The following is a 55609-nucleotide window of genomic DNA, read 5'->3' as shown; positions in this document are numbered from 1 at the left end:
GCCGGGGGGACAGGGGACGTATGGCACTCCGATGGCAGCTGCCAGCGGTGGCCACAGCCTCCAGCATGTCCAGGGGGCTTTGGGCACAGCACCTGCAGGAGGAAGGGCCAGCAGCACCTACAGAGAGGGGCAGCGGGGACCTGGGGGGGACCAAGAGCCCCGGGAGCCCCCGGCTCCTGCGCGGTGGCAGGGGGACCCTGGGCACAGTACAGCCCCGGCTCTGCGCCTGCGTCCCAGGGGGGCTGCTCAGCCCCAGGCGGGAGCCCGGGTCCCCGCAGGACCGAGACCCGCCCCGTGTGACCCCCGGTACCTCCCGCAGCCCTGATGCCACCCCCCACGGCCGTGGGGGCAGGGGCTCCCCCCGCGCGGGGTCCCCGAAGGAAGGGGTGGCGAATCACAGAAAAACTTTATTGGTGTAACGATACATTGCTATGCCGTGAAGTCCAAGTTCCCTGACAGGGGTCAAACGGGGCAGGCAGCCACAGCAGGGCGCTAGTAGAGGGGCGAACGATGGCAGAGACGGGACTGGGCCAAATCCTGCTCCATCCCACGCAGCGGGGCGCGTGGGGAGCCCACGCGGGTGCAGAGGGAGGTGCGAGGGTCCCGTGAGCTCTGGTGAGAAAAGGGGGCAGCGCGACGGGAGTTGAAGGCAAACCCCTCCCTGGGTGGCGGCAGGGGCCGGGGCTCAGGTCCGTCCTGAAGAGCGATGAGGAAACAAACGCCAACTTAAAAACAAGTTTCTGAGGAGTTATGGCGAGGGAGAGGAGCCGGGGGGAGCCACCGTCGGTAACACCACGCTGCTGCCGGCGCCCACCCCGGGCGCTCAGCACCGGGGGAAGGAGTGGGGGTACCTGCCTGTCTGTCTGCCTTCCCTCTGCACCCCAAGGCCTGAGGCTGGGGGTCTGCAACATCACCTGGAGCCTCCCACCTCCCGCCAAGCCCAGGACAGGCCTGGGACGGGGGCAAGCCCCTCGGGGAAGCCCTCCGGTGATGGGAGCCTCCAGCCTTGGGATATCCACTCCACCTCCCCAGCCCACCCCCAGACGGAGGGGCAGGGGCTGCGCAGGCAGCCCCGGGTGGGGCGAGGACCTGCGGCAACGGCGCTGCCCCAGGCGGGCTCCTCTCAGGGGGCGGGAGGCATTTTGAGGCAGCTCAGATGCTGCGGCAGCTGCCGCCCCTCGTTTGTGCGTGCTCAGCTGAGCCCATCCTGCCCTGACCCGGCACCTGCCGAAACATGGAGGGGGGGAACTTGGCGCCCGAAACTCTGGGCGCCAGGGCAGAGAGGGGGGCTCGGCCCCGCAGCGGCTGGGGAGGGGGACAGAGGGAACGGGGGAGATGCGGTTGAACCAAAGCTCGGGTGCGAGTGGCAGCACCCGCTTCTGCCGCAGGCCGAGCTCATCCCAAACACAAAAACAAATGCTGCAGCCCCCCGGCGAGGGCTGAGCCGGGCCCCGGCACCGCGGCCGCTGCCCCGCCATGCTATGGCCCTGCTCTGGCCTCCAAACTGCCAAAAGTCAGCTGTGGTTTAAAAAAAAACCCAAAGAAAACCATGGGAGGTGCGGGCTGATGGTCCAGCGTTCACCCGCAGGGCTGCTCGGCGGGACCCCTCCGCACAGAACCAGTGCAGGACGCCGGTACTGCCCAGCAAAGATAAAAAAAACCAACCAACAAAACCAAAACACCAGAGAAAAAACACTGTGGGAGGGCAAAAGCAAAGCAAACCTATTTGAAACAAACGGACTCTTCTCCGGGGAAGGAGCTGAGGACAGTTCGTGGGGAGTTCAACGACGCTGCTTGCGGAGGAGGGCGGGCAGAGGCGTCCCTCCGCTGCTGCTGGTGCTGTGGACGGACGGCGTTCGCTGGGTCACAGCCAGTACAGAAAAGTGCTCGAGGGAAATCCAGCCCGGCTTCAGCGCCATGAGGAGCTTGCAGGTCAGTGCAGCCAACGAGATCAGCGATAAAGTGCAGCAAAGCTTCTCGGAGCTCCCACACAGCTGTCCGGCGAGCCCCGGCCCGCGCCGCAGCAGCCACGGGTGGGGGGAAAGGGGAGGTTGGCCGGCAGCACCGGAGCGGGGGGATGCGTCTTCGGCCAGGAGGCCGCAGCTGCTTTCAGTCCGTCGCGCTCCAAGATGCCTGGGGTACTCCAGTGTATGTGTCGGGCAGAGCGACGCCGCAGCTGCTGGGCAGGGGCAGTTCGGGAGCTCGGGGCTGCCTCGGCCGCGGGACGCAGGCAGAAGGGAGGTTCGGCAGGGCTGCCAGGCACCTCGGGGCGGTTCCGGAAACTCACATACAAATGACTTGCAACCTGTAAGCAAGCACACGGGCGTTACCGTTCTGTGGCCGTGCCGAGGCAGGGCAGGGGCGGGGGGCACAGCGGCAGCAGCATCGCTGCTCCATGCGAGAGCAGCCCGGCCCCGCCGAGCTCTGAGCCACGCTCCCGAGGCAGCCGAGCAGAAACTTCAGGCCCAGCAGCCTCCGCCCCCCATACCCACGGGCCCCGGAGCCCCTCTCCCCTCGGAGCGGGAGCCTGCGGCCGGCATGCTGGGCCAAGCCGGAGCGCCGAGCTCACACACCTGTCCTCCTCGATGCTGCCGCTTTCGGTGTCGCCGGCATCCCTGTTCTCCACGTCCTCTTCACCAAGATCCATGTCCAGCTCATTGCCAGCTTCCGAGCGCGTGTATGCGTACCCACTGGAGGAAAAAGGGCAGCGCAACGTCAGCGCCCAGCCGGCGCCCCTCCGCGACGGTGTGACCGCAGGGGAGATCCCGCTCCTCTCTCCAGTGGGCTTAGGTCCCTGCCGAGAGTCTCCTCTGCATCCAAACCGAGCCCAGGGGAAGGAAGGGCTGGCCGCGGGCAGTGCCCCCCAAGGGGGTGCTGCCCCCCGTACATGCCCCTCCATGCCCGCGAGCAGCAGCCTGCGGCCAGGCGAAGGGCCTCCCCTTCCCCGGGGACCACGGCTCCCTTCGGCTTGTCCTTTGGTGACGTGTGGCTTGGGAAGACGGAGGGAACCAGGCTCTGGTTGAGCTCCACTCTCCCCGGCGTGCAGGCAACGGTGCCGGGCAGCGCCGGGAGGGCAGTTCCCCAGCGCTTATCTACCGCGCTCAGCTGCGGGGCCAGCGGGGGCCAAACGTTTCTCCCCTGCAGGGACGCGGCTTGCGAACAGGCAAGGCAATTCTTTTTTAGGGTGACTTCAGAGGTGTCACGTGGCCTGACCTGATGGAACGACAGGTAAAAAAGACAATCCTCTTCAGCCTCTTGTTGTAAAAGAAGTAGTTGAAGGACCAGAGGCTGCCGTCCTCTCCAAAGGGGTCCGAATCCAGGTCAGGGTTGTAGCTGCAACAGCAAGCGGAGGCATGAGGAACACCGGGCCGGTCTCTGCTCCCGGTGCCAGCCCCGTTCCCGCCCCAGCTGGGAAGGAAAGGGGGAGACTGGGTGAGCTCGGAGCCACCCCGGCAGGCCGAGAGCAGGCAGCAGCGAGCCAGGCAGCACAGGGCTAGTCAGACTAGTCAGCCAGCCTGCGTGGGCCGCAGGAACCAGCTCGTGGCCCCGGGCTGGCTGCGCAAGGAGGGCGAGAGCCAGCCGGCGCAGCTGCTGCCTGGGGCGCAGATTTCCAGGGCGTGGAAGTTCTGCGTGGGAGGGGACGGCAGCAGCGGGTCCCCCTCCACGGGAAGGGAGCCGGGAGCCAGAGAACTCCAGTGAGGAGATGCCCTGCCCCGCTCCAGCGGGAAGTCCTCACACACACACAGGCAGGCACGCCAAAACGTAATCGTTTATTGAAAAATAACTCCGTTTCTCCACAGGCCATAGCATGCAGGAAAGAGGCCAGGATTCAGGCCCAGGGGTGAGTGCTTGCCCCATTACCTGTAGATGTCACACTCCGAAAGACAGATCTCCTCGTCGACAGCATCCCACAGGTGTGGCTTCAGGGCGTTGAAATCTTCCCGAACGGCAGAGAAGAGGCTGCAGTTGACAGCGTTCACCACCTAGGGAGACCGAGCAGGGCCCGTGAGAGGAGCAGAGGAGCCGCTGCCTGCCCTCCTGCCCGCCACCTCCCTCCCACGCTCCACGCGGCTCATCCTCCCCGTCCCTCCTCCGTCGAGAGGAGACACCGGAGCCTGACAATGAATGTGGAGGGGGAGAAGCAAGATGGCCAGGCACTGCTGTGCTAGCTCAGCGCGCTGAGGTGGAAGCAAGGAGATGGGCGGCAGGGAAGCAACACGGCTGCAGAGGGGAAACCCACCAGAGGACAAACAAACCCACGAAACACATAAATTCTGCAGACTCCGTGCGTATCAAAAGTCCTTGCATTTGACAGCTACTCAACCTATTCCTCTTTGTACAGACCTCCAGACCCACCAATCTCCATTTCCTTCTGAGCATCATGGAAAACAAAACAAACAAAAACCCCCACCAAGACATAGCAGGGCAGATAACCCACGGCATGGGTTACTCTGGGAACAAACACTTCGTGTTTACAACAGCGACGAAGTCAAATCTGCTGAGCTCAGTATAACTTGCTGCACGACCTACAGTCTCCATCCTACCTCTGCCTTTTCTATAAAATGGGGATGGGTTCTTCCCCCTATAGTGTTGAAATATCTTAATTTCCAAAGTGTTTCAGAGGATCTCTGGGGCAAGTCTCTCCCAGCAAAGAATGTGGTGGCTTCTCTGCAAAGAGGGCAAACCACCCCGGTCAGGGAGGACGCTCCCTGCTCCATCTGCCTCCTTGGCAAGGGCAGCCTTGCTGGGCCCCGACAGCCAGCCAGCGGCCCTGGCACCTGCTGGGAGGGACCGTGTGCTCGGAGCAGACCTGGCAGGCCGTGCAGAGCCACCCCTGGCCGGTGCGAAGTAAAGCAGTGTCCGGTCACCAGCGCTACGGGCACAGGGATGAAAGCACCGGGCAGCAGACTGGGAAGTCCTCAAGCCACCAACGCTTCCCTCACCCTTCCTTCCTCCAAATACCTGCCCCGGGAAACAGTGGCCTAACCAAGGCTGCCATGGAAAACCCGGCTCACGAGAGGCTGTTCCCAAAGAAGAGTGAAAAGCGAGGCTGCTTCTGAAGGAAAACACCCTAGGACGGCTGTTGGAAAAGACACCCCACAAACCTCTTCCTGGGAAGGATGAGGACTGCCTCATCCTCAGGCTGACACTGCCAGGGGAGGGAGCAAGGCATGCCCTGGGAACCGTTACCCGGGATCACAGCAGCGCTGTGGGGCTCCCCGGAGAACTGGACACTCCCCCCCCAGATCCGCACTGCCTTCTCTTCCAGGACAGACGCAGGCAGCACAGCAGGCCTCCCGAGCAGGGGTGCAGGACCTGCCCTGCCTCAGGGCGCTCTGCTCACATACCCAGTTGAGGCTCGGCTCCCGGCTGAACTCGTGGCTCTTGGCAGCGCTGAAGTCGTAGTCTGGGCGGAAGGACTCGTTGAGCGTGGCTATCAGGTAGAAGAGGGTCTTGCGGCTGCACTTGTCGCTCAGGGGTCCCTCCTCATCGCCGCTCTGACTTTTACTGAGCCTGAGAGGCAGAACAGCAGGGTTAGCAGTGCCACTGGCACGGCCTGGGCCAGCACTGAACATGAGCCAGCAGTGTGCCCAGGTGGCCAAGAAGGCCAACGGCATCCTGGCCTGTATCAGAACTGGTGTGGCCAGCAGGAGCAGGGAGGTGATCGTGCCCCTGCACTGGGCACTGGTGAGGCCGCACCTCGAATCCTGTGTTCAGTTTTGGGCCCCTCACTACAAGAAGGACATGGAGGTGCTGGAGCGTGTCCAGAGGAGGGCAACGAAGCTGGTGAAGGGCCTGGAGCACAAGTCTGATGGGGAGCGGCTGAGGGAACTGGGGGTGTTCAGCCTGGAGAAGAGGAGGCTGAGGGGAGACCTCATCGCTCTACAACTGCCTGAAAGGAGGTTGTAGCCAGGTGGGTGTTGGTCTCTTCTCCCAAGTAACAGCAATAGGACGAGAGGAAACGGCCTCAAGTTGCACCAGGGGAGGTTTAGATTGGAGATTAGGAACAATTTGTTCACCGAAAGTGTTGTCAAGCACTGAACAGGCTGCCCAGGGAAGTGGTGGAGTCACCATCCCTGGAGGTATTTAAAAGGCGTGTAGACGTGGTGCTTAGGGACGTGGTGTAGTGGTGGGCTTGGCAGTGTTAGGTTATCGGTTGGACTCGATGACCTTAAGGGTCTTTTCCAACCTCAATCATTTGATCGTTCTATGAACAAGCAGAGCAGCCAGCCCAGGGCCACAGACATGAGGCCAGCCACCGACGAAGGGTCATTCCCTCCACGAATCCCAACCCCCCACCCGCAGACATGCCGCTGCCTGTGGTGCGGAGCACGGCAGACAAATACCCCCAGCCTGTGGTACCTGCTGGGGCTGATCCCCGTGGTCTGAGGAGGCGACAGGGCCTCCAGGACGTGCGGCTGGCCCTCCTGGCAGAACTGCTTGAACATGTGCTTGTCATCGCCTGCCATCTTGCACGAGTAGCTCTCGATCCTGGGGAGACACGCAGCACCAGGCGTGAGGCCGGCCCAGCCACCGGCACTGCGAAAGTACCGGCCCAGCGCGGCGGGCACTCGGACGAGGCAGTGGCACGGCCAAAGATCTCCAGTCCCCAGGAGCGACCTTCCCCGCGCCGTCTGGTCTTAGCTCTGCGCAAGGCAACAGGGCTGCCACAAACCCATTTGCTCACATGTATGTATGCGTGTATGCGTGCATGGATATATAGATGTTTACCCCAAGGAGGCACAGAAGAGGCTGGCTGAGCTGAGCTGCTCCTCCAGGGACATCAGAGCCATCCCAAGAAGCTCCCCCCGTGCAGCCTCGCTCGCTGCTAGCATGGGAAGCTCAAGAGAGAGGCAGAAAGCACGCCTCACCGCTGTGGTGTCCTGTCCGCAGCACAGCAGCCAGCCAAACCGATGCCAGCAGTAAACCCGAAAAGGATCCCTTTAGCCAGGACCAAAAATAGGTCCAGAGCTGGCAAAGGACCAACTCCCTCGCAGCCAGCCCAGCAGAAGGAGCTCTCGCTGCCGCCCTGAGCTGAGATGGCCGCCAGCTCCTGAGCATCGACGCAGCGTGGCCAGAAGGACCCTGTCAGAGGTATCAGAAAAGCTTTTCCGCGTGACTGGTAGGTGCCATTGCCCAGCTCCAACAGAAGAACAATTGTGGGTGACAAACGGGACGTGAGCCGGCAACGTGCGCTGGCAGCCCAGAAAGCCACCCGTCTCCTGGGCTGCGTCCAGAGCAGCGTGGCCAGCAGGGCGAGGGAGGGGATGCTCCCCCTCTGCTCCGCTCTGGTGAGACCCCCCTGGAGCACTGCGGCCAGCTCGGGGGGCCCCAGCACCAGGCAGACGTGGACCTGCTGGAGCGGGGCCAGAGGAGGCCACCGAAATGGTCCGAGGGCTGGAACAGCTCTGCTGTGGAGAGAGGCTGAGAGAGCTGGGGGTGTTCAGCCTGGGGAAGAGAAGGCTCCGGGGAGACCTGATTGCGGCCTTTCAGTGCTTAGAGGGGGCTTGTAAGAAAGGTGGGGACAGGCTTTTTAGCAGGGCCTGTTGCGACAGGACAAGGGGGAATGGTTTTAAACGGAAAGAGGGGAGATTCAGACTGGACACAAGGAAGACGTTTGTTACGCTGAGGGCGGTGAAGCACTGGCACAGGTTGCCCAGAGAGGTGGTGGATGCCCCATCCCTGGGAACATTCAAGGTCAGGTTGGAGGGGGCTCTGGGCACCCTGATCTGGTTGGAGATGTCCCTGCCCACGCCGGGGGTTGGGCTGGATGAGCTTTGGAGGTCCCTTCCCACCCAAACCCTCCTGTGATTCTATGAGTCAGCAGCGATCTCCCCTCTGCTCCAGCAGGATTCGGGGACGGACTGCTGACGCTGCCGGACTGCAACACCTTCTGACGCTGTTCTCGGGAAAAGAAAAAGCAAGCAGCCCTGCTTCCCTGGCAGAGAGCAGGCAGCTGCCAGCACTCACCTGCCGATGATGTGAGCATCTCCCGTCTCCACTGTCAGCTGCGAGTTTATTGCTTCAAAACTTGAGTTCTCCAACAGCTTCATTGTCTCGGCTTCTGGAGCGATTCCCTGTGCAACAGTTGCTGCAAAGCGCGCGTATCCTGCAAAGAAAGAGATCCTCACAGCCGGGGAAGGAGAAGCCCGAGGTCGCACAGCAGGGTTGCAGCTTGGCCAGCCCTGTCAGGACCCTGGACTCCATGATCCTGACGGTCTTTTCCAACCTAAATGATTCTATGCCCAGAAGGCAGCGCAGAGGCAGGGCAGGGGGAAAGTCAGGAAGCCAAGACCTCTTCTGGGCAGGGGGAAAAAGAGGCCCCAGATCGGCACCCGCGCCTCCCAGCTGGCCCCGTTCTACGTGCCGCTGCGTCACTTTGGCTACGCGAGCAAGAGCGAGCTCACCCGCAGCACTCGCGGCACCCAGCGTGTGCCAGGGGTCGTGCCCGCATCACCTCCACCGGCTTTGCCAACGCTTCGGCAGTGCGCTGCGCCCAGGAGTTCCCAAGCTCCCCTCCTCACTTTTGAAGGTCACCGGCCTTTTTTGGCCGGACTGTTCTCCCTCAAAGCTGGGGAAAAGCGTGCGGCACCCGCTCTGCCGTGGGCTGGGGGCGACACGGATGCCCCAGGCAAGCCCCAGGGTGGTCTCCGGCAGCAGGACTGGGGCGGCCGCAGCAGCCCCTCGGGGAGCTGCTCCGCCGTGGTCTGTCAGGGCCCTCGGCCAAGAGCAGGACCGATGCCGGGACTGGTTAACTGGTTGCTGAATAACGTTCCTCCCAGCCGCGGGGAGGACAGCAGCCTTCAGCTACTATTTCCACGCAGGGCAGCGTCGCCCCAGAGGGACGGGCAGATTGCTGGATGCGAAGGGGGAAGGCAGCCTCCCTGCAGCCCACGCTCCCTCCCCAGCTCGGGGCCTCTCCGGGACTGTAACAGGAGAAGCTGTAAACAGGCAGGGAAGCAGTGCCAGGGCTCTTGGGAAGCGGTGCCAGGGCTCTTGGGAAGCAGCGGCCCCTTCCAGGCCTCCCGGGGAAGATCCGTCCCCACCCCTGTCCTGTGGGCACCACGACGGGGTCGCAGAAGGAACGACTCCCGGTCCTTCGGTTTCAGGACTGCAGGCGTGACCGCGACAGGCTGCGCGACCGCGACAGGCTGCGCTGTGGCAGGGCCAGGGATACTCTTACCGTGACATTAGCCAACGTGACCAAACCAGATCATGTGCAAGTCAAAGCGACACTAAAGCAAACGCTGTCTCTACAAGGCAGCTTCAGCATTTACCACAATCCCCAGCCGCTGAACAGAGCGGCCTGAGCTAAACAGTGCTGGCAAACCCCCTGCTCCGTCCTGTGACGGGGAAAGCAGCAAGCAGCTCTTCCAACACCCCAGAGAGCAGAAAATGGCTCCACAACCCCCCTCCGGCATGAAATATTGGCTGTCATTGCGATCAATAGCCCTGCAAGCGGGAAAGAAATTGCCCAGGCGCAGATGAACAGCAAGTTCCCATCACCCTGACACGCTTTCCTGCAGGGCTCTGGTTTCTTTCAGCTTGTTAAAGCACCGGTATTTGCCCTGACAGCCCCTGGTCTCGGTCAGTCTTCCACATCGGGGAAAACCAGGTCTTTCTGCAGCCATCCCTGCACTGGCCCGAACTTTTCTCTCTGCTGCGGGTGAGAGGAGACAGAAGCGAGCTCAGGAACAGTCTTGGGAAGATGGAGAAGGGAAAATTGAGGAATCAAATGCCAACCCGCAAGGTACCAGGGCAGAAAGCAGAACATTTGCCAGAGCATCCTCATGCCACAAGCACATCTCCCTCCCCCGGGCACAGAGACCGGCCGGCAGCGCTGCCCAACACCTCTTTAGTGATGCGAAAGGCACCGGGGAACTTGAGCGTTCGCAATAAAACAGCAACCTGGAGCAGTCGCACTGCTCGAGCTCTGAAACCATGAACCGACAGGTCCCTTGGATGCCAAAACCCGCCCCGGCGCCCAACCCCTTGTTCTGCAGGGAGAGCTCCCGGCTCCTTGTGCTCCCTAAAGCTGCTGTCGCCAGAGAAAGGATGCAGACGCTGCGAAATCCAGAGCTGGTGGCGGTTTTTCCCACCGAAGAATCGCTCTGGGGAAGAAGCTGGGACGATGTGCCAGCCCGTTTCGGACCGGAGCAGAAGATCTGGCAATGATGAGATGGGAAGGACTAACACGAGCCCTCGGCGAGCAGAAGCTCCGCCTGCTTCCAAGGATTGCTTCACCCACAGCGGGAATTTTACAGGATATGGATTTTCTCACCCCAGCGCAGGCGGAGCCGCTACCTTGGGCGGCGGAATAAAAGCGCCGTTAACCCAAGCTGCGGTCAAAAGGGGCGTTCAACCACACTTTGGCACGGCAACACCCACCGGCACCGAGAGACGGCTCCTTCCTGCTGCCGGTGCTGCGTGGAGCAGGAAGGAGCCATCTCTCGGCGCCCGTGGGGGCAAGGGCAGAGACACCGGGCTGAGAGGTTTGCCGGTTACGGTGCCTACGCCGTTCCACACCAGCCTGGTCCCGAAACCACGGCTCAGTCTCCTTCCTTGCCCCGGCTGATTTAGCACACAGCAAACATGGTTGAGGACATCCCAAAAGTGACAGAGTGCTACTTTTAAATTTAAACCAGCTTAATGTAAAGGGGTTTGGGTATCGCGGCGTGTCTGGGTGCCAGCGGGGACCGCAGCAAGCCACCCCATGTAAAAGCCGGCAGAAGCAGAGCCTAGGTGAGGTGACAGGTGACCTGAAGTGCTAAATTTTGGAAAAGGAAAAAGCAAAATGAATAATTTGGGGTAAGCCAAGTCAGCCTGCGAACATTGGCTACGTCCTCTTCGGGACGAAGGCGACCACCCCCTTCCACTACTGGTGGGGTCCAGCCCAGGGCTCTCCCCGGGGAGGGATGGGCCCGACACCCCTGCGTTACCTGACAGGGAGGCGGGTGCGGTGGCGCAAAGGGGACCCTGGAGATGGGGGGCGATGGAGGAGGAGGAGAGCGGGATTCGAGGGGAGCTGCCACAAACGGGAAAATGGAGACGGGCCCAGCCGCTGCCCGGCTGCTCCGGAAGGCGGCCCCGAGGCGCCGGAGCGCTCGCAGCCAGCACAGCCACTTCCCGGGGACCGGAGGCCGGGCAGGAGGCGGCTCCCCCGGGCGGGCCCGGCCCGCGGCCCTGAAGGTGACAGGCCCCGGCGGGCGGGGAACGGCGGCGCCGTCCCGGCGTGCCCCGCGCGGCGGGCTGAGAGCCGCCTCTTGCGGACTACAGCTCCCAGCGTGCCCCGCGCGGCCGAGGTGCGCCGGGCCGCTGCGCGCCAACCGCGGTGCACGCTGGGAGCTGTAGTCCGCGGGTGTTCTCCGTGGAACCGGGCTTACCGGCGTTTCCTGCTCTCGGTCCCGGCGGGGCCTCCTCGCTGTGACAGCTCCTTCAAGCTCGGGGCGTTTGTAAAGGGAGGCGTCTCCGGGGAAAGCTCGAGGAGGACGCGTGTGCCTCGGCCGCCGTCCGCCGTCTGGCGCCGGCCCACCGGGCCTCCGCCCACCTCGACATGTCCCCGACTGCTCGGGACGGAGCGAGCGGCTGAGCGAGACCTGGGCGTCCCCCGGGGCGGGCGGGCGAGGGAGCGAGCGGCCGACCCTCTCCTCAGGCACCGGACGACAACAAGCGGTGAGGCCCCACCCGCGGCCCCTCCGTCCCGAGCGGCGGCTGACAGCCCGCTGCACCCCATTGGAGGGCGGCCCTGGCAATCGCCGCAGACCTCCCCTTCTGTTGGCTGAGAGGGACGTCAATCAAGAGAGCACGCCTGCCCTCCGCTGGGACAGATCCGAGGCCCCTCCCACAGGCTGGAGCGCTCGGGGTTCTGATTGGCTGCCGGGGACAAAGACGGGGGGAGCGGTTGTCAATCACAGCAGGGGTGCGCGCGGCGCCCCCACCCGGCTCGGCGGGGCGCTGCGCCCGCGGGGGCGGGGCGAGGGGGAGGACCGTCCGGTACCGGAACGCTCGGACGCGGGGGCGCGTTTCCCGCCGGACCGGAACGCTCGGATGCGGGGGCGCGTTTCCCGCCGGACCGCGCGGCGGGCGGAAGTGCCGGCGGAGGCGGAGGGAGGCGGCGGCGGCGGCGATGGCTCTGCCCGGTGCCCCCGCCCCGGCCCCGGCCGCGGCCCCGGCGCCGCCGCCGCCCACCGTGCTGATGGCGGTGCGGGCGGGGCTGGCGCGGCCCTCCCGCCTCCCGCCGCTGCCCGCCGCCGCCGCGCTCCGCCTGCAGCTCAGCGTCGAACCGGCGGCCGGCGGGCAGCGCCGCTTCCGCCTCGGCCTGCGGCACCCGGAGGCGGCCGGCGGCGCGGTGAGAGCGGGGGGGCCCGGGGATGGATGGGGCGGGGGGTCGGGGGCAGCGCGGTGCCGCGGCGGGCAGTGGCCGGGGGGGGTCGGGCCCCCCCATCCCGTCCCCGGTGCCGAAGAGCCCGCGCTGGGCTCTGCCCGGCTCCTGTCGCGGGGCGGGGGCAGCCCTCCGGGGCGGGGACATCCGGGTCCCCCCTCCCCGGGCAGCGCTGCCGGGCGGGGGCCTCGGTCCCGCGGGGGGAGGAGGGCTCCGTAGGTCCCTGCCCGGGGGTCCCTGCGCCCCCCCGCCACCACAAGCCCACCCGAACCCCCTCGGGCAGCGCCGAGGAGCTCAAGGTTTCCAACGTGGATCTCCTGCGCCAGCGCGGGGGGTCCCGGCAGCCCCCGGCCGGGGGTGCAGCGCCGGGCGCGGCTGTGCTGCCCGCTTTCCCCGCACAGCTGCCGGCCTTTGCACCGGTCTGGTTTTCCCCGTCCTCCCTCTCTTCGGTGGAGTGGCCACCCATTTCGCTGGGTGCTTAAGCTCAGGAGGGAAAACGCAGGAGCTCCTCGCCAGGGGTGTTCGCTCTGTGCCCCCCCGCCCTCCCCTCAGACATGGCCCTGCTCGGGTCCCCGCTCGCTTCAGCTGCGGCACCAGTTCAGTGTCATCGAACCACGGGGTGGTTTGGGTGGGAAGGGACCTCCAAAGCTCATCCAGCCCAACCCCCAGCGTGGGCAGGGACATCTCCAACCAGATCAGGGTGCTCAGAGCCCCCTCCAACCTGGCCTTGAATGTTCCCAGGGATGGGGCATCCACCACCTCTCTGGGCAACCTGTGCCAGGGTTTCACTGCCCTCAGCGTAACAAACGTCTTCCTTGTGTCCAGTCTAAATCTCCCCTCTTTCCGTTTAAAACCATTCCCCCTTGTCCTGTCGCAACAGGCCCTGCTAAAAAGCCTGTCCCCACCTTTCTTACAAGCCCCCTCTAAGCACTGAAAGGCCGCAATCAGGTCTCCCCGGAGCCTTCTCTTGCCCAGGCTGAACACCCCCAGCTCTCTCAGCCTCTCTCCACAGCAGAGCTGTTCCAGCCCTCGGACCATTTCGGTGGCCTCCTCTGGCCCCGCTCCAGCAGGTCCACGTCTGCCTGGTGCTGGGGCCCCCCGAGCTGGCCGCAGTGCTCCAGGGGGGTCTCACCAGAGCGGAGCAGAGGGGGAGCATCCCCTCCCTCGCCCTGCTGGCCACGCTGCTCTGGACGCAGCCCAGGAGACGGGTGGCTTTCTGGGCTGCCAGCGCACGTTGCCGGCTCACGTCCCGTTTGTCACCCACCGGAGTCCCCCAGTCCTTCCCGGCAGGGCTGCTCTCCATCCCCCCCTCCATCCCCCAGCCTGTGTTGATAGCGGGGGTTGCCCCGACCCAGGTGCAGGACCTTGCACTTGGCCCTGTTGAACTCTACGAGGTTCACACAGACCCACTCCTCCAGCCTGCCCTGGTCCCCGTTTCAGGAGCAGACCTGCTCCTGGCTGATTTTCCCCCGATTTGCTCAGCCCCGGGGGCAGCTGCACATGGGCCAAGACCTTTCCTCCCGCCTGACGTGCCGAGGCTGGGCTGCACCACTGAGCCCCCGGTGCCCGCTGCCCTGCTCTCGGGGTGCCTTTCCTCTCCGTCCCCGCTCTGGTTTCTGGTTTGTGCCGTGCTGGAAATCTTCCCCCTCCGAGTCTCTGCTCCCAGCGCCAGGAAGGTGCCTGGGAAGGGGCCGTGGAAGCGATGCAACTGCCTTTCCCCTGTGCTGCCCTCGGGCCAGGGCTCAGCTCCCCCTCCAGCCCCGCTGGTTGGAGGACGGCCACCGGCGCTCTTCCTTGCGAGCTCCAGGGTTTCTTGGCTTCGCGCAGGGCAAGCCAGGCCGGGGCTGCTCCTGCCGGCTCTGCAGGAGCTCGAGTCCTGTAAGTGCTGTGTAAAACCCGAGCGGGGAGGCTGATGGTGCTGCCGGGGAGGCGGAGGCGGCGGCGGTGCTGCCGGGGAGGCAGGATGGGCCCCAGCTCACGCTCCCCGTCCAGTTACGGTTCCTGCCACCTTAAAGCGCACTGGCTGCTCAGCCGTCACTGCGGGCACTCCTGTGGTTAGCTCGAACCTGGGTTTTGGTTTCTACCGGAGCGCGGCGGGGCTGCAGCACGTGCCTGCCGGAGCGGCGTGAGGTTGTGCGCGAGGCCGTGGCTCAGTCTGGGGGGTGAGCGGTGGGATGAGCAATGGGATGAGCCGGGAGGCAGCATGAAAGGGAAACGCAGTCACTGGCGAGACTCCCCGGAGCCTGGCCCTGATCCCCCCTCTCCTTCTCCCCTCTCAAGGTCAAAGCGCTGCAGGGAGCAGTAACGCACGGCAGCCGGGCCGGCCTCCCGGCCAGAGCGCGGCATTGAGCCCGTCTGCCCTTGGGAGACGCGTGCCGTCCGCCCCGGCCTCGCCTGGGCTGGACTCCCGTCCTGGCTCGGGCACGGAAGGCAGCGCCGGGCTGGCCCCGGGTGGCAAATGGTGTCGGACCAGCTGCGCTCTCTGGCAGCTGACCTCTCGGCCTCTGCTTGCCGCGGCAGCGTTAATCCTGCGGTGCACTGCTGTCCGCCCGCCCTGGCCCGGTGCAACGGGAGGGCTCTGGCGCGGGATCCGTGCCCGGGATCTGGCTGGCAGGCAGCTCCTGCCGGGAAGGAGCCCGGGACGTGCCCGCGGGAAGGGGATTGGCTCTTGGGACGTCCAGAGGAGCCTCCACCGGCTCCGGGGAGCTGCTCAGCCCTCAAAGGCTGTGAGCTGGGAGGGCGAAGGAGGGGGATGAAGCTGTGGATCCGGTGTCCTCTCCTCTGCTGCAGCTACAGAGGCTGGGGGCAAGAGGTTCCTCGTCTTCAGGAGCAGATACACAGCCAAAACCTCCCGTCTGAGCCCCGGGCTGGTCGCTCAGCGGCTCCCAGACCCGCTGAAGGTGGAGGATGAGCTGGAGGTGTCTGTTTGGCTGCAGGTACCTGTCACCAGCGGCTCTGCAGCTGGTGCAGCCCACCTGCCTGCTCCCACCACCTCCCTTGCCTTCCCTGGGGTCCCCCAGGGGCAGGGGCTGTTCCCCTGGGTGCCCCTTGGCACAACGGCGGGAGCTGGCTGCTCTGAGCACCCGGCAAATTGAAACCCTGTTTTCCTGGGCATTGTCCTAACGGATTGGAGCCGGAGGCAGTGGGCAGGAGTGCGAAGCCACGGCTGACGTGGCCGTGTGTCAGGGCCAGCGTTTCTGACTCGGAAGGTGGCCCTGGCAAAGGTGCATCCCTGGGCTCTGCTCTGCGGCCGAAAGCGCTCGGTTCCTCCCTCGCTTTGATTCCTTCCCCTGGGACCATCCTCCCCCCGGGACGTGGGTGCGGAGGACCCCCAGGAGCTGCTCCGGGGTCAGTTTTACCCTCCGGGCTGACAAGTCAAAGGGAGAGCTGCCGGCGGCAGGGTGCTTGTCATCAGCTTCTCTCTTTTCCCCCCATTCCTGTAATCCTGGTGTTGGGGTAGGGGACAGCGGGCTGGGAGGGCTTGGCAGGACATAAAACTCAGACGAAGGGCAAGGAAACCAGCGGTTTCTCTCAAACTTCCTTCCAGCCCCCCGTCCCCGTCCTGCGCAGGCAGCGCTTGCCTGCTTCCTGCTCGCTGCCCGCTGGGCGCGGTGGCAGGTGACTGCGCAGAGCCCTTCCCTGCGCCCCGGCTCCTCCCTTTTACCAGAAGCGGAATTGAAAGCTCTGGCGTAAATTCGAGACTGGAAGGAGGAAGCAGGGTCAGGGCACCCCGAGGACGGCTGGGGCTTTCCTGCGGAGGCTCGTCCTGCGCCCCGTGGCTGGCTGGGAGCTGGCAGAGCCTGTCTGCTGGGGGACGGGGGAAGCTGAGCCCCGAGGTGCCTGTGTGTGGGGAAGGGTTTTCCCGAGGCTTGCAAAAGGGGGAAGGAACTGGCTTCCCCCAAGCACTGGTGTCATGGCAGCCTGACGCATCTTAGACGTCTCCTGCGCTTTGGTTTTGAGAGAGGGGACGAGGCAAACGTGGGAGAAGTGCTGCGTTTAGTTGTGTGTGCACCCGGTGGAGACAGCCGCGTCAGCGCAGGGTGGCTGGGGATCACCCGGCAGGCGCCAGGTCGGTGGCTGTGAGCAGGTCACAGCCCTCGGTGTTCTGCGGTGGCCTCTGGCCGGGGTGGAGGACGCGAGACTGCAGACAGCGGGGCGGCTGCCGAGCCGTGGCGGGGCTTGGAGGCAGCCCTCGGCACGGAGGGTCGGCATTTCAGGCTGGGTTTGTGGTTCGGTGCCTGGGGATGGAGGTTGCACTTGGCTTGGTACGTGTTTCTGTCCACGCTTTATCTCGTGAGAGACCGTGGTGGAAGCAAGGAGAGGGACAGCCCGTGTCCCCAGGACCTGGCTTGGACGCCGTGCCGGGGGGTTGCCCCCTGCACCGTCTGCGTGCGGCGCGTCTTCGTCCTGGCTCTGTCGTGGCGTGACCCTCTTGTCCTTCTGCTTCCCCCAGAACGTCGCCGAGTACGACCTCAAGGACATCTCGTACAAGGTGAGGAGCCCCACGTGCCATGAGCTGATGGTCCTCGGCTCCTCGGACGAGCCCATGGTGTTCAACTTCGAGGAGGAGCGGGAGGCGCAGAAGTGGTGGACGATCGTGAGCAGCTCCCTGCGGGAGGTGCAGAAAGGTCAGTGCTGGCAGGGACCTGGGGCATCTGCCTGCCGCCCAGAGGGGCTGCCGGGCTTTCCCGGCCCTGGCAGCTGACGTACCCAGCTGGGAGACAAGGCTGGGACTGGTCCTGCCACAAAATAATTCGGGCGTGCGATACCAGCTGCTTCTGGCTCCCCGAGTGCTGGGGCCGCATCTCAGCCCATTCCTTCTGCGGGGCGTTAACTCCTGCACACCCGGAGAGGGACATTCGGGGGGTTCCTGCGTACGTTGGAGCATCCGAGGGGGTGGAGGAGACCCCAGGAGACGGGAGGTGGTGTGGGCAGTGCCGTGGAAACAGGATGGCTGTCCCAGCCCCGCTTGCGGCGGGGGAGATGCTCGCCTGAAGAGAGAAAAGCGGCACCAGGAGGGTCTGAGGAGCTGGAGGCAGGTGCTGCATCTCTGCTGCCTTCACCCCAGCAGTCCTGGGAGTTTGGGGGAGCAGCGGCCAGAGGGTTTGCAGAGATGGTGGGCTGTCGCTGATGCTGCTCTCTGAGCTCTGTCAGCCCCTGGGACGTGGATTAGGGTCGCTGTTTCCTTCGCCTCAAGCGACCTTGAGTAGCTCAGGGCTTCCCAATGCATCTTCTCCCTGTGGTGTGAGTGTGGAGCTCCTTGGGGAGGACAGTCGGTGACCGTCACTGCTCGGAGGGGTGGCCCTGCCCTGCCCTGATGTATTCCTGCTTTCCCTCAGCCTCGGACAGCACGCTGGCGTCCCAGGCCTCATCCCTGCCCGCGGCTGCCGGGGGCGTCTCTGCAGATCAGGATCCAGAGGCAGCTCTGTCCTTGGAGCTTTCCGAGAAAGGTATTTGAGGGGGAAGGTTTCTTGGCTCTTTTCCATACATCAGGAGTTACCAACCCTCCACGGGAGACACGCTCAGACCCGGGTCCAACTGCTCCCCAGCCTGTGGCTGACAACAAGTTCTTTTATCATAGAATGATCGAATCATTGAGGTTGGAAAAGACCCTTAAGATCATCAAGTCCAACTGTTAACCCACCACTGCCAAGCCCACCACCAAACCATGTCCTAAGCACCACATCTACACATTTTTCAAACACCTCCAGGGATGGGGACTCCACCACTTCCCTGGGCAGCCTGTTCCAAGGCTTGACAACCCTTTTGGTGAACAAATTGTTCCTAATGTCCAATCTAAACCTCCCCTGGTGCAACTTGAGGCCGTTTCCTCTCGTCCTATCGCTGTTACTTGGCAGAAGAGACCAACCCCCACCTCGCTACAACCTCCTTTCAGGGAGTTGTAGAGCGCGATGAGGTCTCCCCTCAGCCTCCTCTTCTCCAGGCTGAACACCCCCAGTTCCCTCAGCCGCTCCCCATCAGACTTGTGCTCCAGGCCCTTCACCAGCTTCGTTGCCCTCCTCTGGACACGCTCCAGCACCTCCATGTCCTTCTTGTGGTGAGGGGCCCAGAACTGAACACAGGATTCGAGGTGCGGCCTCACCAGTGCCCAGTACAGGGGCACGATCACCTCCCTACTCCTGCTGGCCACACTAGTTCTGATACAGGCCAGGATGCCATTGGCCTTCTTGGCCACCTGTGAAACCCTGGTCCTGTGGGACGGAGGCTGGGCTGGGGGCTGCGTGTTCCAGGAGGTCGCTGCGGGCGGTCAGGTCAGCTGAGCTATGCAGGGAGGGACAGAACTAAGCTCCTGGTGGCCCCAAAAATTTCTCTTGGTGCTCTCAGCTGCACTTCTCGAGCAGCGTGGCTGCTCCTCCTGCCTCAGGAGGCTGTTCAGCAAGTGTGCTTCCGAGGAGCCTTTTCAGAGCTCCTGCTGCCCTTCAGCACCGTTTCCACGCTGATCTAAACCAGAATTGCTGTTTCTAGACGTGAGGCTGTGGCACACGCAGAGTCAGGCCCCTCTGGGTGCTGGCTTTGCCAGCGCCGCGGGTGGCGGTGGTTGTCCTGCGCCCCGGGGAGGGTGTTTACAGACCGGCTGCCGCTTTACCGTTCTCCCTCTCTGCCCCGCCGCAGAGGACCTGGCGCTCCACCTCGCCCAGGCGATCGAGTACGGAGACGAGGAGGTGGCCTCGCAGTGTGCCGTGGCCCTGGCTCGCCAGCAAGCCACGCTCAGTATCCTCTTGAAGGAGTCCAACTATCCCACGGACGATATCAGGTGAGAACCTCTGACTGTTGCATTCCTGGAGCCAACACGAGCACATCTCCTGTTCCTCTGCATCCCTGCCCGGGCCCGCGGGAGCCGTGGGTCCCATGCCAGGGCTCTGCGTTCCTCTGCAGGCAGCTGCCTGCTGTGCGTGAGCCTGGGGACGTCCTGCTTGCCCAGCCCTGCCTGCTGTGCGTGAGCCTGGGGACGTCCTGCTTGCCCAGCCAGCGCCTCCTCCCCTGCGGCTCTGCCCTTCTGCTGGGCGTTTGGGTCGCTTGCCCTCTGTCCCTGGGCTGTGTTGCCCTCGGGTCTGTCTTTTTTATGTGGTTTTGCCTGTAGCGGTGACAGTCCAGGACGCTTGCACATCTGTCAGGGGCCGGCAGAGCCGGAACAGCCTCCTGCAGCCCCTGGAGCAGAGTGGCTCCGTGAATTCCTCTGCGTCGGTTGGGATCAGTCCTGGCAGGAGAGGGAAACGGCCAGCTGGCGCTGGGGAAGCCACAGCTTTCCTGGAGCAGTGTGGTATCCTGGGATTTGTACTTCTTCCCTAGCTCCTAGAAGGAAGGAGAGGGGGGATGCAGGGGCAGGATATTGGATGCTACCAGAGAAGCCAGGAATCCAGAGGGTGAGCCCATCTGGGCAGCAGCTGGCACAGCAGGGACCTGATCCTGTGGGGTCTTCAGGCTCTGCTCGAACACAGCCGTGCCCCTCTGCGGTGTGAGGGACTGTCACCGGTGCTGGGACAGCTTTGCCCCTGTCTGGGGGCCTGGGGACATCCCTCTGGCAGCCACCCTCGGTCCCTGCCGCTCTGCCCGGGGACCCGCTCCAAAGAGCACTGCTACCTGCGGCGCAGGTTTGTGAAAGGCCTTCGGGAAGATTCAAACGCCAATTCCGTGTCAAGACGGCAGCAGCCAGGACTAGTCTGCGGAGATCTGTGGGTAGGCAGTGATCGGGAAGGGTTGTGTCTCTCGGCTCCGAGTGCCCTGGAGGAGGTCGGTGAGCCGAAGGGCAGGGCAGCCTGGCCGGCGTGCTGTGCCGGGAACACCAAAACGCTTCTGAGAAGCTTCCTTAAAAGCCTTCAAGAAGGAAAGCGGTGTGCTGCGGAGCAGGAGGGAGCGTCCTCCTTTGGATTGATCCCCAAAGGTGGGAGACATGGGGTAGGAACAGAGCGCTGCGTATCACAGCGGAGAGCGGAGGCATCTGCGGAGACGGGGATGTTCCAGGGACGCGCAAATGACCTGGAAATGGTGACGAGCCACGAGGTCTGGACTTACAGACGGGTCTTGTGGCTCCGAGCACTTGAACTCAACGCTGATAAACGCCAAGGGGGGCAAACGGGGAAGACGCTGATGGGCACACAACAGCAGGCTGCGATGCAGCAGGCCTGGAAAGACCACGGGTGGTTCAGGCAGGGCCGGCAGCGTTGTTCAATGAGACCTGCAGCGTTCGGAGTTGTGGTGGGTTGACTCTGGCTGGGCGCTGGCGCCCACCAAAGCTGCTCTGTCGCTCCCCTCCTCAGCTGGACAGGGGAGAGAAAATACAACGAAGGGCTCCTGGGTCGAGATAAGGGCAGGGAGATCACTCAGCAATTACCATCACGGGCAAAACAGACTTGACTTGGGGAAATTAAATCAAATCAGAGTAGGATAATGAGAAATAAAACCAAATCTTAAAAACACCTTCCCCCCACCCCTCCCTTCTTCCCGGGCTCAACTTTACTCCCGATTTTCGCTACCTCCTCCCATCAGCAGCGCAGGTGGACAGGGAATGGGGGTTGTGGTCAGTTCATCACACGTTGTCTCTGCCGCTCCTTCCTCCTCACACTCTTCCCCTGCTCCAGCGTGGGGTCCCTCCCACGGGAGACAGTCCTCCACGAACTTCTCCAATGCGAGTCCTTCCCACGGGCTGCAGTTCTTCACGAACTGCTCCAGCGTGGATCCCTTCCGCGGGGTGCAGTCCTTCACGAACTGCTCCAGCGTGGGTCCCTTCCACGGGGTGCAGTTCTTCACGAACTGCTCCAGCGTGGATCCCTTCCACGGGGTGCAGTCCTTCACGAACTGCTCCAGCGTGGGTCCCTTCCACGGGGTGCAGTTCTTCACGAACTGCTCCAGCGTGGGTCCCTTCCACGGGGTGCAGTTCTTCACGAACTGCTCCAGCGTGGGTCCCTTCCACGGGGTGCAGTCCTTCACGAACTGCTCCAGCGTGGGTCCCTTCCACGGGGTGCAGTTCTTCACGAACTGCTCCAGCGTGGGTCCCTTCCACGGGGTGCAGTCCTTCACGAACAGACTGCTCCAGCGTGGGTCCCTTCCACGGGGTGCAGTCCTTCACGAACAGACTGCTCCAGCGTGGGTCCCCCGCGGCGTCACACGTCCTGCCAGCAAGCCTGCTCCAGTGCGGGCTCCTCTCCGTGGGTCCACAGGTCCTGCCAGGAGCCTGCTCCAGCACGGGCTTCCCGTGGGGTCACGGTCTCCTTCAGGCATCCACCTGCTCCAGCGTGGGGTCCTCCACGGGCTGCAGGTGGATATCTGCTCCACTGTGGACCTCCATGGGCTGCAGGGGACAGCCTGCCTCCCCATGGTCTTCCCCACGGAGTGCAGAGGAATCTCTGCTCCGGCGCCTGGAGCACCTCCTCCCCTCCTTCACTGACCCTGGTGTCCGCAGGGCTGTTTCTCTCGCGTATTCTCCCAGCTGCTGTTCCGCAGGCTTTTTTTCCTCCCTTTTAAAATACGTTATCCCAGAGGCGCGACCACTGTCGCTGATGGGCTCGGCCTTGGGTCCGTCTTGGAGCTGGTGGCATTGGCTCTGTTGGACATGGGGGAAGCTTCTAGCAGCTTCTCACAGAAGCCACCTCTGTAGCCCCCGCGCTACCAGAAGCTTGCCACGCAAACCCGATACAGGAGTCGTTAGGAAAAGGCGAGGGAACACCTGGGAGATTCCAGCCCTACCTGCTGCTTTCTGACTTAATAATTGGGAAATCCAGCTTAGATTTCGTGCTTAGAGGCACAAAACACCTTTTGCAAGAGGAGAGCGTAAAAGGTTCGGACTCTGGTCTGAAGGAGAGGCAGCCGGGGGGTGCAGGGGGTCTGTGAGGGACCAGGGTGGAGAAAGATGGGCTAAGAGGGTCAGGACATGAGGAAGCACCAGATTTAAAGCAAGTGAAGGGAAATATTTTTTCTCACTGTATCTAAGTATACGGTGGAGATCATTGCCAAGGCTGTGTGGGGGCTGCAAGGATAAATAGGCTGGAATAGAGGAGAAACAAAACGGGGGGAAAACAAGTTCCCTGTGAGTGTTAAACGTGAGGTTTGGGATGCAGCCCGCGGTGGGCCCGGGCCGGGAGCTGCTGGCGGAGGTGAAGGTGAAGTTTCCTGGGATGTGATGTACGGATCGCGGTTGGAAACCCGGTGTTAGACCTTGCGGGACTCCCCCGTGGGGCACTGCCTGCGGCGTTGGCTCCGTGGCTTAGAGCAGCAGGCTGAGAGCATCGTACCTGGCGAGCGGCTGGTGCCGAGCGCGGTGCCGGGACCCCCCTGCCCCGGTGGCGGCACCACCATACCCCCGATCCCTGCAGCCCTGCTCTAACGGCATCCATCTCTCTTCTCCAGCATGAAGGTCGGCGTAGAGGATGCGACGTCTTCTGCAAGCATCACTATCAGGGTCCGCGCTCACACTACAATAGCAACGCTCAAGCAGCAGGTACGGGGCGGTGCGAGCCTGGCGCCGGGGCCGTGCAGTGTGAGAACCCCAGCCCGGCCAGGAGACGGGAGCCCCTGGGGTCCCCACAGCTCCCTTTTTAAATGCTTGTACCTGCGGAATGGGAGATGGGCTTTCCCACCCACTCCTCTCCCTTTGTGAAGCTGGCTCTTCACCGGTTCTCCTGGCCCGCCGACGCATGCCAGCGTGGCATCGCCCCTGCCGAGCTGCGAGGCAGGGTGAGAAGCTGCGGGGAAGCCATGGCTGCAGGCTCACCTCTGAGCTTCTCCTGCTGCCCAGATCTTCCAGGATTACGGGTTCCACCCCTTGGTTCAGCGCTGGATCATCGGGCAGTGCCTGTGCGTGGACGAACGGACCGTTTCCTCCTACGGCATCCGCAGGGATGGCGACATGGCGTTCCTCTACCTGCTCTCTGCGAAGATGGCCGAGCTCACCGAGCAGCGCTACGAGGAGGACCAGGCGCGTGTCATGCTCAGCTCCACCTCCATGCCGACCGACACCGCCGGGGAAAGGCGCAAATACAACACCCTGCCCAACATGTCTCCCAAGAAAGGTCTGGCTCGCCTCCGCCCTCCCTGCGGCCGCCGGTCGGGAGGGCAGCCCGGGTCCCGCCTGGCTCCAGCGCAGGGTGCCAGACCGGGTGCGGTAGCGGGGATGGGGACCCTGGCATCGGGGCACTGCTGTGCCAGGGTGGGTGAGGATGTGTGGGGTGCTGGGCTCTCGGGGCGGTACCCCCCTGGGCCAGAGGGCAAGGCGATCGCTCAGGCTCTGCTGCGCTGGTAGAAAAGGCTGAGCGGCTTCTCCAGGATGGAGCGGAGCGGGGCTGGGGGAGCCGACACCCTCCATCTTGGGAAGCCGCCGCTTGCCTGCACCCTCTGTGCTGCCGAGCGTGCTCGGGAAGAGCCCTCGTGGCCTTCCTGTTGTTTTTCCTTTTTTCGAAAGCGGGGTGGTGAGGAGAGGTCCAGCGTCCGCCCTGGGCACTCCTTTTGTCACTGCACTGCCGTTGGGCTCCGTGGGACCGGGAGTGGGCTCAGCGCCGTGGGCCGACCCCGCTTGTGCCCATGGGCTGGGGCAGGGCTGGTCCCCGGGACCCTGCTCCCTGCCTGCGGGACGGCCTGGGACGGGTGGCCTCTCCCCTGGAGAGAAGAGGGCTGCCCCGGCACAGCGTGGCACGCTCTTGTCCAGGCCTGGCTGCCCGGTCCTGTGCCAGTCCCTGGGCTGGTCGTAACATCCCTCTTCCCTGGCGTCACTCTCCAGGCTGGGGGAATGAGGCCGGCAGGAAGATGGACATCGGCGAGATCAGCCAGCACTTGGACACGCTGCAGATCGGCGACCTTTTCAGTGCCCAGCCACAGCCTGCTGCCACGAGTCTGCCCTCGCCAGTGCAGGTACCCACGGTGTCCCCCCCATCGCCACCCTGCTCTGCCCCACCAGGGTCCTCCCTTTCTCCCAGGCTGGGGGGTGCTGGGGAAGGGTGGGTGCTCCCTCTGTGTCCTGTCCCCCGCTTCCCTCTCTCCAAAGCATTTTCCCGGCTTCTGCATCTCTCGCGTGTCCCTGCAGGCGGGCTGGTCGTGTCCAAAATGCACCTTCATCAACAAGCCCACGCGGCCGGGCTGCGAGATGTGCAGCACGGACCGTCCCGACGACTATGTGGTCCCTGGCAGCTACAAGCCGGACGAGTCGGAGCTGTGGAGGATGCAGCAGGAGCAGGAGGGGATCCTGCAGTACCAGCAGGTAAGGGGGCTCGCTGTCTGCCTCGGGGAGCCGCTCTTCTCCCCGCATCCCATGCTCGAGGAGAGACCCGGGGAGGGTCGGGCATCGGCAGGGTTCGGCGGTGTTGCGGGCACACGGATCCCGCACTGCTCTGGGAAACGGGCTGGGAAGGAGAGGCAGACACCCCGAGGGGCAGCACAGGGGGCTGTTGCAGCCCCCTTCCTCCCCCCGCCGAGGGGCAGCTGCTGCCTGCCCGTGTGCCCCGGGGATGGGCAGAGGTGCTGCATCGTGAGCATGGTGTCTTCTGGCTGTTAGAGGAGATGGCCGCTGCCGTGGCAGGGATCTGACCGCGCTCGTTGGCCTGTGGCCGTGCAAAGGGCCAGCAGCGATCCGTGGCAGGGCAGGATCTGTGCCCCGGCGGGCAGAGCTTGGTAGGACGCGGCACCCCGGTCCGGCAGGTCCTTCTTCTCTCGCCTAACTGCGTAGTGCGTCGTGTCGGCAGCCCCGTGCCGAGGAGCTGACGTGCTGCGCTTCCTCCTGTGCGCCAGAAGCCGTTTCCCATTCCATGGAAACGGGGTGGGGGGGGCTCTGATGGGACCTCCCGCCCCCAGGGCTACGGCTGCGGGGGGAGCCCCGGCCCTGAGGTCAGGGTGCGCTGCGGGACTCGGGGGGCCTCCGGCTCAGCCACTGACCAAACCTTCTCTTCTTTCTTTTTTTTCTTGTGCCGGGATCCCGCTAGGAAAAGGGAAGGAGAGAGGATGGCTCAGCTGCGCACTGCGTCCTGGGCTCGGGTTCCTTGGATGACTTCATCCACCTGTCCTCCGAATTCTGCTAGCCGCCCTGTGCCTGGCCCGCCCGGACGCCCTGTCCTGCCCCGCTGGCCAGGACCTGGTGCCTGCCAGGCCCCCCGGTGCCCACCAGGACCCGGTGCCCGCCAGGCCAGCCCCCGCGTGCGCCCAGCGGCTGCCGCCGGGCCACCCCCTTGCTCAGACCCTAGAGTTGATGCGGGAACTTTCTGCAGGAGCAGAGCCGGCGGGGCCCGGGCTCAGCCCCGAGCTGCCGGGGGGACGTGCCTCTGGCTCTGGGGTCCCCGGGAGCCGGGGGCTGGCGGGGGAGCGTGAGGGTCTGGGCCCCTCGGGATCGCAGGACCAGCCCTGCGAGCGCAGCAGCTGCCAGGTTAATGGCGTCCGGCGCACTGCTCCTCCTGCCCGGGGTGCCAGTGGGGAGGGGGCCGCATCCCGGCCCCCCCGGGCACCTGGGGGGCTCCTCCCTGAGAGGAGCTGTCGCTCGCTGTCCCAGCCCTGGGAGTTTTCCCTTCGCCTCCCCGTGCCGGCAGCCTGGCCCGGCCAGAGCCCCCGCTGCCAGCCGGCCCTCGGCCTTGCTGCCGCTCTGCCCTGTGCCCGCGGGGCCCCTCGGGCTCCCGGGGGGGTCTGAGCCCCCTCTGGGGTAGGGATGGCGTGAGGTGAGTGTGGCCGGCCCCGCTGCTGCCTCCCTGCTGCCGTCCGTGAGGGTTCAGAGAAGAGCTGGCGTGGCCGGGGGTTGGCACCGTCGGCGCTTGGCCTGGGACTGCTCTGGGGGTCTCAGGGTCAGGGGGCCGTGCTCTGGGGGTCTCAGGGTCAGGGGGCTGTGCTCTGGGGGTCTCAGGGTCAGGGGGCCGTGCTCTGGGGGTCTCAGGGTCAGGGGGCTGTGCTCTGGGGGTCTCAGGGTCAGGGGGCCGTGCTCTGGGGGTCTCAGGGTCAGGGGGCTGTGATCTGGGGGTCTCGGAGACTCGGGGTTTCTTCCTTGCTCTGTAGGCGGAGGGGTGGCATCACGGCAGGGTGCCCGGTGAGCAGCCGTGGTCTTGGGAGCTGGCCGGGGGTCACTGTTGGCAGGGGCCGGCCCCTCGCCCTGCCCCTTGCCGGGGCGCTGGCCCTGCGGCACCCACGGGAATAGGTTGGGGGGGAGCTGTTGGCTAAGGTGCGGCCATGGGTTGGGGGGTCCCTGGTGCCACAATCCTCGTCCTGGCTGCCACGAGCCCCGTGCTCCCCCGGCTCCGGCACTGGGACGGCAAAGCCACTCTGCCCGAACCAGCATCCGCGTGGGCCCGGCCCAGCCTGTGGCCATTGGCCAGGGTGCTCTGTGCCACAGGTGCCTCCGGCTGCCGGAGCCCTGAGGGGCCGCAGAGTTGGTTATTCCGTGTTGCATTCCGCATTGGAGAGCTCGTCCTGCAGCCGGGCTTGTCCAGTGGGGAGCCGGGTGTCCCCCGGGCCGGGGGGAAGGTCGGGACCCTCAGTTTGGCACTCTGGCTCCTTGGGTTGGATTGTGCCTCCCCGAAGCGGTTGTTGGGTGTGTGACGGTGCCGCAGATGGATTCCTTCCCTCATTAAAGCCTTATCCCACCAGCGCGGCCCTGCCCTCTTCTTGTGCCGGCTGCTCTGTGGTATGGGGGGAGCTGCTGCCGGCTGCTTGGGGGGGTGTTCACGCAATGGACAAGCTGGAGGAGTGAGCCCGGGTGAACCTCGGGAGGGTCAACAAGGCCAAGTGCAAGGTCCTGCACCTGGGTCGGGGCGAGCCCCAGTCCCAGCACAGGCTGGGGGATGGAGGGGTGGATGGAGAGCAGCCCTGCCGGGAAGGGCTGGGGGACTCCGGTGGGTGACAAACGGGACGTGAGCCGGCAACGTGCGCTGGCCGCCCTGAAAGCCACCCGTCTCCCGGGCTGCGTCCAGAGCAGCGTGGCCAGCAGGGCGAGGGAGGCCAGAGATGCTCCCCCTCTGCTCCGCTCTGGTGAGACCCCCCTGGAGCACTGCGGCCAGCTCGGGGGGCCCCAGCACCAGGCAGACGTGGACCTGCTGGAGCGGGGCCAGAGGAGGCCACCGAAATGGTCCGAGGGCTGGAACAGCTCTGCTGTGGAGAGAGGCTGAGAGAGCTGGGGGTGTTCAGCCTGGGGAAGAGAAGGCTCCGGGGAGACCTGATTGCGGCCTTTCAGTGCTTAGAGGGGGCTTGTAAGAAAGGTGGGGACAGGCTTTTTAGCAGGGCCTGTTGCGACAGGACAAGGGGGAATGGTTTTAAACGGAAAGAGGGGAGATTTAGACTGGACACAAGGAAGACGTTTGTTACGCTGAGGGTGGTGAGACACTGGCACAGGTTGCCCAGAGAGGTGGTAGATGCCCCATCCCTGGGAACATTCAAGGTCAGGTTGGACGGGGCTCTGAGCAACCTGATCTGGTTGGAGATGTCCCTGCCCACGGCAGGGGGGTTGGGCTGGATGAGCTTTGGAGGTCCCTTCCCACCCAAACCCTCCTGTGATTCTGCGAAATGGAAGAGAAGTCGGCAGGTGCTTCCTGGCAGGGCTGCACGAGAGCAGGGGGCCGCCGAGCCATCCTGAGCAGCCCGTGCCGAAGCTTGGCCTCGGTGCTGCACCCTCACGGCTGCCGCTTTGCCAGGGCAGGGCTGGTACCAGGGCGCTTGGGGCAGGGAGCGGAGGCTGGAGCTCGGCTGGGTGCCAGGGAGGGGGCGTGGGGTGGGACAGGACCCCTTGGCAAAGCGCGGAGCCCTGCGCGGGCAGTGCTCAGGAACGGGTTCGTGACTGCGGCAATCACGAAGTGCTGGCGCGGTGTAAAGTGTCACCGACGCCCAAGCTCCGGCAGACTTTGCTCCCCGGGCTCCCCCAGCCCTGCGCACCCGGGGAGCAGGGGCCGTGTGCGGGCGGTGGGGGCTGCTCTGCACCGGCCTCAGCAACACACAGAGAAAATCACAGGGTTTAAAATATATTAAAGTGCCCCAGAAATGCCCACGCTGACCCTCTGGGGACCGCTGGGACCCCAGCGGCTGCCAGGGCTGGGTGCTCGCGTCCCTCGGCTGCACAGGCATGGGGAGGGACGGGGAAATGCCGGGGTGCGGCTCGGCGCTGGGTCTGACCGCACGCCTCGGGGTGCAGCCCCGCTGCTGCGCGTCCAGCAGCAGCCGCTCCCCCCGCTTTCCTTTCCTTGGGGGGGTCCCTACAAATCCAGACCCAACTCCCTGAGCGCAACCGTTCCTCCTGGCTACCGAAGTTGTGGGCGACTTGGGATGAGTGGCCCCTGTCCCTTGGATGGTGGCCACGAGGGCTGTGAGAGGCGTGGAGTCTCGCCAGCCTCGTGGAGCCGTGCCGGCCCTCCCCATGCCCGCTCTCCCGGTGGCAGCCGTGCTCCCCGTGGGGCAGAGTCCCTCCAGCCGGGCAGCCTCGGCTCCAGCTCAGGAGCTGTCCCCTGGGGCACGAGGCCAGGGGCTGCTGGAGGGGACAGAAGTGGCAAACGCTGGTCTCGCACCATCTCCGTGGGGGGGATCGAGCCCGGTTTGGGGTCTGGCGGCGCTGCCCGGGGGGCTGACGGGCGCTGTTCCTCGCTGGCAGGCGCTGGAGGCCGAGCGGCTGAAGAACTTCCAGCAGCTGCTGCAGCTGGAGGAGGAGGTGCTGGTGCCCAACCGGGAGGTGCTGGAGTGTCGCATCTGCTACCAGCAGGTCGCCCCGGGCGAGGGGGTGCTGCTGCGCGAGTGTCTGCACAACTTCTGCAGGTAACGCCCGACAGAGCCGCCCGGGGTCCCCACGGGGCCGGCCCCGAGACCCCCACCATGGCGGTGACCGGCCCTGAGACCCCCACCATGGCGGTGACCGGCCCCGAGACCCCCCAGCTCTTGTGGTGACCAGCCCCGAAACCTCCACCATCAGAATGACCGGCCCTGAGACCCTCCCCAAACCTTGCGGTGACCAGCCCTGAGCCTCGCCCCCCCAGCACTTGTGGGGTCCAGCCCCAAGACCCCCACCATCATGGTGACTGGCCCCAAACCCCCCCGCCCTTGTGACCAGCCCCGGGATCCCTCCAGCCCTTGCAGTGACCAGCCCCAAGACCCCCCCAGCTGTCGTGGTGACCGGCCCTGAGACCCCCACCATTGGAGTGACTGGCCCTGAGACCCCCCCAGCCCACATGGTGATCAGCCCCTGAGACCCCCCCAGCCCTTGCAGTGACCGGCCCCGAGACCCCCCCCCCGAGCACTCGCAGGGTCCAGGCCCTGAGGCCCCCCATCATCATGGTGACTGGCCCTGAAACCCCCCGGCCCTCACAGTGACCGGCCCCGAGACCCCCCACCCTCGCGGTGACCGGCCCCGAGACCCCCAACCCTCGCCGTGACCGGCCCCGAGACCCCCCCCAACCCTCGCGGTGACCGGCCCCGAGACGCCCCCCAACCCTCGCGGTGACCGGCCCCGAGACCCCCCCACCCCTCGTGGTGACCGGCCCCGAGACCCCCCCAACCCTCGCCGTGACCGGCCCCGAGACCCCCCCAACCCTCGCGGTGACCGGCCCCGAGACCCCCCACCCTCGCGGTGACCGGCCCCGAGACCCCCCAACCCTCGCGGTGACCGGCCCCGAGACCCCCCCACCCCTCGCGGTGACCGGCCCCGAGACCCCCCCAACCCTCGCCGTGACCGGCCCCAAGACCCCCAACCCTCGCCGTGACCGGCCCCAAGACCCCCCACCCTCGTGGTGACCGGCCCCGAGACCCCCCAACCCTCGTGGTGACCGGCCCCGAGACCCCCCAACCCTCGCCGTGACTGGCCCGAGACCCCCCAACCCTCGCGGTGACGGGGCGCCTGCCCGCAGGGAGTGTCTGCGCCAGGTGATCAACTACAGCGAGGAGCCGGAGGTGGCCTGTCCCTTCCGTGACGACTCCTACGCCTGCGGCAGCCACCTCCAGGAGCGGGAGATCCGGGCGGTGAGTGCATCCCGGGCCAGGGCCAGCGGCGGGGGGCCTGGGGCCACATCCTGACCCTGCCTGTCCCCGCAGTTGGTGTCCCCGGAGGAGTACCGGCGGTTCCTGGAGAGGAGCCTGGTGCTGGCGGAGCGCCGCAGCCAGAACAGCTTCCACTGCAAGACCACCGACTGCCGGGGCTGGTGCATCTACGAGGATTCGGTGAACGAGTTTCGCTGCCCCATCTGCCAGGCCCTCAACTGCCTGCTCTGCAAGGTGAGCCCCCGCCGCGCCGCTCCCGCCCTCGGCATCGCGCCCCGCTGCCGCGGCGGGGGCCGTAGCTGTGGCTCGGGGGTAGCGGTGCTGAGCAGCGCCGTCTCCGCGCCTCCCCAGGCCATCCACGAAGGGAAGAACTGCCGCCAGTACCAGGACGACCTCCAGGTCCAGGCGCAGAACGACTCGGCCGCCCGGCAGACCAACGACATGCTGCAGGTGGGGCCCCGGGGGGCCGGCGGGCTGGGCGGGGGGCTGCAGCGCGGCCCCGCGTCCCTCACGGCCGCCTCTCGCCCCTGCCCCAGACCCTGGTGCAGATCGGGGAGGCCATGCACTGCCCCACCTGCCTCATCATCGTCCAGAAGAAGGACGGCTGCGACTGGATCCGCTGCACCGTCTGCCAGACCGAGATCTGCTGGGTGACCAAGGGGCCGCGCTGGGGGCCCGGGGTGAGCGATCCTGAGGGGCAGGAGGGACCCCCGCGTCCCCGCAGGCGGGGTGGGGGACGGGGGGCCTGCGGTGCCCTGGAGCACGCTCTGGTCACGGCGGAGCTGGCCCCCGCCCCGACGCTGACCTTGGCCCGCTCTCCCACCCCAGGGTCCCGGGGACACCAGTGGTGGATGTCGCTGCAATGTCAACGGACAGAAGTGCCACCCCCGGTGCCAAAACTGCCACTGAGCCCCTGCCTGGCCCAGCCCCGCGGGGACGGGGGACCCACCAGAGGCAGCCGGTGCCGGGAGCTGCTCTCCTCGCGCCGAGGATGGCCCAGCCAGGGGCAGAGCCAGCACCGCGGCCCCAGCGGGGCCCAGAGACGCTTGCGGTCGCGGGGCAGAGCCGAAGGAGAGGACGGATGCAGGGCCGGGAAGTGCTGCAGGGCCCGGTGGGGAGGGGGCAGGGGCCAGGCCCCAGGCGGTGCCGGGATGCGGGGGGCAGGTTGGGGGGGTCCATGGAGCCTCTGCCGGCGGCGGAGCCCTCGCAGCAGGGAGCGGCACGGCCCGGCACAGCCCAATAAAGCCTTGGTGCCAGAGCCTTGCTGCCAGCGCTAGGGTGGCGGCGGCGCTGTAACTCGCCCCCCGAGACAGCGCTGATGGGGACGGGCCCTCCAGTGAGCCTATGACCCGAGCCCGAGGGGCCGCAGCCGGCGCAGGGAGGGCCGCGGTGCAGGCAGACACCACACCACCCTTTCCCCTTGAACAACCGAGATTTTATTTCCGTGCCCCCAGCCCCTCCGAGCGCAGGTGCCGGCTCCCCAGGGGAGGGCGAGCGGCGGCGCCTGCGGGGGCCGAGGGCAATGTTAAATAAGGAGCCGGGGTAGGGGCACGCGCTGCCGGCTGTGCCCCCCCCGCAGCCCAGGGGTTGTGCGTGGCCCAGGCGGTGCAGCTGGGGTGGGGGGCACCCCGCTTTCCCCCCTATTTGGGGGGCCGGTAGACCATTTTCCTGCTCTTCAGCACAGACCATTTGTGGCGCTTTATGTAATAGAGGAGGGAGATGAGGAGCCCCGAGACCATCAGCATCTGGGGGAAGGAAGGAGTCGAGCTCTGCCCCACGGAGCCACCGCCCCGGCGCGGGGCCGAGCGCGGCACGGGGGGGGTTAGGCACCAGGGCAGGGGCACTGCTGCCCCCCCCGGCGCAGGCACCCACCTTCAAGCCCATCCGTTTGCGGTGGTCGTGCTCCGGCTCCGCCGCCCACCGCAGGAACGTGCAGACATCCTTGGCGATCTGCGACATGGTGGCCGGGGTGCCTGGGGAGGGCGGGAAAGGCTGAGCACCCTGGGAACCGGCACCCCCGTGGGACGGCGCCGCGCCGCGCGGGGCCGGCCCCGGGGCCCCTCTTACCATCGTCGAATTCCAGGATCTCGTTGTAGATGGGGGGGGCCATGCCGATGGCCTGGCCCGGGAAGTAGGGGTTGTAGTGCAGCCCCTCCCGCACCGTCACGCCGGCTGGGGGGTCGCAGTAGCCGGTGAGGAGGGAGAACACATAGTCCTCGCCCCCGTGCCTGCGATGGGCGGCGGGGGGGGAATCAGTCCCGGGCAGCAGAGACCCCCGGAGCAGCAGGGCTGGGGTCCTCCTCCCCTCGGTGGGGAGGTCTGCCAGGAACCCCGAGCTCTGCGTGGGTCCGGGACCCGCCGAACCCACCCCCCGCCGCGCGTGGCAGCGGCCCCTTACCGGGCGTTGACGATGTAGCTGAGGTCGGGGGGCAGCGCCCCGTTGTTGGCAGCTCGCGCCGCCTCGGAGTTGGGGTAGGGCTTGGGGAAGTAGTCGGAGATCTTGCCGGGGCGCGTGAACATCTCCCCGTTCTCATCCGGGCCGTCCACCACCTCCACCTGCGCAGGGGGCAGAGCCCTGAGCCGGGGCGCCGCGGCACCGGGCACGGCAGCGGCGGGACCCTCCTGGGGGGGGACTCACCTCCTCGGCCAGCGCCTTGGCCTCCGCCTCGGTGTGGGTGACGCCGATGAGGTTGCGGAAGGCCAGGTACTCCATGCTGTGGCAGGCGGAGCAGACCTGCTTGTACACCTGGAAGCCGCGCCGCAGGCTGGAGGAAGAGGAGGAAGAGGAGAAGGAGGTGATGGCCCCAGCCCCCCGCCGAGCCCCCCCGCCTCCCCGGCCCCCCGGCCCGGTACCTGCCGTGGTCGAGGGCGGCCAGCGCGCCGCCGTGGCTCCAGGGGAAGCTGGGCGGGTGCATCTCCAGCTCGCCGGCGCTGAGGGCCGAGCGCAGGGCCAGAGCCAGGCCCCCCCCGCCCGCCGCCAGCAGCCCCAGCGCCGACAGGGCCGCCCGGCCCCGGCGGGAGAGGCCGGCGAAGGACGACATGGCGGCCTGGGGGGGGGCAGCGCCGTCAGGGCCCGGGACGGGACGCACCGACACCGGGGGGGCCGGGAGCCGTGCGCAGGGCGGACGCGGGGGGGTAGGGGGGGGACGGGGGACACCGGGCAGGGCCGGAGGGGACAGGGGGCACCGGGCCGGGCAGGATGGGGGGGGGAACCGGGGGCACCGGGGCGGGCAGGATGGGGGGCAATCGGGGGCACCGCGCAGGGATGGGACGGGAGAACCGGGGACACCGGGCACGGGTGGGAAAACCGGGGGCACCGGGGCGGGCAGACCGGGCAGAAGTGGGGGGAACCGGGAAGGGCCCGGGGGGAACCGGGGTCGCCAGGCCGGGCACAGCGGGCGCTGCAGGGCCCAGCCCAGCACCGCTCCCCGCGGTGCCGCTCGGTTCCGGGGCCGCCCCCCGCCGCCGTTCCCGCCCCTCCCGGGGCCGCCCCCGCCCGGTGACCTTCACGGCGCGGCGGGGCGCGGGGCCCGGCCGGGGCGGGGGCTGGAGCCGGGTGCGGGTCTCACCGGGGCGGGCGCGGTCCGGGCCCGCGGCAGCAGGAGGCGGCCGTAGGGCCGCAGCGGGAGGCTCCGCACCGCCACCGCCGCCATCGCTCCGCTCCTCCCGGCGGCCGCCGCGCCGAGGTCGAGGGGACGCCGCCGGCCCGCCCCGGACGTGACGCCCGCTCCCTGACGTCACCCGCCAACGGAAGCGACGTCACAGATTCCCCCCCCGTTCCCCGTCCCCCCAGCACAAAACCGGCTCCGCTCCCGTCCCGCGGTTCCGCCTTTATTGCAGCGATGCGCCCCGACCCCCCCGCACACACCGTGCCGGGACCCCCCGGTACGGACCGGGCCCCCCCGTGCACACCGGGGGCCGCAGCCCCAAACGGGGGGTCCCCATCCCCATCCCCCCCCCCCGAGGCACCGGCAGCCCCCGCCCGGGGCAGGACCCGCTGCCGCCCGGGGCGGCTCGGCTGGGGCTGGTGTCCCTGTCCCGCGGGGATGGGGCCGGCGCCCCTGCCAGCCGCCCGGCCGCGCTGCCCGTTGCCGGGTCCGTCCGCGGGTCCGTGCGTGCCGGGGGGCCCGCGGGGGCCCCTCACTTCCAGAAGAGCACGTTCCAGAGCAGCAGCCAGCAGGGGTAGGCGCAGAGGGCGAGGAAGGGGAAGAGCAGGGAGCCGTACAGGTGGTGCTGGAGCAGCCCCTCGGCCACGGCCGCCAGGAAGAGCTGCCAGCCCTCCGCCGCCGCCACCGGCGCCTCCACCAGCTCCCGCTGCAGGAAGATGCCCAGCAGCAGCGTCACGGCCGGCGTCGCCAGCACCAGCAGCGCCGACAGCAGCACCCTGCGGGCGAGGGGCACGGTCAGCCGCCGCGGGAACGGGGAGAGCCACCCCGGCACCCCCCTGGCATCGCCCCGGGGAGAGCCCCCTGCATCCCCGCCACCCCAGGGAGAGCCCGCGGTGTCCCCCCGGCATCCCCCTGCCCTGGGAAGAGCCCCCAGCGTCCCTCCAGCATCCCTCGCCCTGAGAAGAGCCCCCAGCGACCCCCCACCCCAGGGAGAGCCCCCCCAGTGTCTCCCCGGCATCAACCCAGGAAGAGCCCCCAGCATCCCCCCACCATCCCCATGCCCCAGGGAGCACGCCCCCAGTGTCCCCCCACCCTGGGGAGAGCCCCCCTGCCCCACCATCCCCCTGGCATCACCCCACGGAGAGTCCCCTGCATCCCCCCAACCCAGGGAGAGCCCCCAGCATCCTCCCAGCATCCCCCCACCCCAGGGAGAGCCCCCAGTGTGTCCCCCAGCATCCCCCTGGGAAGAGCCCCCCCGGTGTCCCCCCAGTGTCCCCCCGTCCCAGGGAGATCCCCTGGCGTCTCCCCACCCTGAAGAGAGCCCCCCGGTGTCCCCCCACCAGAGAGGGGGTCCCAGCACCCCGCAGCCCCACTCACTTGGGGCCGGTGGGCTGGACGGCGGCGGCGGCGGGCACCATGGTGGCAGCCAGGAGGAAGCCGAGGGAGAAGTTGAGGAGGGCGAGGCAGCCCAGCTGCAGGGCCAGGTAGAGCAGCGCCAGCAGCTTCAGCGTCATCCAGCCCCGGTCGCTGCCACCGCCCGCCAGCACCCTGCGGGGACCAGGGGGGACGCTCAGCCCCACGGCCGCAGGGGATGGCACCCCCCGGACCCCCGAGCCCCCTGGCACCTGTGGGTGTTGTGGGGCAGGGCCATGCCGGCCACGTAGATGGCGATGACGGTGAGCACCACGGCCTCCGACTCGGAGACGGGGAAGTGCTGGGTGGCCACACGCTGCCCCAGCACCGGCAAGAAGTAGAGGGCGAGGCCGGCAGCGTGGCAGATGAGCACCGGCGGCACCAGCGCCAGCAGGCCGGGACGGGGCTCCTGCGGGAAGCCGGGGGTGAGGACAGCGGGACCAGCGGGTCCGCAGGGAGGGGCAGGGGAGGGGAAGGGCCCTGACCTCCCCGGCCGCGTGGTCGCCGTCCCAGAGCCGCTCGGCGCTGCCCGCCTCGCACTTGCTCAGCTTCATCCAGAGGTCCAGGGCGTGGGGGCCGTCAGGGAAAGGAGCGGAGCAGGTTTGGCCACCCCTCGCCCACTCCCCGGCCCACCCCTGCCCAAAAGGATATCTTGAGGACCAGGACGAGGATGAGGAAGCCGAAGGCTGGCATGTAGACGCCGATGGAAACGAAGCGGGACAGGGAGGGCAGCAGGTAAAAGAAGTAGGACTGGTGCAGCCGCTCCAGCAGGTTGTTGAGCTTCCGAAACATCCCCTCCAGCGTCCTGCAGGCAGCGGGCAAGGCAAGGGGGGGAGGCTGCGCCCCAGGACCCCCCCAGGACCCCCCCGCGGCCCCGCACTCACTTGCCCACGGTAGTCATGTCATACTTGTACTGTCGGAAGCTGTTGATGCCGCGGAGGGTGATGGCCTCGATGCGGTAGCGGAGGAAGAGGCCGTGGTCGCCGCGGGGCCGCCCCGACGCCTGGGCCAGCACCATCAGCAGCAGGGTCTGCAGGCTGTGGGCGTAGGCGGGCAGCGAGTCCCAGTCCGAGCGCTGCAGCTGCAGGGAAAGCCCACGTCGTGGAACCACAGGATGATCGAATCAGGTTAGAAAAGACCCTTAGGATCATCGACTCCAGCCGTTCACCCAGCACTGCCAAGTCCCGCTAAACCACGTCCCTAAGCACCACGTCTACACGTCTTTTGAATACCTCCAGGGATGGTGACTCCACCACTGCCCTCGGCAGCCTGTTCCAAGGCCTGACCACTCTTTCAGTAAAGAAATTTCTCCTAATGTCCAATCTAAACCTCCCCTGGCGCAACTTGAGGCCGTTTCCTCTCGTCCCATCGCTGTTACTTGGGAGAAGAGACCAACCCCCACCTCGCTACAACCTCCTTTCAGGTAGTTGTAGAGCGCGATGAGGTCTCCCCTCAGCCTCCTCTTCTCCAGGCTGAACACCCCCAGTTCCCTCAGCCGCTCCCCATCAGACTTGTGCTCCAGGCCCTTCACCAGCTTTGTTGCCCTCCTCTGGACACGCTCCAGCACCTCCATGTCCTTCTTGTGGTGAGGGGCCCAGAACTGAACACAGGATTCGAGGTGCGGCCTCACCAGTGCCGAGTACAGGGGCACGATCACCTCCCTGCTCCTGCTGGCCACACTATTCCTAATACAGGCCAGGATGCCGTTGGCCTTCTTGGCCACCTGTGAAACCCTGGTCCTGTGGGACAGAAGCTTCCCTGAGGCCAGGCCGGGGCCGCGTGTCCCAGGAGGTCGCTGCGGGTTCTGCGCGGCCGGGCTCACCTTGCCCTGGATGGTGCAGAGCAGGCCGTTCTTCTGGCAGAAGGCGTGGAAAAGGTTGAGGAGGTCGAGGTTGGGCAGCTGCCCGTTCAGCCCCTCCACCGCCACGTCGAAGCTGGTGACCACGTCGCTGCTCAGCTCCAGCGAGACGGCCGCCTGGATGGCCCCCGCCCGGCCCAGCGTCCCCGAGGACCGCACCTCTGCAGGCACGGTGCCGCGTCACCGCTGCCGCTGGCCCCTCGACACGGCCGGGAACGGCAGCGGCCCCCCCGAGCCCCCGCCTCACCGGTGACGTTGACGTCGTGGTAGGCCTCCAGCCAGGCCTCCATGCCCAGCAGGTCATGCTCGTTCACCAGGAAGATGATGTCCTTCGCCCAGTAGATCTGGCCTGAAAGCAACAGGGCGGCTGCGGCGGACCGGTCCTTGCCCCGGCACAGCCTGGCACAGCCCTGGTGGAGCCCGGTCCTTGCCCCAGCAGAGCCTGGCACAGCCTTGGCACAGCCTGGAACAGCCCCAATGGAGCCCAGTCCCTGCCCTGGCAAAGCCCAGCACAGCCCTGGTGGAGCCTGGTCCTTGCCCCAGCAGAGCCTGGCACAGCCTGGCACAGCCCCAGTGCCCGGCACAGCCCCAATGGAGCCCAGTCCCTGCCCTGGCAAAGCCCGGCACAGCCCCTGCAGGGCCTGGCAGAGCCCCGGCGGGACCCGCTCCCCGTGCTGCCCCCCAGAAAAGCCGGGGCCCCCAGGGCTGGAGCAGGTGGGTACCCGACGCTCCCACCCCTGGCATCCCTGCTGGGCAGGGACCTACCAGGACACTCAGCACCCCAGATAATCCCCCGGCATCGCCCCGTGACCCCGGAGCCCCCCAGACAGCACCGGGCTGAGGGAGGGGGTGCCAAGCCCCCCCAGCCCCGGGACTCACCTCGGAAGTAGGAGGCGAGGGCCAGCATCAGCCCCACGGCCTGGTGGTTGTGGGGCCCCTCGCTGCAGGGCACGCTCAGCACCAGCGACTCGGTGCTGGCAGCGCGCGGCGCCCGCAGGATCCCGTACACGTTCGTGCCCTTCACCATCTGCCGAGGGAAGGGCAGGGCTCGGGGGGGGCGACCTCAGCCGGGGCCCCCGCCCCAGGATGGGGGGCCGGCGGTCTGGGGGCAGGGGGTCCGGTACGCACGTATCGCTCGCGGGTCTCGTCGGGGAAGGGCAGCGTGCGGGAGAAGGGCTGCCGGTGCACCTCCAGCCCCAGGGCCCACATGGTCTTCTCCAGCCAGGCCACCGGCATGCCCCTGGGGAGCGGGAGAGGGGGGATGGAGACCCCGAAACCCTCTCCGCCCGCGCCGCACCCCCACGCGAGCGGCACCCCGCTCTCACCCCGCTTTCTTCTTGTGCCCAGCAAACTCCCGGCCGTAGGAGAGGGCCCTCTCGCCGAAGAGGAACTGCTCCTCCACCATGGTGGAGCCCATGGCGTTCTCCGACATGTAGGTGCGGGGGGCGAGGGGCTGGAAGGCCAAGGCCAGGAACCAGCCCAGCCCCGCCACGTAGCTCAGGGCGCTGCGGGAGAGGAGAGGGGGTCTCAGGGGGGTCTCGGGGGGGTCACGCCCCGGCAGCCCCCTGGCCGCGGTGCCAGGAGGAGCCCCAGCCCCAGGCGGGCCCCCCGGCACTCACCAGAGCGGGGTGTTGAGGCGCAGGACGAGGCGGGAGAGCGCCCGCCGGCAGTGGGGGTCCGACAGCAGCCCCATGGTGGGGGCTGGGGGCGCCGGGCTGCTGGAGGGGGGGCAGGGGGAGGACAGGGTCCCCACCGGCACGGGGGGGCTGGCCCCACGGGCACCCCTCGCTTGGGGCTGCCCACAGATCCACCCGGGCCCCCCCCGGGCACCCATGGCCCCCGATGCACCCCACGGGCCTAACCCCAAACGCCCTGTCCCTGCCCCGCACACCCCGCAGCCCCCGTCCCTGCCCCACACACACCCCACAGCCCTGCCCCTGCCCCACAGCCCCTTACCCGCCCCACGGCCCTGTCCCTGCGTCCCCCAAACCCCACAGACTCTGTACCCCACGTGCACCCCTGTCCCTGAACCCCGAACGCACCCCACGGTCCCGTCCCTGGGCCCCACGCACCCCACGGCCCCGTCCCCGGGCCCCACGCACACCCCACGGCCCTGTCCCCCCCCTCCCCCCGCCCCACGGCCCCGTCCCTGCCCCACGCTCCCCCCACCTCTCGGTCCTGCCGCTCGGACAGGCCGCTCAATCGCCCGCGGCACGGGACAGGCCGAGGGGTGGAGCCCAGAGACATCGATGGGTCCCGCCCACCCCGCTCTGCGCATGCGCCGGCAGCCCGTGCCCCTGGGGCGGGGGGGCGAGTGTGCAAGGGGGTGTGTGCAGGGGGGGTGAGTGTGCAAGGGGGGGTGAGTGTGCAAGGGGGGTGTGGGTGTGCAAGGGGGGTGTGGGTGCAAGGTGGGTGTGCAAGGGGGTGTGTGCGTGCAAGGGGGGTGGGTGTGCGAGGAGTGTGTGTGTGCAAGGGGGGTGGATGTGCAAGGGGCTGTGCTGTGGGGCTGGGGGTGGGTGTGCAGGGGGGATGGAAGGGTGTGTGAGATGGGCAATGGGGGCGTGCAAGGCAGGGTGGGCATGGGTTTGGGTGTGCAAGGGGTCATGCGGTGGGGTGAGTGTGCAGTAGGGGCAGGGGTGCGAGGGGGTGGGGGTGCAAAGGGAGCTGTGCAGTGGGCGTGGGTTTGGGTGTGCAAGTGGGCGTGCAAGGGGGCTGTACAGTGAGAGTGGGTGTGCAGGAGGACGCCTAATGGGGGTGGGCGTGCAAGCGGCGGCACAAGGGCAGTGGAGGCAAGGAGGCACATGTGAGGACAGGGCCGTGCCAGGGCCCCCCAACACCCCCCTGTGCCGCCGGGCACAGCAGGGAGCCCTGGCACCACCGCCACCGAGGGAAGCAGCACGGCGCATGGCACGGCGCATGGCTGACGGCACGGCACGGCGCACGGCAGGGCACGCTGCAGCAGACCTTTATTGACGAGGGGCTGGGGCCGGTGCCGTCCCGCAGCCCCCCGGTCCCCAGCAGCGCCGCGTCGGTGTCGTCCCGTACGGCTCAGTCCCCCAGCAGCGCGGTGACCTCCTGCAGCCGCTGGCGCACCACCCGGTCCAGCACGGCATGCAGAGCGCGGCAGGCCCGCCCGGCCGCCTCCAGCACTGCCTCCAGCCGCTCCTGGTGCAGGCGGGCGCTGAGCTGCAGGAGGGCGATCTGCCCCGACGCCGGCAGCAGCGCCAGCACCAGCCGCGGCCCCCCTGCCGCCTCCTCGGGGCCGCTGAGGTCGGCCAGCGGCGTGTCCTCGGCCAGGCCAGCCGCGCTGGCGCAGACGTAGTCCCGCATGGGGATGCCGGCATCCATCACCGCCAGCGTGGCCGCATTCACGCAGGCGCAGTAGTTCCCGCCGTCGGCTTGCAGGATCTGGGGGGGGCGGCGGGTTCGGTCAGCTGGCGGCTGCGCCGGGCCCCCCGGGGTGTCCCCCTGCGTCCCCCCCCCGTCACCTGGACGTAGATGTCGATCTGGGAGCGGGGGTAGAGGCGGGTGAGGATGGCGGCCTCGAAGGTCTGCTTCAGCTGCAGCGCCAGCTCGCCCGCCTGACGGTCGCCGTGGGGCCGGCGCCGGCGCTCGCCGGTGCTGAAGGTGGCCATGCTGTACTGGCAGTTCACCAGCGCCCGGTCGGGCAGCGCCTTGCTGCGGGAGCCGCGCATCTGCGGGGGGGAGGCGGATGCAGGCCGGGGGGCACCAGCACCGGGGCGGGGGGGGGCCCGGACCACCGGGGGGGCGGACGGGGGGGGCACCCCGCTGGACCCCCACGCCCCTGAGGGCCGGGGGGACCACCAGCCCGGTGGGCCTGGGGGCCAGGCCCGGGGCCCGGGGGAGTGGAGGAGCCCGGGGGAGTGGGGGGGAGCAGAGAGGCCCGGGGGAGCCCGGGGGAGCGGGGGCAAGGGGGAGCGGGGGGGCGCGGGAGGGTCCGGGGGAGCGGGGGGGTCCGGGGGAGCCCGGGGGAGCGGGGGGGCCTGAGGGAGCGGGGGGCAGCGGAGGGGAGCGGGGGAGTGCGGGGGAGCAGAGAGGCCCGGGGGAGCCCGGGGGGGCGCGGGAGGGTCCGGGGGAGCGGGGGAGTCCGGGGGAGCGGCGGGGCCCGGGGGAGCGGGGGGCAGCGGAGGGGAGCGGGGGAGCGGAGAGGCCTGGGGGAGCCCGGGGGAGCGGGGGGGCGCGGGAGGGTCCGGGGGAGCGGGGGGGAGCGGGGGAGCCCGGGGGAGCGGGGGGCCCGGGGGAGCGGGGGGCCCGGGGGAGCCCGGGGGAGCGGGGGGGCCCGGGGGAGCGGGGGGCAGCGGAGGGGAGCGGGGGAGTGGGGGGGAGCAGAGAGGCCCGGGGGAGCCCGGGGGGGCGCGGGAGGGTCCGGGGGAGCGGGGGGGAGCGGGGGGACCCGGGGTAGCGGGGGGCCCGGGGGAGCGGGGGGGCCCGGGGGAGCGGGGGGCAGCGGAGGGGAGCGGGGGAGCGGAGAGGCCCGGGCCCGGTGTCCGGTGCCGCTCACCTCGTGGGGGCCATAGACGACGGCCAGCGCCTTGGTGTTTCCCTGCTCGATGTAGGCCGAGCCGTCGGCCTGCGCGAAGACACCCATGCGGGCACGGACCTTGCGGAGCTCGGCGGGGCGCCGCCCGTCCGCCCGGTACCCCTCGTCCGACAGCAGCTCCGGCGCCGCCATGTTACCCGCCGCGACCCGCCGCGGACTACGGATCCCGGCGTGCCCCGCGCGGGGACTACAACTCCCGGCATGGCCCGCGCGGGGCCGCCCGCCTGACACAGGCCACGCCTCCCCTGCCTGAGGCCACGCCCCCTAGAGGCGACACCCCTCTCTGAGGCCACGCCCCCGCGGGGCCGGTGCTCGGCGCTGCCCGGGCGGGAGCGGCGGCGGCGGCGGGAGCGGCGCGTTCCGACTCGTACGGTACCGTCCCGAGCCGCACCGTCCCGAGCCGTACCGTCCCGTCCGGTCCCGTCCCGTCCCGCCATGGCGGCGGCGTCGGGCCCCGGCGGGTTCCAGTTCGCCATCGACCGCGGCGGCACCTTCACCGACGTCTTCGCCCGCTGCCCCGGCGGCCGCGTCCGCGTCCTCAAGCTGCTCTCCGAGGACCCGGCCTACGGAGACGCCCCCACCGAGGGCATCCGCCGCGTCCTGCAGGAGGTGCGGCCGCCGGACCCCCCGGGACCCTCTCTCGGGGCCCCCGGGACACCCCGGGACCCTCTCGGGGACACCCTGGGACCCGGCCGGGACCCTCCCTCGGGACCTCCCCGAGACCCCTCCCGACACCTCCCCCGACACCCCCCGGGAGCCTCCCTCCTGGGACCCCCCCCGAGACTCTCCCAGGGACTCCCACCCGGGACCCTCCCCAAGACCGCCCCGGGATCTCCTCCTGGGACACCCCCCCCGGGAGCTCCCCCAGGGACCCTCCTCCGGGATCCTCCTCGGGACCACCCCCACATCCCCCTGGGACTCCCTCAGGGCCACCCCCTGGAACCCCCTCCGGCCCCTTTCCCTGAGACCCCCCCCAGCATGTCCTCTTGGGATCCCCCCCAGGACCCCCCCGGGACCCTTCCCCCGGGATCTCTTCCTGGGATCCCCCCCGGAACCCACCCCGGGACCCCCCCAGGACCTTCCCAGGACCCTCCCCCTTGGGATCTCCTCCTGGGACCCCCCCCAGTACCTCCCCAGGACCCTCCCCCCCCGGGTCTCCTCCTAGGACCCTCCCTGTACTCTCCCCCCAGTATCCATCCCCCCACTGGTACCTCCCCAGGACCCTGACTGAGATCCCCCCACAGGACCCCCCCCCGGGTCTCCTCCTGGGACCCTACCTGTACTCTCCCCCCAGTACCCCCCCACTGGTACCTCCCCAGGACCCTGACTGAGATCCGCCCCCAGGACCCCCCCTCCGGGACCCCCCCAGGACCCCCCTCCGGGACCCCCCCAAGACCCCCGTGCCCCAGCCCCCAGACCAGCCCCGTCCCTGGGCTGTGCCCAGCTGGTGCCAGCCCCCACCCTGATGCCCCCTCCCAGGGCCGGGGGGGCTGGGGCTCTGGACCCCCACCTGCCCTGTGCCGGGGGGGCCATGGGCTGAGGGTCTGTGGTGGAGCCGTGGGGCTGAGGCCCGCGGTGCCGGCAGGAGAGCGGGGTGGCGGTGCCGCGGGATCAGCCCCTGGACGCCTCCGGCATCGAGTGGATCCGCATGGGCACCACGGTGGCCACCAACGCGCTGCTGGAGCGCCGGGGCGAGCGCCTGGCCCTGCTGGTCACCCGCGGCTTCCGCGACCTCCTCCACATCGGCAGCCAGGCCCGTCCCCGCATCTTCGACCTGGTGAGGCCCGGCACCGCTGGCGTGGTGGCACCGCTGCGGCACCTGCGCCGGCGTGCAGTTGGGGTGGCACGTCCCCGTGACGCGCACCATTGGGCTCAGGGTGGCATGTCCCTGTGACCCACACTGTCCAGGAGCAGGGTGACATGTCCCCATGAGCCACACCGTCTGGGGTTGGGGTGCCGCATCCCCGTCTCCCACGCTCTCCGGGCTTGGGGCAGCCCACCCCCGTGGCCCACACCGCCTGGAACCGGGCTGGCACGTCCCCGTGACCGGCACCGTCCAGGCTCAGGGCAATGTGTCCCCACGCGACCCATGCCGTGCCGGCTCAGTGAGGCCCGGCGCGTCCTCTGCCCGGCGCGGACGTCCTTGGCGGTGGCGGGAAGTCCCCGGATCCCGGGTGCCGCATCCCGTGAGCGCCGCTGGGCCCCCGCCACGGCCCCGCGCCAGCCCCGGCCCTGCGCCAGCGCCCGCGCACCGCCCTGGCCGGCCGGGAGCCAGCGGCAGCTCCGGCAGCGCGGCGAGGCCAGCGTGTCCCCGAGCGGGGTGTCCCGCGGTGGCCCCCGGATGACGTCCCCGTGCCCCCGCGCAGGAGGTGGCGGTGCCGGAGGTGCTGTACGAGGAGGTGATCGAGGTGGATGAGCGGCTGATCCCGCACCAGCCCGGTTGCCGCCTCCCGGGGAAGGAGACACTCCCGCTGCTCGAAGGTGGGGACCACCGCCGTGGGGGGGGCCGGGGCCGGCGGGGACACCCCCCCCGTGACCCCCTGGGACCCCCGGCTGTCCCCAGGCTCCACGGGGGCGTCCCTGCTGGTGCAGCGGCCGCTGGAGCTGTCGGCGCTGCGGCGGGAGCTGGAGGGGGTGCTGGCCCGCGGCATCCGCAGCCTGGCCGTGCTGCTGCTCCACTCCTACGCGTGAGTCCCGGGGGGGACCCTGGGCTGGGGGGGGCCCAGCCGGACCCCCACGCCCGACGCCGTCCCCGCTCTCCCCGGCAGCTGGCCTGGCCATGAGGAGCAGGTCGGGGCGCTGGCGCGGGAGCTGGGCTTCCAGCACGTCTCCCTCTCCTCCGCGGTGGCAGCCATGGTGCGGGCGGTGCCGCGGGGCTACACGGCCTGCGCCGACGCTTACCTCACCCCCTGCATCCACCGCTACCTGGAGAGCTTCCGTGCCGGCTTCGCCCACCAGCTGCGGGTGAGTGGGGCCACCGGGACCCCCCACCAGGCTCCCATCCCACTAGGACCACCCAGCAGGCACCCATCCCACTGGGACCCCCCAGCCAGTGCCCAGCTGGCTGGCACCCCCTGGCAGCACCCATCCCACTGGGACCCCTCCGTGGGCGCCCATCCCACCAGGACCCCCCAGCTGGTGCCCGTCCCACCGGGACCCCCCAGCAGCACACATCCTACCAGGAACCCTCTGTGGGCACCCATCCCGCCCGGACCCCGCAGCGGCACCCGTCCCACGGGGACCCCTCTGTGGGTGCCCATCCCATGGGATTGCCCAGCTGGTGCCTGTCCCACCAGGACCCCCCAGCAGCACCCATCCCACCAGCATTCCCCGTGAGTGCCCGTCCCACCGGGACCCTCTCACCGGCACTCATCCCACCGGGGCCCCGATCGTGGGCACCGATCCTGCCCAGAACCCCCAGCAGCACCCATCCCGCTGGGACCCCCCACGGGCGCCTGTCCCACCGCGACGCCCCCGCCCGCAGGAGGTGCCGGTGCTGTTCATGCGCTCGGACGGGGGGCTCACCCCCATGCAGCACTTCAGCGGGGCCCGCGCCATCCTCTCGGGGCCGGCCGGCGGCGTGGTGGGCTACGCCGTGACCACCTACCGCCGCGAGGACGGGCAGCCCGTCATCGGCTTCGACATGGGAGGTGAGTGGGGCGGGGGGGGCTGGGCCGGGGGGTCCGGCTGGGGCTGAGCCGCGCTCCCCAGGCACCTCGACGGACGTCAGCCGCTACGCCGGCGAGTACGAGCACGTCTTTGAGGCCAGCACCGCCGGCGTCAGCATCCAGGCGCCGCAGCTCGACATCAACACCGTGGCGGCCGGCGGCGGCTCCCGGCTCTTCTTCAGGTGGGTGGGGGTGTCCCGGGTGGGGGCTCCGGGCACCCATGGGTGCCCCGGGCGGGACACTCGGGGGCTCGGTGGAGCCTGGGTCCGTCTCGACCGCGGCACAGCGGCACGGCGGGCGTGGCCGGGACCCTCCTGCTCCCGCCGGCATCTCCCCTCCAGGTCCGGGCTCTTCGTGGTTGGCCCCGAGTCGGCGGGCGCCCACCCCGGCCCAGCCTGCTACCGCAAGGGTGAGTGGCCGTGGTGCTGGCGGGCGCCACGCTGCGGTGCCGCGCTCACCGTCCCCGTCCCGGCACAGGGGGCCCGCTGACCGTCACCGACGCCAACCTCTGCCTGGGCCGCCTGCTCCCCGAGTACTTCCCCCGCATCTTCGGGCCGGGCGAGGACCAGCCGCTGTGCCGGGAGGCGGCGGCGCAGGCATTCCAGGAGCTGGCCGCCCGCATCGATGCCTTCCTGGCCGACACCGCCGCCGGCACCCACCGGCCGCTCTCGGTGGAGGAGGTGGCCATGGGCTTCGTGCGGGTGGCCAACGAGGCCATGTGCCGGCCCATCCGCGCCCTGACGCAGGTGGGGTGACCCCGGGGCAGGGCGGGGGGGCTGTGGGTGCCCGGTGCCAGCACCAGCGTCACCCCCCCCCCGCCGTGTTCCCCCCGCCGCAGGCACGGGGCCACGACGCCGCCCGCCACGTGCTGGCCTGCTTCGGGGGTGCGGGGGGGCAGCACGCCTGCGCCATCGCCCGTGCCCTGGGCATGAGCAAGGTCTTCATCCACAAGTAGGTGGATCCGAGGGGGGGGGGCTCCACGGGGACCCCCCCTCTGCCGGCACCGCCGGGTGGGGGGGCTGAGGGGGGCTGGTCCCAGCTGGGGGGGTGGGGGCACCTGTCGGGATGTCCCCAGCCCCTGGGTAGATGGTGGGGGGTTGAGGGGCTCTGGTCCCCCCCGAGGTGAATTAGTTGGGTTTGGGGGTGCCTCAGCCCCCCAGGCAGATGCATTTGGGGGTGCCCAGGTTCCCAGGTGGATGCATGGGGTTTGGGGGTGTCTCAGCCCCCCAGGTGGATGCACTGAGTTTGGAGGTGCCATGGTTCCCAGGCAGATGTGTCAGGTTTAGGGGTGCCCTGGTCCCCAGGGTGATGTGTGGGGTTTGGGGGTGCCCCTGGGAGTGGGGTTTGGGTGTGCCCCAACCCCCCAGGTGGGTGATTTGGTTTAGGGGTGCCCCGGTCCCCAGGAGGATGTGGTGGGTTTGGGGGTGTCCCAGCCCCCCAGGTGCATGCATTTGGGGGTGCCCCAGTCCCCAAGGGATGTGTGGGGTTTGGGGGGGTGCCCCGGCCCCCCAGGTGGTTTCATTGGGTTCAGGGGTGTCTTGGTCCCCAGGAAGATGCACTGGGTTCGGGGGTGCCTGCGGGTGCAGAGTTTGGGGGTCCTGTCCCCAGGAGGATGCATTGGGTTTGGGGGTGCCCCAGTCCCCAGGGCATTGTGCTGGGTTTGGGGGTGCCCTGGCTACCCGGGTAGATGTGTTGGGTTTGGGGGTGCTGCGGTCCTCAGGTGGATGCGCTGGGTTTGGGGGTGCCCACGGGTGATGGGTTGGGGGGTGGGGTCCCCAGGAGGATGCGCTGGGTCTGGGGGTGCCCACGGGTGCGGGGTCTGGGAGTGCCCGCGGGCGCGGGTCGGGGGGTTGCAGTCCCCGGGAGGCGGCGGCGGGCGCGGCAGCGGCGTGGGTGGGCGTCGCGCAGGTACAGCGGGATCCTGTCGGCGTACGGGCTGGCGCTGGCGGACGTGGTGCACGAGGCGCAGGCCCCCTGCGCCCTCCGCTACGAGCCAGCCGCCTTCCCCCGACTGGACGGGCGCATCGCCGCGCTGGAGCGGGAGTGCCGGGACGCGCTGCGGGCGCAGGGCTTCGCCGGGTGAGCCGCCGGGGGTCCCAGGGCGGGAGGGACGGGGACGCCGCCCCGGCACCCCCCGCTGATGGGGCTGCCCGCAGGGAGCAGATCCGCACCGAGGCCTTCCTGCACCTGCGCTACGAGGGCACCGACTGCGCCCTGATGTGCTCGGCCAAGGGCCACCCGCCCACCCCGCGCTCCTGCCGCGCCGGAGACTTCCACGCCGCCTTCACCAGCCGGTCCGTCCCGGCACCGCGATCCCCATCCCAGCACCGCGATCCCCATCCAGCACCACGATCCCTGTCCCAGCACCACAATCTCCCTTCCTGGTGTCACAATCCTTGTTCCCAGCACCATGATCCCCGTCCCGGCACCACGATCCCCATCCTGGAACTGCAATCCCCATCCCAGCACCATGATCCCCATCCTAGCACCACGATCCCTCTCCCAGCACCGCGATCCCCATCCCAGCATTGTGATCCCCGTCCCGACACCGCGATCCCCGTCCCAGCACCACGATCCCTCTCCCAGCACCGCGATCCCCGTCCCAGCACCGTGATCCCCATTGCAGCACCGTGATCCCCGTCCCAGCACTGTGATCCCCATCCCAGCATTGTGATCCCCGTCCCAACACCGCGATCCCCGTCCCAGCACTGTGATCCCCATCCCAGCATTGTGATCCCCGTCCCGACACCGCGATCCCCGTCCCAGCACTGTGATCCCTCTCCCAGCACCGCGATCCCCGTCCCAGCACCGTGATCCCCATTGCAGCACCGTGATCCCCGTCCCAGCACTGTGATCCCCATCCCAGCATTGTGATCCCCGTCCCGACACCGCGATCCCCGTCCCAGCACCGTGATCCCTCTCCCAGCACCGTGATCCTCATCCCAGCACCGCGATCCCTCTCCCAGTACTGCGATCCCCGTCCCAGCACTGCGATCCCTCTCCCAGCACCATGATCCCCGTCCCAGCACTGCGATCCCCGTCCCAGCACCGCGATCCCCGTCCCAGCACCGCGATCCCTCTCCCAGCACTGTGATCCCCGTCCCGGCACCGTGATCCCCGTCCCGGCACTGTGATCCCTCTCCCGGCACCGCGATCCCTCTCCCGGCACCGCGATCCCCGTCCCGGCACCACGATCCCTCTCCCAGCACCGCGATCCCCGTCCCAGCACTGTGATCCCTCTCCCAGCACCGCGATCCCCGTCCCAGCACCGTGATCCCCATTGCAGCACCGTGATCCCCGTCCCAGCACTGTGATCCCCATCCCAGCATTGTGATCCCCGTCCCAACACCGCGATCCCCGTCCCAGCACTGTGATCCCCGTCCCAGCACCGCGATCCCCGTCCCAGCACCGTGATCCCCATCCCAGCATTGTGATCCCCGTCCCGACACTGCGATCCGTCTCCCAGCACTGCGATCCCCATCCCGGCACTGCTGTGCCATGCCGGGGGCAGCCGGGGGTCTCCCAGTGCCCCCTCGCCACAGCTGGCACCCAGTCCCGCTCCGCAGGTACCTGTCGGAATTCGGCTTCACCATCCCCGACCGCGCCGTGGTGGTGGACGACGTGCGGGTGCGCGGCACGGGCAGCAGCGGCATCAGCTGCGAGACCCCCCTGGCCCCCAGCGGGAAACCGGCCCGCGTGGAGACGGTGAGGGCCAGGGGCGCCGGGGGGCCCGGGGGTCGCGTGGGGACTGGGGGTGACCCGGCGTGGGGCTGGGGGCTCGGGCTGGGTCCCGCAGGTGACGCGGTGCTACTTCGAGGAGGGGTACCTGGAGACGCCGGTGTTCCTGCTGGAGGAGCTGGCCTGTGACCACGCCGTCCCCGGCCCCGCCATCGTCATCGACAAGAACAGGTGGGGACCCCGGGGACCCCGGGGAGCGGGTGGGACCCCAGGGAGCCAGTGGGGACCCCAGGGAGATGGTGGGACCCCAGGGGGCTGGTGGGGACCCCAGGGGGATGGCAGGACCCTGAGGAGCTGGTGGGACCCTGGGGAGACGGTGGGGGCCCCAGGGAGACGACAGGGACCCCAACGTGCTGGTGGGGACCCCAGGGAGCTGGTGGGGACCCTGGGGAGACGGTGGGGACCCCGGGGGGCTGCTGGGACCCCGGGGAGATGGTGGGGACCCCAGGAGGCCAGAAGGACCCCAGGGAGCTGTCAGCATCCCAGGGAGCTGGTGGGGACCCGGGAAGCCAGTAGAAACCCCACAAAGCTGGGTGGACCCCGGGGAGCTGTCAGGGACCCTAGAGAGCTGGTGGGGACCCCGGTGGGCTGGTGGGACCCCAAGGAGACGATGGGACCCTGGGGAGCTGGTGGGGTCCCCGGGAAGCCAGAAGGACCCCAGGGTGCCGGTGGGACCCCAGGGAGCTGGTGGGGACGCTGGTGGGCTGGTGGGACCCTGGGGAGACAGTGGGGACCCCAGGGAGCTGGCTGGACCCTGGGGGAGCTGGTGGGACCCCAGGGAGCCGGTGGGGACCCTGGGAAGCCCTGCGCCCCTCCAGCTCCTGGTGCCGTCGCCTGCCCCCCCAGCACCATTGTGGTGGAGCCGGGCTGCACCGCCAGCCTCACCCGCTTCGGCGACGTCTGCATCGCCGTCGGCTCGGGGCCCCCGCGCCCCGTCGGCCCCCAGCTCGACGCCGTCCAGCTCTCCATCTTCTCCCACCGCTTCATGAGCATCGCAGGTGGGGGCTGCCCCCGGCCCTGCCTGGGGCAGGGGGACGTGGCGGGGGGGCCGGGGGGCCGGGCTGGGGTTGGCTGGGGTCGGGGTTCGGCGGGGGTGTCCCGGGAGCCCCCCGGGAGCCAGGACGAGGGGGACTCTCTGGGGCCGGGGTTCGGCTGGTGGGGCCGGGGGGGTCCCGGGAGCCCCCTGGGAGCCAGGACGAGGCTGGTGTGGGGTGGGGGTCCCCTCCTGAGGGTCCGCCGCGTCCCCCCCGCAGAGCAGATGGGCCGGATCCTGCAGCGAACGGCCATCTCCACCAACATCAAGGAGCGGCTGGACTTCTCCTGCGCGCTCTTCGGGCCGGACGGGGGGCTGGTCTCCAACGCCCCCCACATCCCCGTCCACCTGGGTGCCATGCAGGAGACCGTCCAGTTCCAGGTAGGAGGTTCCCCCCGGGACCCCCCCGGGACCCCCCGGGACCCACTCAGCCCTTCCCGGTGCTGCTGCAGATCCGCAACCTGGGTGAGGACCTGCGGGAGGGGGACGTCATCCTGAGCAACCACCCCTGCGCGGGGGGCAGCCACCTGCCCGACCTCACCGTCATCACCCCCGTGAGTGCGGGCCAGGGGCGCGGGACCCCCCCGGGGCCCCCCGGAGCGCGGGGCCCCTCCCGGGACGCCGGCTCAGCGCTGGGCTCTCCCCAGGTCTTCTGGCCGGGCATCCCCAAGCCCGTCTTCTTCGTGGCCAGCCGCGGGCACCACGCGGACATCGGGGGCATCACCCCTGGCTCCATGCCCCCCCACTCCAAGGCGCTGCGGGAGGAGGGGGCCGTCTTCGTCTCCTTCAAGCTGGTGAAGGACGGTGTCTTCCAGGAGGAGGGTGGGTCTGCGCCGGGACGGTGGGGACGCGGTGGGGACGGTGGGGACGCGGTGGGGACACGGTGGGGATGTGGTGGGAATGGTGGGGATGTGGTGGGGGCGCGGTGGGGATGTGGTGGGGATGGTGGGGATGTGGTGGGGATGGTGGGAATGGTGGGGATGTGGTGGGGACGCGGTGGGGATGTGGTGGGGATGGTGGGGATGTGGTGGGGATGTGGTGGGGATGGTGGGATCACAGTGGGAATGGTGGGGATGGCAGGGATGCAGTGGGGGCAGCGGGGAGATGGTGGGGACGTGGTGGGGATGCAGAGGGGACAGTGGGGATGTGGGGGGGACGGCAGGGACACGGTGGGGATGTGGTGGGGATATGGTGGGGATATGGTGGGGATGGTGGAGATGCAGTGGGGATGTGGTGGAGATGGCAGGGACGTGGTGGGGATGCAGTGGGGACAGCAGGGATGTGGGGGGGACGGCAGGGACGCAGTGGGGACGCGGTGGGGACGTGGTGGGGATATGATGGGGATGGTGGGGATGTGGTGGGGACATGGTGGGGATGCAGTGGGGACGGCAGGGACGCGGTGGGGACGCGGTGGGGACGTGGTGGGGATATGGTGGGGATGGTGGGGATGTGGTGGGGACATGGTGGGGATGCAGTGGGGACAGCAGGGATGTGGGGGGGACGGCAGGGACGCGGTGGGGACGCGGTGGGGACATGGTGGGGATATGGTGGGGATGGTGGGGACGTGGTGGGGACATGGTGGGGATGCAGTGGGGACGGCAGGGACGCGGTGGGGATGGGCACCCTCCGCCCCGCTGCTGCTCACTCGTCCCCCGCAGCGGTGACGGAGGCCCTGATGGCGCCAGGCCGCGTCCCGGGCTGCAGCGGGACCCGGAACCTGCAGGACAACCTGTCGGACCTGCGGGCCCAGGTGGCCGCCAACCAGAAGGGGATCCAGCTGGTCGCCGAGCTCATCCGCCTCCACGGCCTCCCCGTCGTCCAGGCGTACATGGCCCACATCCAGGTGGGACCCGCCGCCCCCCGGCCCCCCCGGCCCCCCCAGCCCCGCCTGACCCCCGCCGTCCCCAGGCCAACGCCGAGGTGGCCGTGCGGGAGATGCTGAAGGGCTTCGCCGCGCGCTGGGGCACCGCGGTGGAGGCCGAGGACCGCATGGACGATGGCTCGCCCATCCGGCTGCGGGTGCAGGTGGACCCCCAGGAGGTGAGCGGGCGGCTCCGGGGTGCGGGAGATCCCCCCCGAGGTGGGGTTTGGGGGACGCCCCCGGCCGGGGGGGACGCGGGGCCACCTCTCGTCCCCGCTGTCCCCGCAGGGCAGCGCCGTCTTTGACTTCTCGGGCTCGGGGCCGGAGGTGTACGGGAACTGCAACGCGCCCCGCGCCATCACCCTCTCCGCCCTCATCTACTGCCTGCGCTGCATGGTGGGCCAGGACATCCCCCTCAACCAGGTGGGTGCGGGACCCCCGCCTGGGGGACCCTGGGCTGGGGGACCCTGGGCTGGGGGACCCCGGGCTGTGGGACCCCCTGGGCTGCAGGACCCCGGGCTGTGGGACCCCCTGGGCTGAGGGACCCCTTGGGCTGAGGGACCCCCTGGCTGCGGGACCCCTCAGGGCTCGGGGTGGGGGGCCCTGGGCCCCCCATCCCCTGGGACAGAGAAGCTGGACCCTGCTCCCCCAGAGCAGGGGGGTCTGGGCCCCCAATCCCTTGGGGCGGGGGGTCCTGGGCCCCTGTTCCCCTGGCAGGGGGGTCCTGGGCCCCTGCTCCCCCAGGGAAGAAGGTGGGGGGGGCTCAGGGTGCTGCCGCCCTGGGCAGGGGAGCCATGGGTCTGGGCTGCCCCCAGCAAGCAGCGCAGGGGCGGGGGGAGCCGGGGGGCGGCCGGGGGGCTGCGGCTGCCCCCCAGCCCCCAGGGCGTGGGGCAGGATCCGTGCGGGGCCGACGGGCTGCCTGCCCCCACCAGGGCTGCCTGGCGCCCGTGCGGGTGGTCATCCCCAAGGGCTCCATCCTGGACCCCTCGCCCGAGGCCGCCGTGGTGGGGGGCAATGTCCTGACCTCCCAGCGGGTGGTGGACGTCATCTTCAGGGCCTTCGGCGTCTGCGCCGCCTCCCAGGTAGGGACCAGGGGTCCCGGGGGTCCGGGGTCCCGGGGCGCTGGCAGTCCCGAGGATCAGGGGCGCTGGGGCTCCTGGGGGTCCCAGGGGTCTGAGTGGCCGGGGGTCCTGGGGGTCGGGGATCCCAGGCTCTGGAGGATCAGGGGTGCTGGGGCTCCCGGGGGTCCCAGGGGTCTGGGTTGCTGGGGATTCCAGGGTGCTGGGGCTCCAGGATGCTGGGGGTCCTGGGGGTGGGGAATCCCTGGGGGTTGAGAGTCCCAGGACTTGGGAGACCTGGAGGCCTGGGGTGGTGAGGGTCCCAGGGGTCAGGGGTCCCGGTGGTCGGGGGTCCCTGGCATCAGGGGTCCCCAGGGTCAGGGGTCCTGGGGTGCCGGCGGTCCCAGGGGTAGGGAGTCCTGGGGGTCTGCAGTGCTGGGGGTCCCAGGGGTCCGGGGCACCAGGGGTCAGGGGTCTTGGGCATCAGGGGTCTCGGGGGTCAGGAGTTCCAGGGGTCGGGGGTCCTGGGGGTCAGACCCCACGGTGGGGGGTGGGGGTCCCCTGCCCTCCCCTGTGCCCTCAGGGCTGCATGAACAACGTCACCTTCGGGAACGAGCGGGTGGGCTACTACGAGACGGTGGCGGGGGGCGCGGGGGCCGGCCCGCGCTGGCATGGCCGCAGCGGGGTCCACACCCACATGACCAACACCCGCATCACCGACCCCGAGATCCTGGAGCAGCGGTGGGTGCCGGGGCCCGGGGAGAGCGTGGGGGGCTGCTGGGGTCCTGCCGGGACTGACCCTGGCCCCCCCTCCCCCCCAGGTACCCCGTGGTCCTGCAGCGCTTCGAGCTGCGGCGGGGCTCGGGGGGTGCGGGGCGCTGCCGGGGGGGCGACGGGGTGATCCGGGAGCTGCTCTTCCGCGAGGACATGGTGCTGTCGGTGCTGAGTGAGCGCCGCGCCGTCCGCCCCTACGGCCTGCGAGGTGAGCGGGGACCCCTGTGGCCCTCTGTGGCCCCCCGGGGCCCCCCGGGGCCCCCTGACCCCCCTCTGCCGGTTAGGGGGCAGCCCCGGCGCCCCGGGGCTCAACCTGCTGCTGCGCCGTGACGGCCGAACCATCAACCTGGGCGCCAAGACGTCAGTGCCGGTGGAGCCGGGGGTGAGCGCTGCGCGGGACCACCCCACGCCCCCCAGCACCCCGGCACCCCCCGACGCCCTGTCTCCTCTTCTCCCTGCCGCAGGACATCTTCCGCCTGCAGACCCCTGGCGGGGGAGGCTTCGGCTCCCCCGGGGACAGGGGGGACCCCGAGGAGGCCGTGGAGCCGCCGGCACCCCGGAGCTTCGCCGAGCGCGGGAGCCTCTTCGAGTACCGGCGGGCGCAGGAGGCCGTCTGAGGGTCCCTGCCCCCCAGGCTGGCGGCCGTGGGGCAGCCCCGGCCCCGGCTACGCACACCCCGTGGGGCAGCCCCCACCCTAGGTACGCAGACTCTGTGGGCCAGCCCCCCGTTCCTAGATACGCACAGTCGATAGGGCAGCCCCCCAACCTCAGATGCACACAGTCCGTGGGGCAGCCCCCCAACCCCAATGCACCTCCGAGCAGCATCCCCCCGGTCCCAGCTCTGCACACTCCGTGGGGCAGCCCCCCAACTCCAGACACGCACACTCTGTGGGGCAGCCCCCCCGTCCCTAGATACGCACAGTCGATAGGGCAGCCCCCCAACTCCCAATACGCACAGTCTGAAGGGGAGCCCCCCAACCTCAGATACGCACAGTCCATGGGGCAGCCCTCCACTCCCAGCTATGCACCTCTGTGGGGCAGCCCCCCACTCCCAGCTACGCACACTCTGTGGGGCAGCCCCCCAACCCCAGCTATGCACACCCCAAGGGGCATCCCCCATCTCCACGCCTCGGGCTCCTGCCCCCCACCCCAGGGCAGAGCGGACCGGAGGGTCCCCCCGCCGTGGGGCAGGGCTCAGGCTCCCGCAGTGGGGCAGCCTCTCCTCCCCACAGCACTGCCCACGGGCTCCCATGCTTCTGCCTCACCGACCCCAGACCCGCGCCCAGGGCTCGGCCCCCCGGATGGAGGGGTCAAGCCCCAGGCATGGGGTGTGTCCCCCCCACCCCTCCCCAGTTCGGTGCCTTCCAATAAACGAGCCTTCGGGCCCCTCCGCATGGCCGTGTGCGCGGCGGGGGCGTGCTGTGGTCCCTGCCAGGCAGCCCCCAGCCCGGGGGTCCCCAGGGAGCAGAGCCCAGGAGTCCTCAGGGAATGGCCCAGGGAGCAGTCCCAAGGGTCCCCATGGAGTGGTCTCCAGGGTCCCCATGGAGTTGTCCCCAAGGACCCCCATGGAGTTGTCCCCAAGGATCCCTGTGGAGTGGTTCCCATGGAGTTGTCCTCATGGAGCAGTCCCCAAGGGTCCCCATGGAGTTGTCTCCAGGGTCCCCATGGAGCGGTCCCCAAGGATCCCCACGAAGCAGTCCCCAAGGGTCCCTGTGGAGTTGTCC

General features: G+C 68.8%; 6 protein-coding genes across 11 annotated transcripts; 2 read left to right on the top strand and 4 right to left on the bottom strand.

Moving 5' to 3' along the window:
• Window positions 1-394: 394 nt before the first annotated feature.
• MAF1 (MAF1 negative regulator of RNA polymerase III) lies at window positions 395-11643 on the bottom strand. 3 transcript variants are annotated; one of them, XM_075141001.1, is made up of 8 exons: window positions 11385-11643; window positions 7972-8110; window positions 6364-6492; window positions 5349-5514; window positions 3862-3983; window positions 3214-3333; window positions 2574-2690; window positions 395-2305 (listed from the first exon to the last, which is right to left on the bottom strand). In XM_075141001.1, exons 2-8 carry the CDS (start codon window positions 8052-8054, stop codon window positions 2284-2286), a joined length of 759 nt encoding a protein of 252 aa, XP_074997102.1. In that variant the 5' UTR covers window positions 8055-8110; window positions 11385-11643; the 3' UTR covers window positions 395-2283. The 3 variants fall into 3 exon arrangements, with proteins under 3 accessions (XP_074997102.1, XP_074997103.1, XP_074997104.1); XM_075141002.1 differs by lacking the exon at window positions 11385-11643 and adding an exon at window positions 10941-11217; XM_075141003.1 differs by lacking the exon at window positions 6364-6492.
• Window positions 11591-31445, top strand: SHARPIN (SHANK associated RH domain interactor). 3 transcript variants are annotated; one of them, XM_075140996.1, is made up of 14 exons: window positions 11591-11673; window positions 16836-17010; window positions 17722-17832; window positions 19016-19157; window positions 22748-22838; window positions 23136-23409; window positions 24114-24244; window positions 24417-24590; window positions 28938-29098; window positions 30184-30295; window positions 30368-30547; window positions 30665-30763; window positions 30850-30993; window positions 31142-31443. In XM_075140996.1, the coding sequence occupies exons 2-14, from the start codon at window positions 16902-16904 to the stop codon at window positions 31220-31222; spliced, it is 1809 nt and encodes a 602-aa protein (XP_074997097.1). In that variant the 5' UTR covers window positions 11591-11673; window positions 16836-16901; the 3' UTR covers window positions 31223-31443. The 3 variants fall into 3 exon arrangements, with proteins under 3 accessions (XP_074997097.1, XP_074997096.1, XP_074997095.1); XM_075140995.1 differs by lacking the exon at window positions 11591-11673 and adding an exon at window positions 12113-12349; XM_075140994.1 differs by lacking the exon at window positions 11591-11673 and adding an exon at window positions 15837-16218 and having other exon boundaries at window positions 31142-31445.
• A 281-nt stretch (window positions 31446-31726) lies between these two features.
• On the bottom strand, window positions 31727-34034 carry CYC1 (cytochrome c1). The gene is made up of 7 exons (XM_075141000.1): window positions 33883-34034; window positions 33167-33360; window positions 32952-33078; window positions 32712-32869; window positions 32381-32541; window positions 32186-32286; window positions 31727-32058 (listed from the first exon to the last, which is right to left on the bottom strand). The coding sequence occupies exons 1-7, from the start codon at window positions 33964-33966 to the stop codon at window positions 31954-31956; spliced, it is 930 nt and encodes a 309-aa protein (XP_074997101.1). The 5' UTR covers window positions 33967-34034; the 3' UTR covers window positions 31727-31953.
• A 142-nt stretch (window positions 34035-34176) lies between these two features.
• On the bottom strand, window positions 34177-39392 carry GPAA1 (glycosylphosphatidylinositol anchor attachment 1). Of its 2 annotated transcripts, none has more exons than XM_075140981.1 (12): window positions 38812-39059; window positions 38518-38697; window positions 38321-38432; window positions 38072-38219; window positions 37440-37541; window positions 37157-37353; window positions 36219-36415; window positions 35986-36139; window positions 35820-35903; window positions 35547-35743; window positions 35299-35469; window positions 34177-34697 (listed from the first exon to the last, which is right to left on the bottom strand). In XM_075140981.1, exons 1-12 carry the CDS (start codon window positions 39024-39026, stop codon window positions 34454-34456), a joined length of 2001 nt encoding a protein of 666 aa, XP_074997082.1. In that variant the 5' UTR covers window positions 39027-39059; the 3' UTR covers window positions 34177-34453. The 2 variants fall into 2 exon arrangements, with proteins under 2 accessions (XP_074997082.1, XP_074997083.1); XM_075140982.1 differs by lacking the exon at window positions 38812-39059 and adding an exon at window positions 39362-39392 and having other exon boundaries at window positions 34178-34697.
• Window positions 39393-40141: 749 nt separating this feature from the next.
• Window positions 40142-41939, bottom strand: EXOSC4 (exosome component 4). The gene is made up of 3 exons (XM_075141004.1): window positions 41715-41939; window positions 40681-40887; window positions 40142-40600 (listed from the first exon to the last, which is right to left on the bottom strand). The coding sequence occupies exons 1-3, from the start codon at window positions 41883-41885 to the stop codon at window positions 40241-40243; spliced, it is 738 nt and encodes a 245-aa protein (XP_074997105.1). The 5' UTR covers window positions 41886-41939; the 3' UTR covers window positions 40142-40240.
• A 103-nt stretch (window positions 41940-42042) lies between these two features.
• OPLAH (5-oxoprolinase, ATP-hydrolysing) lies at window positions 42043-55279 on the top strand. The gene is made up of 26 exons (XM_075140974.1): window positions 42043-42362; window positions 43339-43530; window positions 44120-44234; window positions 44317-44440; window positions 44522-44717; window positions 45238-45403; window positions 45465-45603; window positions 45763-45830; window positions 45899-46167; window positions 46260-46372; window positions 47330-47500; window positions 47578-47715; window positions 48988-49126; window positions 49218-49330; window positions 50006-50157; window positions 50413-50573; window positions 50645-50746; window positions 50840-51014; window positions 51851-52035; window positions 52101-52232; window positions 52342-52476; window positions 52986-53135; window positions 53695-53852; window positions 53933-54093; window positions 54170-54267; window positions 54350-55279. Exons 1-26 carry the CDS (start codon window positions 42189-42191, stop codon window positions 54500-54502), a joined length of 3879 nt encoding a protein of 1292 aa, XP_074997075.1. The 5' UTR covers window positions 42043-42188; the 3' UTR covers window positions 54503-55279.
• Window positions 55280-55609: the final 330 nt, after the last annotated feature.

This window comes from Calonectris borealis, chromosome 2 (assembly GCF_964195595.1).
Source record: "Calonectris borealis chromosome 2, bCalBor7.hap1.2, whole genome shotgun sequence".
Lineage (NCBI taxonomy): Eukaryota > Metazoa > Chordata > Aves > Procellariiformes > Procellariidae > Calonectris > Calonectris borealis.
Note: the sequence above shows the minus strand (reverse complement) of the source record. Positions and strands in the feature narration are given on the sequence as shown.

Bases quoted from the DNA above. Each gene is read 5' to 3' on its own strand.
- SHARPIN (XM_075140995.1), top strand. From the start codon at position 12,128: ATGGCTCTGCCCGGTGCCCCCGCCCCGGCCCCGGCCGCGGCCCCGGCG. The intron at 12,350-16,835 runs GTGAGAGCGGGG...TGCTTCCCCCAG, and splicing joins CGGAGGCGGCCGGCGGCGCG to AACGTCGCCGAGTACGACCT. The intron at 19,158-22,747 runs GTGAGAACCTCT...TCTCTTCTCCAG, and splicing joins TATCCCACGGACGATATCAG to CATGAAGGTCGGCGTAGAGG.
- OPLAH (XM_075140974.1), top strand. From the start codon at position 42,189: ATGGCGGCGGCGTCGGGCCCCGGCGGGTTCCAGTTCGCCATCGACCGC. The intron at 49,127-49,217 runs GTGAGGGCCAGG...TGGGTCCCGCAG, and splicing joins AACCGGCCCGCGTGGAGACG to GTGACGCGGTGCTACTTCGA. The intron at 52,233-52,341 runs GTGAGCGGGCGG...CTGTCCCCGCAG, and splicing joins TGCAGGTGGACCCCCAGGAG to GGCAGCGCCGTCTTTGACTT.
- EXOSC4 (XM_075141004.1), bottom strand. From the start codon at position 41,885: ATGGCGGCGCCGGAGCTGCTGTCGGACGAGGGGTACCGGGCGGACGGG. The intron at 40,888-41,714 runs GTGAGCGGCACC...TCCCCCCCGCAG, and splicing joins TCGTCTATGGCCCCCACGAG to ATGCGCGGCTCCCGCAGCAA. The intron at 40,601-40,680 runs GTGACGGGGGGG...CGCCCCCCCCAG, and splicing joins AGATCGACATCTACGTCCAG to ATCCTGCAAGCCGACGGCGG.
- GPAA1 (XM_075140981.1), bottom strand. From the start codon at position 39,026: ATGGGTGCCCGGGGGGGGCCCGGGTGGATCTGTGGGCAGCCCCAAGCG. The intron at 38,433-38,517 runs GTGAGAGCGGGG...CCCGCTCCCCAG, and splicing joins GGGCACAAGAAGAAAGCGGG to GGGCATGCCGGTGGCCTGGC. The intron at 35,470-35,546 runs GTGCCAGGGGGC...TGGTCCCCGCAG, and splicing joins CTGCCCCACAACACCCACAG to GGTGCTGGCGGGCGGTGGCA.
- CYC1 (XM_075141000.1), bottom strand. From the start codon at position 33,966: ATGGCGGCGGTGGCGGTGCGGAGCCTCCCGCTGCGGCCCTACGGCCGC. The intron at 33,361-33,882 runs GTGAGACCCGCA...GCCCCCCCCCAG, and splicing joins CCCGGACCGCGCCCGCCCCG to GCCGCCATGTCGTCCTTCGC. The intron at 32,542-32,711 runs GTAAGGGGCCGC...CGCCCATCGCAG, and splicing joins AGCTACATCGTCAACGCCCG to GCACGGGGGCGAGGACTATG.
- MAF1 (XM_075141001.1), bottom strand. From the start codon at position 8,054: ATGAAGCTGTTGGAGAACTCAAGTTTTGAAGCAATAAACTCGCAGCTG. The intron at 6,493-7,971 runs GTGAGTGCTGGC...GTGTCTCCCCAG, and splicing joins GATGCTCACATCATCGGCAG to GATCGAGAGCTACTCGTGCA. The intron at 3,984-5,348 runs GTATGTGAGCAG...CGGTCTCCCTAG, and splicing joins GGGAGCCGAGCCTCAACTGG to GTGGTGAACGCTGTCAACTG.